Below are 60,948 nucleotides of genomic sequence, written 5' to 3'. Positions count from 1 at the left end.
TCGACCTCGACCACGACCACTACCGCGACCATTGTTATATTCACCTCGAGTAGTAGCATGTGCTCTACTTTGTAGAGCATGCTTAGAATTAGAATTATGTAAGAAAAAGTTAAGAAATTTTCTAATTCCTATATGTAAGAAATATGATATGCACAAAGTAGGAGGAGAAAGAATATTAAAAGTATTATATAAAAATGTGCAATCACTAATTTAAAAACTTCTATTCTTTTCTGATTGTCTTATAATTGCATTACAAAAGTACACTTTATAGTTATCTTGAGGCAAAATATAATGTCCTGTAATTTCTCTTATCCTATAAACTTTAAATGGTAAATATACATTTACTATATTTATTATACTAATAATAGTTCAAGTTTGCCTATTTTTAACAAAATGAGGGGTGGTTGAGATTCAAACCCGTGTTCTCTTGTCACGCTGGTTTCTGATACTATGTTAAGAAACCAACTCAACTAAAAGCTTAAGCTGGTCTAGCATCAAAGTTAGTTATGACTTAATCATTAGAGGATGTTACAAATTAACAATATTGTCAGTTAGGAATTGAGTTTGCTCGGTTGAAAATTTAGTGAAGCAACATTCAAATTCAAATTCAAATAAAACTTGCTCGGATTTAAAACTAAGCTCAATAGACGAAAATCGAGATGTTAATGATATACTGAGGTTGATCTGATCCACTAACGACTTGTTTGATTATCAGTATAAGTATAACATTCAGTGTTATAAGAATTGACAAAATATACTAAATATTAATTTAATTAGCGAAAGAGCCCCTAAACCATTTTTGAAATCATTGAACCAAACAATTGAGCTTGGTATAATGCATCTTCCTTTTGTTTAGTCTTAATCATATGAAGCACAAGTTTGATGTCCCTGTAACCAATGCAAAAAGTGATTAAGAAAATGAAAAATTAATTAATAAACAAGATTAACCATTAATTACTCTAGAATATGAGGTTAGGTATTAATTAAGTACCTATTAGAAGGATCAATTGTGAGAGCTTTTCTGCTATCATTCTCAGCTTTGTCTAAATTACAAGTCTGCAAATAAGCTTGAGATCTTCTATAGAGGGCTTTAACATTGCATGGATCAAGCTCTAAAACCTGTCACATTATTTAAATATTAAGTAATTAGATTAACTTCTGACAAGCATATACTCCCTCCGTTCCCTATTAATGTATCCGAATATTCACGGCAATTAAGAAAACTTAAATTTTTAGATGATGGATATTTTATTAAAAAATGTATTAAAAAAAGTTAGAGAGAAATTTGGAGAACATAAGCAATTTTAAAATAAAAAAATAAAGTTAGTATTAGATACGTGGAGACTATAAGCATAATTAAAATATTAAAATTAGGATGAACAAGATTAATAATGTCTAAAATTTGTCATTTAAATTGAAGATTCTTTAGGGGAACAACAAATAAAATGATTTAAATGAGAAGTGAAATTATTCGCAAAAATATTTATTGTTCATTGACCCTAAAAACCAAATTAACTAAAATAAATAATAAAAACGTTGAAACCGATTTTCAAATTTCAATCTTATCGATTAAGCCCACCATAATCCAAAATCCAATACTCATTTATTTGGTCGGATCATATATGTTCATTAAAAACACACTAATGAAAAAGAAAAATGTAGCAAATCGACGAGACGAATAAGAATTCCAAACCTTAGAGCACAATGATGCAACTTCAACATAGTCCTCCAATTTAAGCTTACATGCTGCATTGTTGAGATTACAAGACACTAAGAGTGCCTTTGCTACTTGATTTTCCTCGTCGGAGAAAGCGTGGTTAAATTCAATGTATTTTACTGCCTGCGAATTATAGTCATAGAAAAAATTTGCAAAATAATGTTTATCTAATTAAAGATTAAATTAAAACGTCATGAAGTTGCTTAAAGTCTAATATCTTATCGTTAGAGTATATATAACATATCTTGAAACTTCAATTATCAACTTACGCTTTTAGTTGAGTTGGTTCCTTGACTTATACTGTTAAGGATTCAACTCAATCAACCTCTTGTCATGCTGAAATCTGATACCATATTAAATAATCAATTCAACCAAAAGCTTAAGTTTATGGTTGAGGTCCAATGATATGTGTTGAGTGCAAGAAGTAGACAGGGAATGTTGAAGTTTCATTCATTCAATGTAAATAGCTTGAGACCCAAGTATTACATATATAGAGAGAGAGAGAGAGGTAAGGACACAACTTTCCTTGACACAGGACACCCTACATTCATTTATGTACATAATATGACAAGGATAAAAGAAATATTCTAAAGGACAAGCAGCAGAAGAATATCAGAGATAGTATAGTAGAGGCGAGTGTGGTAGTGCACACACAACAGCACACACCAGCTCACAGAAGCTCATAGCTAATATCCCCATTCAAGTTGGGAGTGGATGAGAAGCATGAGCTCTCAACTTGAGCAGCAGATGTTGGTGTTGAGACACAGGAAGGGACTTTGTGAAGATGTCAGCCATTTGCTCCTTAGATGAGACATATTGAGGCTCAATGATGCCTGATTGATGTTTCTCACGAATGAAGTGGCAGTCCATTTCTATGTGTTTTTTCCTCTCATGTTGAACATGATTGACAATAATGGAGAGGGCATTTTGTATTCTTTGAGAACATCAGTGGTGTATTTAGATTGAGAGAGGAAAAAGCCTTTGGGGGATCTGTCTACCTCAATGCCCAAAAAATATCTCAAAAGACCAAGGTCCTTTATGTGGAAGTGGGAGGAGAGGAAGAGTTGGACATCAGCAATGACACTATGATCATTTCTAGCTATAAGCAAGTCATCAACATATACTAAGATGACTGTATGATGTTGGGCTTGGTGTTTGGTGAATAGGGAGTAATCACTTTTGGATTGATAAAAGCCATATGTTTGTAAGGCATAAGAAAACTTTGAGAACCACTGCCTAGGGGCTTGTTTGAGGCCATATAAGGACTTTTGAAGCTTGCAAACCTGAAGGGTAGGGTTAGGAATGAGATGCACAGAGATAGGAAGACCAGTACCTTGGTACCCTATAGGAAATTTCATGTATACTTGCTCATCTAGCTCCCCATGTAAAAATGCATTTTTGACATCCAATTGAAAGACTTCCTATTTACTAAGGGCTGCAATAGCAAGCAGGGCTCTTACTGTAGTTAATTTGGCAACTAGAGCAAAGGTCTCCACATAATCAATCCCATACTGTTGCTTGTTTCCCAAAACAACTAAGCGTACTTTGTAACGTTCTATGCTGCCATTAGGAAGATACTTAGTCTTAAAAAGCCACTTGCTGCCAATGGCTTTTTTCCTAAGGAGGAGGTTAGTGATGACCCAAGTATTGTTTTGCTCTAAGGCAGATAATTCTTCATTCATTGTCATAATCCAGTGAGGGTGTTTACTTACCTCATGAAATGTGAGAGGGTCAGAGGTTGGTGAATCTGAGCCATGAAACACTTGAATTCAGGATGCAGACATGTAGTAGTGGAATTGGCCAAGGGTGTGACATAATCTGCCATCCAGCTGGGTTGGGTTTGGGTTCTTTTAGAACGTCTTAAAGGAGGAGGAGATGGTGGTTTAGTAGATGGGGAAGAGGTCTCCAAGGGAGGAGGAGTAGGTGGAGTAGGAGGAGTAGGAGGCTCAGCTAAATTTTCATCATCAGAATAGTGTTCCCACATAGGTGGGTGTTGAATGGAATGCTGTGAGGAGTAAGGTATGAAGTGTTAAAGCTAGCTTGGGTTCAGAGTGTAAGGAAATGCATGTTCAAACCATTTTATGTCTCTTAAGACAAAGATTTATTTGGTGAGAAGATTGAGGACTCTATAGCCTTTTTGAGATGCTGGGTAACCAATGAAGACACAGTGTACACCCCTTGGATTCATTTTATCATGGTTTTGAGTTTGGTTATAGGCTAAAGCTAAGTAACCAAATGCTTTGAGAAGGAAATAGGTTGGTTTTTTATGGTTGAGGGTTTCATATCGAGTTTTATGATGGAGAACAACAGTTGGTAGTCTGTTGATGATGTATGCACTTGTGAGCACACAATCACCCCAGTATGTTTTAGGCAATCCAGCTTGCATTCTCAAACGTCTAGCCATTTCCAAGATATTTCTATGCTTCCTTTCACACCTCCAATTTTGTTGTACCTAATCAACACATGTTGTTTGGTGTATTATCCCATAAGATTCATAAAGAGACTTGCATTGAGAATCCTCAAATTCCAGAGCATTGTCACATCTCACTATTTTTACCCTTTTAGCAAACTGTGTATTTGCCAAGGTGATAAATTTTTGCAAAGCAATGAAAGAGTCTGACTTTTGTTTGAACAAGGTTACTTAAGTAGTTATGGTATGGTCATCTATAACAATGAGAAATAAATTAAATCATTCCCTTGTCTGCACCCTGTATGGCCCCCAAACTTCTATGTGAAGTAATTCAAAGGGTTCAGCAGCATATGATTGATTGAGGATAAAAGGTTGTTTAGTGAGTTTTCTCATAGGGCATGTGACACAGAAAGTTTTTGAACTTTTGCATGATTTATCAATGATACCTAGTTGATATAGCTTTATTAAAGGTGTGTGACCCAACCTTAAGTGCCATAGAAATGAGTCATTCAATCTCAATGCATCCATGACTCACTTTCACAGAATTATTTGCAACATATTGCATATTTCCAACCATAGATTTTATATTTTGATTTATGAGATAATATAATCTTTCTTTTGATCTTCCTAACCCTTTAACCTTTTGTGATTCATTGTGAAAGATAATACACCACTCAGGATAAAAATTAACCTTACAATTCTCAGCATCAATAAGCTTCTTTACAGACAATAGGCTGTGTTTAAAGTCAGGTACCACAAGAACATCTTTGAGGGTCAGTCCATTTTCAAGTGTGATAGAGCCACAATGTTTTATTTTGGATGTTTTACCATTAGGAAGGTTTATGTTATACTAAGCTTTTATTGGTCTAGGGTTGGTTACACATACAACATTCCTAGTCATATGATCACTTGCTCCTGAGTCTATTATCCACTCAGTGGTGTTTGTGTTTGCACAAAAACATGAAACCATACCTACAAATCCAGCAAAGGTGTTGTCCACATCTTCTTCTGTCTGTGCACTGTTGACAGATATTTTGTGCCCTCCTGAAAGGTTTCTCAAGAGTTTCTCCAACTGCTCCACTGTGATCTCACTTCCTTCTCCTAAGATGCCTCTTGTGCATTTGCAGCCATCCTAGTATTCATGATTCTTCCCCAGTTCTGACTTAGGTTGTTCATCTTTGAAATGCTTTCCTTCCCTCTACAAAGAGGTTTGTATTTGGAGTGTCACTTAGGGTACCCCACAACAGTCCAACATTTCTCCTTAATATGTCCCTTAACACCACATGCACTACAAACCATACTCTTAACAGGTCCCCTACTATACATTGCTGAGGATTCCATAAGAGTCTTCATGGGGTTTAAAATGTTTCTTTGAGACTCCTCTTACTAGAGAGAGCTACAGGCAAAGTCAACAGTGGTTAGTGGACTTATCACGATGATTTGGCTCCTTAAGGGTCCATAGGCCTCATCTAGTCCATTCAAGAACTGAAACAATCTCTTTTCTTCCTTTTGTTTCTCAAAAGCTTCTAGGAACTTTGTTACATCATTAGTGGTTGCAGTCATAGTTGTGAGCTGATCTAAAGACTCCAATTCTTTCCATACACTTTTCAACACAGTGTAATACTCATTGATTGTTGATGACCCTTGTTTTGTCTCATACAACTCCTTATTGAATTGTATTTGAGTGAGCCATTTGAGGTTAAAAACCTCCTTTCAAGGTATAACCATATTTCTCTTGCAGACATCATATACATGATGGTTTGTTTGATTGGTACAGACACTGAGCCCATAATCCAACCTATCACTGTGTGATTGCAAGTATCCCAAAGGTCACCCTTAATTTTGTCTTCTTCATCCCTAGTCACTGTTCCATTGACAAATCCAAACTTCCTTTTGGATGACAATGCTATCTCCATAGACCTTTTCCATCTTCTATAGTTGCTTATTTCTGTGAGTTTATCTACACTCACTGTATTTAGACCATCTGATGCATGTAGGTACAGAGGATTTTGTAGAGTCATTTTTTCCATTAGAAGAAAAGAAGGTGGGTGAGAAATAAAAGAGTATCAGAAGAGAAGAGGAAAGAATAGAAATGTGAATAGGAGAGAAAGGAAAAAATGATTAGATTAGGTGTGGCACTGATACCATATTGAGTGCAAGAATTAGATAGGGAATGTTGAAGTTTCATTCATTCTATGTAAACAGCTTGAGACCCAAGTATTACATATATATAGAGAGAGGTAAGGACACAACCTTCCTTGACACAGGACACCCTACATTCATTTATGTACATGATATGGCAAGAACAAGCGGAATATTCCAAAGGACAAGCAGCAGGAGAATATCAGAGATAGTACAATAAAGGTGAGTGTCGTAGTGCACACACAACACACACCAGCTCACAGAAGCTCACAGTTAATAATATATTATATATTCTAATAACACTTACCTTTTCATATTTTTTAGACGCAAGCCAAAATTTCCCTGCTTTAAATAGAGTGTTTCCTTCTTGCTTCTTCTTTTCACATGCTTCGATCTTCTCTTTTGTTTCCATTTTCCAAAAGGGCGTTTCCTAAAGCATTATTAAGAAAGCGTGAAATTTTTTGGAAAGTGGATTTTGAGTGATAACAATAAATGCGATAAACATGAAACTGTAAATATAACCAACTCATTCTATGATTTTAAGTGTTTTTCTTGTTAATTATTACGAAGGCACGATTGATTTTGAGCTCGTGACGATTAGAATTGCAACAGAGAACAATCTATAGATGCTAGCTATTTATAAGTTATACTTATCTTATTTTATGATTGAAATAGTATACACATAGGTCATTCATCTATAAGTTTGTATCTAGAATCCTTATAAAGTTGAGAACAATACTCCCTAATTTTAAGGAAAAAAATCTTTATGTTTCAAATGTTCATACATATTGATTAAACTTCATTGTTTACATTGAAGTATTTATATATAAATGTCGAACTAAATCCATATATATGTATTTATTCTAAATATAATTTTTCATGACCCACTAATATTTTCTTACATTATACTTTAATTAATTAGTTGAGACAAAATGAAAAATTTAAATATTATACTAACACAATGAAGTTACAAATTGAATTTTAGGCAAGAAAATAAATTTGAAGATATACCTTAGTAAAATCGAGTAGTTTAACTTCATAAAGAAGTCTTGAATTACTATTATTGCTTTGTGATACTTGATGACTATTTTCTTGGGTATCATCCGAAAGAACAAACACTTGGGCCTTTTCTCCCTTTTTCATGCTCATTATTGCTTTGTCTAAGCTCTCGTTAATTTGATCTGTTAGTAAATTTAATCGTAAATTAAATATTTAGCGTTAAATATAATTAGATTTTTAAAAGAATCACATTTTATTTCAATTAAAAAACAATTGATATTATATTTTTGAATAAGATTTTTAGTTATATTATCACTTAACCTGAAATAAAAAATTTCGAATATAAACACATTCAAAGACTAGAGTTTGTAAAGTTTGTAAGTGTACCTTGTAGGCACGTATACTCAAATGGCTCTTCTTTGCACCCATTTTGTTCAAAAATTGTACCATCTTCTCGCTTGCCCACGTATATAACTGCCAATAGCCCAATATTTTAACAAATCTCAAGAATTTCATCTTTTTAGAGTGTCTCATCATAAAACGAGCTCATATATTTAGTTCTGCTTTTTAATTTATCAAATTAAAATTGTATATAATTACTTTAAGATTCAAAGTTATCACTTTAAAACATAAATATTTTATTGAGCCAGCCCAATAAATTTATCTCACCGTAAAGTTATCTCGAAAATTTATATAAGAATTTTATTGGTAAAGTATATAAATGTCAACACAAAATGAAGTCATTTTTTAATCATTAAAAATTAGTATTGTCATATATAGAACTATAAATCATTTGGATTACTAAATTCAATTCCAAGTAGTTTAAATATCAACTTCCATATTTTGGAAAAAATTTTATATAGAAGATTACATGAATTAATCTATTGGTTTATATAGTCTTTTTAAAAAAAAAAGTGTTGAAAATGATGAATTTTTAGAGCATAAAATAAAAGGGGAAATTTTTAAAAGCTAATCACCAAAATGTGAATTTTTAGAATTAAATTTTCTTCTTAAATAAATACTCAAGTTCCTAAAAGACTTGAGTATTAAAACATGTGCACTTTTTTTTTATTTCTTTTTATTATGGTGATTAGCTTTTAAAAATTTCTCCTTTTATTTTATACACTTAAGGGTTATTTGGATTGAGTATAAATATTTAAGGAGTAAATAAAAGTCAAAGTAGGTAAACAAAGTTAATTAGATAGAAGTTTAAAGGAATTTGATTGTTAGAAAGGTGGAAGAATTGGTTAAAAGGTAATAAATATGGATAAAACAACAATTATTTCCCTCATATTGGGGGTATAAATTTATCCTTGGGAAGGGTGGGGGAATACTTTACTCCAAATGAGGGAAACAACCATTCTTTTTTATTTTACTCTCATTTTATATCTTTCACAAGTATTTCAATTACTTCATTTGCATTTCAATTTATCTTTATTTCACTAGTTTGACTTTTTATACCCTTTAAATATTTATAGTTAATTCAAGCGACTCCTAAAAAGGAAATTTTCTTCTTAAATGCGTAGAATTTTTAAAAGCTAATTACAAAAAGGAAATTTTTAAGTCTTGTTTGATTTACTTTGCTATCATTTCCTTTTATAAATGTGTGCAGTTTCTTTTATTATTATCCACACATTTCAACTATTACGGAATATCATTCATACAATTTAAATGATTTCACCATTTCTTAATTAATTCTTGTGCAATATATAATCTTAACAATTTTTGAGGATTACTTAAAAAGCTTAAAAAGTAAAGCACCTTTTACCAAAGAACCCTCATTAGGATAAGTCAAACCTTCCCCAGCAGAAATAACCTTCTTCAAGATCTTCTTGTCACCAACGATATCTATAACACTTCTCAAAGATAAGAGTTCAAGAAGGATGGTTATGGAGTCCCAACTTCCACTTCTTGTTATATGTTCTCTACTTTCAACTTGATTTCCAAATCCATCTATATACATCTATTTCAAAGTTAGTACATAATCTTAACAAATATGTTTCTTATCGATTTTTTCAAAACATTTTTAGTTTAACCTCGGATTATAATAAACTATAAAATTATATTTTTCTTTTATTTATATCATATGAAGTTCAAATTATATTTTTCATTATAGTATTAATTTAGAAATTAAATTCGTGCCGTGTCAAATCGTTGTGGGGACTGAAGACATGCCTTCTATGTAGTGTAATGACGGCCCATATACAATAACGGGTTGGGTTAGGCTAGGCTAACCCGACCAGCCTCGAACAATGTCCTGTGATACGAACACCAGCAAGCAAGCTATTATGGGTATTGTCACGGGCCACTACATGATTTTTTAAATATATTTAAATTTTTTTTCTCTTAAATTGGTTATATAATTGTCAAAGACACCATCTCAAAAGTTGTTAGTTAAAAGCTTTAAACTTACAAAAGAATCTAACAGAGAGCTCTGCCTTTTCGTTTTTCCTCATGGTCTTCACTGCTTTATGAATGGCAGGACACAAATTCCCTGTCAAACTAACCAAAATCCTTGTAAGTATTAAAAACATTTCATCTCATGTTTTCTGTTCGTATCATTTGCTACAAGTATAAAATTTGAGCAAACTAAAAAAATAAATAAAATGGTAAAAAAGTATAATTTAAGAAAAATAGAGATATGAATTAAAAAAGTGTGGTGGGCCATGATGAAAAGTAAAAAATAGTAATTTTAAGGTAAATTAAAATAAAAAATATAGTAAAATTCGTGACGATAGAAAGAGTAAGTATTGTACGGAAAATGAGGAATTTTTGTATTAAATTATGCTAACAAGTAACTTACCATCTCCGACATGGAATTCTACACACTCTGAGTTTGAAACCATGGCGCCATTTTCAAGCTTTACTTCATACTTGACTAGCAATAATGCAAAATTCAATAAAATTCAATTACATATGTATCAGCAAAATAAGGACATGTCATATAGTAAGTAAAAATGTATGTCATGTATATAGCAAGTAAAAATCAATTTTGTACCTTTAATCATATAGCTTAACAAGTTAAATTAATCATTTCCCATTAAAAAACAAATCATTTGACTAAAACGAAATAAATTATTTGGCATGGTATAAAAACATATCAAATTTAAGGAAAGTTTGGATTACGTTTACACTTTTATTCTAATAAATTTTTATACGAAAGAAACTAATATAATATAAAGCTAATTTTAAGATTTTAGTTAATTGAGTTTGTTGAGTCAAGTTCCAAATCTCACATTAATGGAGGTGAGTTTGATCACCTCGTAACGTACTCTTTGACTTGCACGTTTGAGAGCGAAGTTGTGAGTGTAAGGAAATATAAGAGCATATATTTTGGATCATTTGATGGAGTGTTGGTCGAGCATAATTGGCTCGGTCGAGCCTTGATGCAGCAGCAAGGCAGAAGCTTCAGTGGATTCGGTCGACAGGTCGAGCAGCTGGACAGTGGGCAAAACAGAAACTTTTTGTTTGTATTCGTTGTGGGCTTTTGTGGGTTTGTCCTAAGGCTTTTGAAATATGTCATGGGACTATATAAGGGGTTTTAGGAGTTCATTAGGATAGTAGAGAGAGCCTAATACCAAGAATTAACTAGGGTTTTAGCCAAGAGAGTTTATTTCACTTGTATTAGGGCATGTGAGAGAGATTGACATCAAAGGTTCAATCTTTGCTTTGAGGGGTTGTTTTTAAAGCTTGTTAAGTGAGTCATTAATCTATTGTTGAGTATATTAATGATAAGATACTTGTTTTGAGGGGGAGGTATCATTAGATACCTTATATTTTGTGTGTGTTTGTCATTGTTGTTTGGAGCTCTATTTTCTTTACACTTGGCTTTTGTTATTGTTTCTTCACCATTGTCATAATCCATTCACAATAGAGTTGATTCTTATATCAAACGTAACTTACAAAATTTAGAAAGTGGCTTACTATTTTGACATTTAGCATCATGGAGAGGCCTACCGTTAGTTCAAGGGAGTGCAATTCACCCTCAATTTAAATTTTTTCAAATAAAAAGTCTTATTTATTTTAATTTAAAATATATTCTTTAAAATGATAAAATGAAACTAAACACTCAAAAGTATGAGAGACCAATTGCTAAATGATTATCTAATCAATTATATAGAAGTGAATAGTGATGTATTTATAGATGAGTGAAGATTTTATTGAAAATTTTCAAATTTTGAGAATTCAAAAACAATGATTATAATAGTTAATATAGTTTCATTTCAATAAAATATTAGCTAGTTGTAATTTTTACAGTGTTAATAAAAATTGTGCTCATCACATTACTTTTTAATATTGCACCCCAAATTTAAAAATTTTGAATCCGCCCCTCTTTATTATACAAGAAGTTTAAAAAGATTTTTATGTATTAGTATTAGTATGATCACCTGAAACCTCGTCGCCATCTTTAGGAGTGGCCCAACCTTCTCCTTCAGTTAAGATCTTTTTGAGTACCCCTCCATCTCCGGTTATGTCTCTAATGGTGCTCCAAGATACCATCTCGACGTCGAAAATAAGGGTCGAATGAGGCGGAATAAGGGGTGGATGACCCACCTCTCCGTAGGCTAATTGAGGTGGTATTTTGAAAATGGCCCTTTCCCCTTTCTTCATTGTGGCCACCCCTTCATCCAACCCTCTAATAACTTCACCTAAAAAATTAGGGTATTGTTGTTCGTCAGTTAAGTCATAGTCATAGTCATAGTCATAATCATTAATCCACTATTCTTGCATAAAGTCAAAGTTTGAAGAAAAAATAGCAGACATATCATACCTTTAGTCTTTGAAAGAGAGGGCAAAAAAAAATATGTGCAGAATAATGTATCTTATTAAACTAAATTTATTTTTAGTGAGTTAGAATCTACATATACATACCTTGTCCCAATTTAAACTTAAAAGGAGCTTCTTTTTCAAGACTTGATTCCAATGATGAGCCACCTTCAATGTGCCCACTATAATTAACTATATAAACATAGCAAAATCACCATCAGACATAAAATTTAAAGTAATGTACTACTTAATTGTAAGTATAATTTAAATATTTGATTTTGTCGGTCTTTTGACATAATATTAAAAGTCAACGTGATAAAATCACCGTTTAAATGAAATATTTAGCATCATGTATAAAAAGGATATATGATTGAGGATATGTAAGATATGATGTAACTTCACTTATCAATCAACACAACACTTTAGTTGAAGTTTCAGAATATGTTATTTAATCGAATATTTTATTTAATCGATCACAATGTCATTGTTGCTCAAAAACAATAGAATTTTTTGTTGTACAAAAAAAGTGGCTAGTTTGTTAAGGATTACCTTCAACTTCATCACCAAGAAATGGGGTTTGCCATGATGATCCACGACGTAAAATCCTCTTCGTAAGTCCATGGTTTCCGATTTCTTTTACGTGTTTCGATAAATTTAGTGGTTGTTCATCAGTTTGTGGATTGGAAATGGATGGGAGGGAGACTTCCATTGCTATTGAAGAGAATGAAACAAAGGTGGACAAGTAGATAAGCCGTTTTTGGATCTTTTTGTTTTAAGAAAGATCGAGTATTATTCGTAATACGACACCGTATCAAATGTTGCTAAGCGCTGGCCGCTGCGTAATGTTCTAGTTTGGGCCTGAGCCAGTTCTTGGGCCTCAGCCTGTTGGTAGTTGGGAATTCAAGCCTTTAATTCAATTTGTGAAAAACAACTATATAATACTATTTCATCATGAAATAAACTCATATAATTGATTACTTTAAGATATTAAGTGATCACTCTAAGACTATAAAAAGTGATCACTTTAAATCTGTAAAGAATCACTTTAAGTTATAAGTTATCACTTTATGAGAATGAGTGTATATTAAGCTAGCCCAATAAAGATTAACTTACCATAAGACCTTCTCATTTGAGAATTTGTGAAGAATTAAATGATTTGATTTCCAAAAAATCGAGTGGATAGCCCAATAATTTTTTTACACACTAATTCCAAGTCTTAGAACACTCATTTCAAGACTTAAATGTCTATTACAACCCTTAAAACCCCTATTCTAAGTCTTATTCTTTTTTCACCAGAGGTTTAAGTTTATTTTTTAGCTACCTTTTTCAACCGTTAAAATGTCAATTCCAAAACAAAAAATCTCTACTTTAAGATTTAAGTTCCTACTCAAAGCCTTAGTTTTCCATCACCAATAGTCAAAATGACTACTCCAACACTTAAATTACCTATTCTTAGGGTTTAAAGTTGCCAATTCAAAGGCTTAAAATGCATATTCCAACGTCTAATAACAATATTTCAATATTTTATGTATGGATTTGCGAAAATGAGCTGGATAGTCATACTTATGTAGCCATCTCACAGAAGATTCACTGTTTGATTGCAAAGTATAAAGAACCTCCAAAGTCCAAAGGAAAAGGATTGAGTGCATTCCCCAAAAGCCTAATTTTCCATTAGAAAACGACATTAAACATCAGCCCATTATTTCAAAGTTCATTTGGGAAACACAAAAACTTGTATGCACTATTTGCTTCACTGCAATCACCTGGGCCAAATAGTCCACATCTAATTTTTGTTTACTATTTTTATACCAAATTTAAAACTTAAAAGACCAAATTTAAGATCTAAAAGGCCAAATTTAAAACTTAATAGAGCAATTCTAAGATTTAAGTCGACTTGATTTTAATTTTTAAATTAAGTATTATAATGTTATCTAAAAAATTACAATTTCAAGATTTAAAAGATCGAATTCAATGCTTAAAAGACCAATTCTAACGTTAGCTTGAATTTGGCCTTTTAAGTCTCAAATTTGAATTGAAAAAAATTATATAAAAAAATTAAAAGAAAATTACTACACGTTGGACCTTTTGTTGAGGTTAGTGCTTAAAATTGACAATTTAAGTATTAAAATTGACTTTTACATTTTAAAATGGGAGATTTAAAGTTTAATTTTGAGTAATTTAAAAAAACTACAGCTGTTCAAAAGTGACCCGACTCGAAAACCCGAATCGAAACCGAAAGTAAACCGACCCGAAAATGTGTTCCTTTTTTAGGTTTATCGAACCGACAGTACCCGAACCGAAATTGTACCCGAATCGGTTGACAACCGAAAATGGGAAAGCTGAACCCGAGCTGTAACCGATTTTTTTAACCGACACATAACCGTTAATCGAGATTACCCAAACCTATTAATGACCGACCTGAGTCATATCCGACCCGAATCATGCTCGAAATCGAATTTAATCCGGCTAAAATTGAACCCGAACGAATTTTATATCGAACTGTTGTAGACCTGAACCAATTTTTAACATAGAAGTATGATAGACTCATATTCAATCATCTTATTAGTTAATCTAATAAAGTGTTTAATAAATTAAATTTTATAAATACATGGTTTCATATATTTAGAGTTAATAATCAATTGTCAATGTTTATTTAACTACTTTTGATCGAATTAGATGAAAATTGATAGAACTTTATAATTTTAATTTCCGGTCAAATAAGTAAAAGTAACAAAGTAATAATGATTACTAATTGATTTGCTTTTTAACTATTTTGCTTTAAGTAAAGGGAATCTTGTCATCAATTAAAAAATGACTAACAACTTAATCTGATATTGATTCGGTTGATAGTAATCAGTAATACGTAGCCGAATTCTTTTTTTTTTAAAATAAAAACCCAAACCTGATCTGTACCCGACCAAAACCGAACCATTTAGTAACCAATGACAACCCGAGACCGATTGACACTCGACACGAACTTCAACCGACACCAAACCGATGCTAACACGATAGCTTGAATAACCAATATCCAACTGAACCGTGACTAACCGACTCGACCCGAGTGTGACCCGTCGTAACGCACAGTCAAAAAATAACCGATTCGACATACAACCGAACCGAATGACACCCGTCCGAAGCCGACCCGATCAACCGAATGAACACCTCTAAAAAAAACTTATTGGACTGAGGTGGTAGTGGTGGTCTCATCCATGAGGCCGTTGCACAGAAAAACTAATGTTTGGGAAAAAAGTATCTTGTTCAAACCAACTAACTTAGACGATCCAGCCCACAGAGTATATCACATAATATTGCTAGCTTAACATTCCAAATCTATAGGCGCGTATTGCATTTTCTCTTGCACTATGATTTTAATTTTTACCTTAATTCTCAAACTATAATTCATATAGGATTCGGAGGAAGTTAGTCCCTGAGGATTTATATAAATACATAATTTTAAAGTGATCATTATAAGTATATATCTTTGATAATGTTAGCGATTCTATATTACTAAAAAGTATCACTGAAAATGATAGTGATTTTACAAAACAGATCTCAAAACCTTTTCTTCCTACTTTTGGATGCAAAATCACATTTTCATTTTAAATCTCCATTCACTTCATTTTCCTCTCAACATCATAAACTCTCCCTAGGGTATGTATCTTCTCTTCCAACTCTATTTCATTAAGCTTTAATGTTTTTTTTGGTTGTATGTAGATTTGCTTGGGTGTTATATGCTAGATTTTAAGGATTTTTTGAACTTAGGTTTTTAATTTTAGGTTAAATGAATCAAAATTGCTTGAAGTTATGATAATAGAGCTATAAGTTATTGTAATTAACAATTTTTAATTCCCTTTCTAAATTGTTATTTTAGCTTATATAAATTTGCTTGTGAATATTGTTTATTGTTGTTTTAGGCATAATTAGAATTGAGGTTGATGTTGAGATGTATGCCCTGATGGTTAAATTTGGCAAATTAGGGTGCAGTGTTCACAAATCTCAATATCTTCTCAGGATTATTCATGCTACTATGGTTGATATAGAGATATCAACACAGCTAGAGATTAGAAAACCTAAGGTTAAGGTGTTGTGGATGCTTTATGTATGATGTGAACGATATATTAAAGGGGTGTTCTTGCTTTATATAAGAGTCACTAAAACATGAATCATTCACATCATAACACTATCATCCTGCAACTAAATTAATTTTAAATAAATTTTATCTAAACTAATCCATACAAAAAGGTGCTCCTACTTTACTTGGGAGAGATTTAAACATAAATAATTGTCATTCTGCAACTGAATTAATTTTTCCTCAATTTTATACGAACTAATTCATATGTTATTTTTAGTTATTTCAAACTTAAATTGAAAGAATATTTGTATTGTGGATGAGACGTAAATAATAATAAAAAAAAATGATGTTTTTTAAAATAGATAATTTAATACCATTATTGAAAATATTATCATCAACACAAAATAGTGATCATGACCCTAAACTTATTGAGAGATACTTAAAGAGAAGAAAGAAATGCAACCACTTGTATGTAATTATCCATATTGTTTAAATAAAGATTATTAAATTGTGGTTTTTCTTTAGTAGAGAAAAAAAGCCATTATTTTCTTTTCCAATATTGATTTGTCATTGTAAAAAGTCATAACATTTCATTCAAAGAAATTGAAAAGTTTGAATGAGCATATTCGAAGAATGTAATGTATCCAAGATGTAATAATGACATCTTTACGTTCTCGATTTTATACAACTTAGAATTTAAGATCAAATTTTCTAAAAATACAAAAGCTCACACAAAAGGCTAATTATTAGATAAAAAGAGAAAGAAAAGAAATCCTAAAATGCAAAACACCAATCATTTATCAAGTTGAATTTAATTATGTTTTTATGAACTTACTACAATGAACAAAATTCTATTTTTAATAATTTGTTGTATTTTTAAAATACTAATCTTAATTGAAATTAGTCAAATTTATTTTGTTGAATTGAACTTCTATTCATGAAATTAAACTTGATTAGGTTCACTAATATATAATTATTTAGAAAACATAAATTCAATTTAGTAAAGATACCTTTTTTTTTATTAAATAGAAGGTAGTTTTAATTAGTCTTATATTTAAATAAGTTCATTTGATTAAAATTACTCAAATTTAACAAAATACTATCTAGTTTATTAAACATTATTTACTAATAAGCAACAGTGAAAAAAAATCAATATAAATAAAATAGGTAAAATTCAGTAAGAATTAATTTAATACATGTCAATTAAAATAAGATGAACTATTAGTTTTTTTTTATTATATTTATCTAAAGAAACCATGAGTTAGTCCTAGAAGATGCATAAAAAACTCAAAGATTACTTATAGAAGAGTTAAGAACAAATCTAATAATTATAGCAAAAAGTAAGCACTAATCCAACCACATATAAAAATGGGCATAATTGCATGTATCTTAAGCTTAGTGGAGGGTGACACCATATCTTGTATGAAATTGGGATTTGTTGAGTGTCTCCTTATAATAAGACAAACACAATTACCATCTACAATGAATTAACATTTGTCCTAATTTGAATTACAATACAAAATACACTCAATTTTTTCATAGAAAAGTTTTTTTTATTGTGGTTGTAAAAGTCATTAAATGTGGAGAATCGATGTTGCTTCATGATGTATATATGATTCTATACATTAAAGTCAATTAGCTTGCTAGCTATTTCTTCTAAGCCTAGGTTTTTATAGATGGTAGCAAATTTTTGTTTGTTTATGATGTAATTGCACTCTTTTTGATGTTATGTATGTTGCTTGTTGTGTATAGTCTACAATGAATTAGGTTAACTTTAATAAGAGGCGGGCTAAAAATTTATAATTTTTATATTTTTATATGAGAAAATTATAAGAAACTATCTAATTTATATCTATTTTTTTAAAAAATTATCTTATGTAAAATTTTTTACAAAAAACTACTTTATATAATACATTTCTTTGCAAAATACTACCTTATAACGGTTTTTACCTTTTGACCATTTAATTTAACCGTTGACTGTCACGTGACAGTCATGTAATTGTATAAACCCATTCTTCTTCTTCATTTCAGCGTTTTTCATCCGTTTGTTGCTGCTCGTTGAAAATTTGTAATTAAATCAAAAAAAATGGCTGAAGAACATGAATTTCAAGCCCAAGATCAAGGTCACAGATTATGTGCAAATAATTGTGGATTTTTTGGAAGCCCATCAACTTTAAATTTATGCTCAAAATGTTTCAGAGATATACGTTTGAAAGAAGAACAAGGAGCTCTTGCGAAAGCCGCTTTAGATAACACCAAAATCCCCGTTTACCCGAATCCAAATCCGAACCCGAGCCCGGGTTCATCTACCCAGTTAAAGATACCCGTATTGGTGGAAGTGGGTTTGATCTCAACCGTTGAGATGAAGCAGCAACAAAGAAATGAAAAACGCTGAAATGAAGAAGAAGAATGGGTTTATACAATCACGTGACTGTCACGTGACAGTCAACGGTTAAATCAAACAGTCAAAGGGTAAAAACCGTTATAAGGTAGTGTTTTGCAAAGAAATGTATTATATAAAGTAGTTTTTTGCAAAAATTTTTATATAAGGTAGTTTTTTAAAAAAGAGGTATAGATTAGGTATTTTTTTACAATTTTCTCTTTTTATAAATATAAAGATTAAAATTAATTGATCAAATCAATAACAAAGTATTATTAAAAATCTCTTAATTTTAGAGGTTTTGTGTAGTCGAACATCTTATACGTACCTAAAACTATCTCGAATTTAACTTATTATATACCACTTAGTCTTTTTATCAAGGAATTAACTCAATTAAAAATATAAACTGATAGTTAAAACCCCAAGACATATTATATATGTAATCAATCGCTTTTAGAGATTATTTATATTTTTTGGGGCTATTTTTGAGACTTTTTTGGATGATATATGATTCAAAGTATTAAACTTCAAGAATCATAGAAGTATATAATTATCAAAAATCGGTGAGAAGTTTACAATGTTATGAAAAGTTCAAATGGTTGATTTGTATGGATTTTTGATAATAAATGAAGAGTGAGTCTTATGTGTACATAATAAAATTAAAATATTTGAATAAAATAGAAAGAAAGTTTTAAGTTATTATCTATGAATAAAAATAAGGCAAAATAAGTGATACGAATCAAAATAATAAATAATGCTAAATAAGTGATGAAATATAGTAAATGTTGTGCATTTATTCTGACTTGTGACATAAAATTAGTTGTTATTGTTAAAATTTGTGAAAGTCTCTGAATGGGAATGATTTTGTTGATTAGGATTCAAGAATATTGAATTGATTATATTCACAACAATTTAAACCAATCATATCCAGTCCGACTTGAGTATTAGTAGTATTCTAAGTCGATATGGATAACTGATCGTACTACTATGTAATTTGATAGTAATACAAATATAGTAATAAGAGAAACAAATTTTTATTTTAGTTTGGAGTAAGTATCACTTTTCAGAAAAAGTTTTATATTTAATTTTTATTTAGTTTTTCTTTTTTCGGCCCACCATGTAATAAAAGAAAGATAGTGATTAGACTTCCAATTCTTAATACTCTTCTGTCTTTAATTTTCATTTGATAGTAATATCAATATAGTAATATAAAAATTAAATTTTATTTCAGTTGAAGTATATAGTTCACTAGAAATAATTATTTACTGGCCTTGCCCTTGAGTAGCTTTAATTAACTAAGGTTTCTTGGGTTTTGTTATGAGCTTCATGGAAACATGATGGTTACTCTTCTTTCCTTCTGAAATGAAAGTGTTTAGGATATTACTAAGGTGAAATTAAAAAGAAAATATAAAAGAAAAATAAAGCACAACACAAATATGGAGCAAAGACAAAGAAAACACACAACGGCATCTGTGACACCTCGCCTTGAATTGCAATGTAATTCATTAATGATTCAACAATACAATAACAAACCACCTAATTTCATTATTCTTGAACACACACTCTCAAGCTCAAAGTTTTCACATTTAATAAACCACTTATTATCACATGAAAGACACTCATTAGACTCTCAAGTCTCGCCCTATTTTTGCTCTTTGTAATAGCCTCCACACTCTATGATACTAATTTTAGGGCCTTATAAAACCACCTCAATTAGAAGATTAACTCTACAAAAGTGGCATTACATATTCAATCCCACACAATCAAAATAGCAAATTCAAATAGAATAGTCTACACCAGGTTGCTCAAACAACCCGTCCTAATGCTCGAACGAGCAACTCCCAAACAGCACCCGCTAATGCTGCTATTGCACTTGTGCATGCCACTCCTATGCACCTCCTTTTTTGCTTCATTCAAGGACTCAAACCTAAATTGTTTAACCCCCGATTGCGCACTATTTCTTCCCTCTAATGTGTATGTCATAGTGTGAGCAATGAGTTGATCAAATGCACTTACCATACTATTTGGTACTCGATATATTTCATATTGAAAACTTCGTATTATAAACTAATAATGCAAAATACAAATTACAATTGGGAATTTGTATTTTCCCTTTGTTGATGGCTAAATAAAACTTACAAAATACACTAATAATTAATTTGAAGGTAATCATTGTAACGACAACCGTTTCCAGAAAACTTGATACTTGTTGTAGGCGTGTAATCACTTTCCTTTTGCGATATTTCCTCAACAAAGGTACTTGGATTTTGAATTGGAAATTTACAACCAGATATATAAACAACACAACACAACACGCCCTTAGTACTTAGGGTATGTCGCTTAACAACAAGTATTTAAAGAATTATAAGCTTTGAAAATTCTAACAAAAGTTAATTACTCTCTTGAAAGAACACAAGTGACAGAGAAAGAGCAAAAATGAGAATTCAGAAATTAGGTGTAGTGAATACCCTTCCCCAAGCCCCTATTTATACTACTCCAAGTATAGCTAAGGATCATGGCACATTCAATCACCCATTGATGACCAATATTAATGGCCTCCAATCAATATCCTTAACAAGGTATTCATGAGCATTATTCCTCCCAATTATTCCTTTGTAACTCCACAAATAATATGGAATAAGTAAGGGAATCCAATGCAATCGACTCAAAGGAAACTTAAAGACTCAAAGGTCATATCAGAACAAAATGCCGAGTCGGCTTTTGATCCCTTCCCAGGAAAGCTGACTCGGCTTTTCCTGCTGACAAAATCAATTTTCCAGAACCTAAAGCCGAGTCAGCTTTAGGCCCAAATCCAAGAAAGTCGGGTCGGCTTTTCTTGCTAACTTGGTTTTCCAATTTTTCTTTTGTCATATTCTTTGAACTCTTTTTGGACTTTGTATTTAATACATATTGTCCCATTATTATTTGCAGTATTTGGTGATTATATATACTTGAGATTATTATACACTAAATGTTCAACACTTCTTTGCATCAAATTCAAAAAAGATAGACTAAATAAGTATGTTAAGGGTGTGCCCATCAAAATCCAATTACATAAATGTAAAAGGAAGCTTCATTTAAACCATTCCTGGAATTCATTGCTGGTTTCCATCTACAATTTGGCCAAATTGATTAAAAGCAAAAGAAATTTCGAGTAGTAGGTGGAGTTCTTACAAGTTATATGCATCTACACCAAGTCTATGACCTCTAGCCCTTATTTTTTGCCAGCATTAAAGGATTTATTTTCAAGATCATTGAGTGAGTCATGAGTATATATTTGGCAACCAAACCTATTTTGTTTTAATTACCAAATTTGCGTATGATAGTTTAGGATTAAACAGATCCGTCTTGAAAAATTTAGGTATGCAAAATTTTTATTTTGCATCTTATTTATAGTGAATATATTTATTTCATTAATAAACTGAACATATTTTTTTTTTGATTAACTTTTAAAATTACGGGAGAAAGAAAAGACCCTATGCGGTCGATCATCTCGCAAAACCTCAAAGACCCCCTTATTTAGGAAGTGTGAAAAGAGCAATATCAACTTTCTGATTTCAACTATGGAGGGACCACATAAATTGCCCTATATATAGAGTTCAATTGTTGGTTGTTAAGTACTTTCGACTTATTTAATGTATCAACGTATACAAAAAGTATATTTCGTTTATAGCGCTTCTAACTTTACTTTTTGAACTTTATTCATTTTCTCTTCAAGAATTCCGATTTTCTTTGTGTTGTTGAAGTGATGACATTCTATACCTCTTTATACGTCCACCACTAGCACAAGTTTCCATTTTATCATCTTTATTCTTTCTCTTCTTTATCCAATAGGAAGAAAGTACCTTAGAAATCAATAACATACATCTTTCCAAAATAATATAGCTATTGCAAATGCATAGTGCAAATGTGCAATAAACCAAATAAATCATTTTCTATATCTCTCTTTCATAAGTTTATTTTTTGACTTAAGAAGTTATGTTTATTTGTGGTTGAATGATGTTATCATCCAAAAGAAACAATCAATTGGCAAAAGAAAGGAAAAGGAAATATGAACTATCATGCAACAAGTTAGAGACCATTGAGAATTATTGTCCAATGATTGTGAAATCTCAAATGGGTTTTAGATTTTGTGGTGCTATCTAGCTAGGTGTCCAAATAGATGTGGATAATTCTTAGAACTATCTGAGTCATTTATTAATTATTAAAAATAATTATAGAAAAAAAAATATACAGTGATCATAATTAATTATTGGTGTGATTTGCTCCATATAAATACAATAATGCAAAAAGCTAAAATAATGTATGTAGTTGCATGAATGACTTCTGTTGAAGATGATAGATGATGTCATTCAAATGGCTCATGGGATGTTTTTGTTTATTGGGTATTTAATTACATTAGTCAAGCCCCAATTATGGGTTTTAATTTGATCTAGAAGACTTAAAAGTATGGATCATACTATTTAATTGATTTAGTTAATAAAAGTGTAACTATGGTCTTGGCCAGTATGGGCGAAGTCACAAGGGGGCTGGTTGGGGCCTGGCTTTTGTTGCCCATCATTACGGTCTAATTTTTTCAAGTTTTGCTCTTGCGAATTTTATGATCATAATTCATATGCTAGTAGTGTAACCTCAATATTGAATGAGATTAGAGATTTAGGTTTTCGTAGCATCAACTTGGCATTCAAAGATTTGCGGAGTTCGTTTCAGTCGCACTTGGTCCCATCAGTCGCAGAATCTTATCTTATTCTTTCTCGAGTTAAGGGACTCTTTAGCCGCGCTCTCCTTTATGGATATGAGTTGCCGCTGTCCTTCTCTTCCCAAATCCTGCCCATAGTTTTCTATGGGCGGAATATACTAGGTATGATGATGATATAGCATCAACTTAGTAAATTTTTGTAATGCAAAGTCTAATATTTCAAAACCTTTCTTTTACCAAAAAAATTGGTGATGAAAATATAATCAACAAATAACAATTTCAATAAGTAAAAATAAGTTGAATTTCATAAAAATTAATTTTAATAAGTAAAATTAAAATAAATTTCTAAAAAAAATAAATTCAAATTGATCGACCAAAAAGGTGTACTAAAAAGAGCTTTGATGTTACTCCCACTACCTGACTAAATAAGCTAATATAGTTAGTTGGTTATTGATTAATTATTTTTATATATCATTAATTTGATCATATATGTAGTTAATTGTCAAGTACGTAATTAATAAGTTTTGTACATGATGAGGATTGAAGATGACTAGCTCCTTGATATATTCATGGCAAAATTTAATATAATTAAGCAAATTAATTGTAATGTAATCAAACCTTTTATAGGTTTAATTTTTATAGTTCACATATTAGTTGGGTTGTTATGATAAAAACGGTTAAATGCCTAAATTTGAGCAAATAACTCCCTAGCTAGCAAACTAGCTTGTGTAAGTTTTTGTTACTCATCTCAAAATGTAACTAATTAACAAATATTTATATTCCTATCTATCTTTTTGAGTTTACATGATATGATTAAAAAAACTCTGATAAATTTAAGTTTTACGAAGATTTATATAAGGAAAGAGAGAGTAACGCATTATGTACATATATATACTTCCTTCAATTATTTGCTTTTTTTTTTTATTTTGTCCATATTAAATTTTATATATATAAAAATATTTTGGTCAATTAGAGCAAAGAAATCGAACATTGCAAGTAATATAAGTTATTGATTTGTAAATCAATGTCTATTTTGGATTTTAGGCTATATAGCCACAATCATATAAAAATAACAAAACAAAAAATAAACTACAAAATTACGTGTTATATAAAGTAAACAAAGTTTAAAGTAAAAAGAATTTTATTTTATTTTGTAGATTTTTATCATGATCATTCCCCAAAACCGACTTTAAAAATAAAAGTTCACATCAGCTTTTTACATTAGTTTTTGTGTGGTAGGTTTAAAGCAAAATGGGTACTCTCCAATAGTTGTTCAATGAAAAACCTAAGTCATAGAACAAGAGAAGAACAATGGAAAAAGAAAAAATAGAGTACACCACTTCATAGTAATCCCTAACATATACTTAATTGTTTTAAAAATATTTTGATAGAAAAACTCTCGTATAAAAATAAATTAAATACGATAATTTTTGAAATAAATATTAAAATAAATACAAAATACACCACTTTCTATTTTTAAGTTTTAAAGTGAAATAAAATGTATGTAAAGCATGCCAAAATAACACACAAACCAAAAAGAAAATTCCCTTAAAAAAGTTTGACTACTAACACAAACACCAAAAGGAATTCCATGCCATAACAATAAACATCAAATTAAAGATGACATGTTATTTCTTATCACCTCTAGACTTTGATGAAAGGACATTTATGTATAACTTTGGTTTTGTAGCTCTTTGCAAATGCCTCATCACCTTAACTCAACTTCTTTATAGACTTTCAAAATTATCCCTTACTCTAAAAATATTTTGTCCATTCTATTACATTTGTCATAATAATAATATTATTTTTTCACTGAATATGTCACCATCAATTAAATATATTTTTTAATTTAATACATACACACGTTTAAATTTATTGTGGCCAACCATGGTATACTAATTAAAAATTAGAACATAATATGCTATATTTGAATGTTAAAATCAAATTAAAATATTACACGTTACTCAATTTACAATGTGACGTTTAAGTTTAAATTTATACGCTTAAACTCTCTTTGCTCTCTTTTATTTCGAGTTGTTTAAATGTACTACCAAACATAAGAAAATACCACTTTAACTCTTTTATTACCGAAAACTAAAATAGTTTTTTATTTCTTGATTTTGGCCTTTCGGGGTACAACAATTCCTTATAAACAAGTGAAATTAATCTTTTTATAAGTGGTGAAAATTAAACCCTTATGACACTATAAACAAGAGTGAAAAGAAATTGTCTTTAATTATTAAGTCAATCCATAATTCTCTATCTTATTGAGGAAGGACTTTATAATGTACACCTTTTTCGTTGAGTTTTGTAGAAATAGATCAAACTACATATGGTTTTCTCTCTAAATACCGAAATAAAATTTATCTATAATAATATTTTTAATTTATTTCAAATACATATGTTTTTTAATTGGAAAATACATATATCTTTAATAATTAATATAGAACTCATCACGGATCAATAGTTAAGTACATGTATACGTTACTTTATATTTAATTTATTGTTAAATGAATATCATCAAGCATGTATGACCTTTTCTATTAAAATAATATAATAACTCAACTATACAATGTGGTATTTCTTATGTACTTCTAATCAACAAGTGGAGTATCATATTCCTACCAATTGTACCAACATATGTTGATTCTGTTTGATTCTCAACATAAATTTTAAATTATTCTTTGATTTTAAACTGAAAACAAAATAGATAGTGGAGTCATATCAAGAAACCAGCAAAAAAGGTTTAGGAACATTATCCAATTTATGTAGAATTCCAAACAATTTTTCATAAAAGGGAATTCTAATTTTTGATTTAGTGATCGTCATAATATGAGACCGTCTCAATATAAGACGAATCTATATAATCAGCTTATTTATTTAATTAATCTATTAAGATTGTAAATGTATTTTTTAAGATTATAAGTAATTACTTTAAAATTGTAAGTGTATATTAGGCCAACCTAATTAAAAAATTTTCGTAAGATGGTCTCATTGGAGAATTTGTAAAAAATATATTCATTATAAATGAAATAACAACTTGATTAGAAAGCTCCCTCATTTTCCATTTATTTAGTGAAACTCCAAATCAATGATAACACACCATTACTTATTAATTGCATGTAAGTCTTCTATTTTAGTTAATTTATTATTGCAAATGTAGGGAACAAAAAAGCCATAAAAGGGTTGGAATTATGTTAATTTCTCAACACACCAAAAGGGAGTGGTGGTGGGTTGGAAAGAAAAGTAAGGTCAAATACCAAAAAAGCCCCTTTTCATTTCCTTGCCTAATGTAATGTATTATTTGCCCTCATCCTCCAAATCTTCTACTATAAGTACTTTTCTACGTACGTACTCTATACGTACAAGCACAGTAGTTACCCTAAGCTATTGTTCTAGCTCCCTTGATGGGTGCTTCTAAGGCTAGCATGGGCGGTTCGGGCATCCGAGAGCTTATAACCACCGTCGGAAGTGTGTGGCTAGGTTCGATTACTCTTTGTGATTCCAAATCATCTAATTCAGAATCTTCTGAGATAGTACCTAATTCAGCAGTAAAATTGTTATTGTGAACACCCTTAATCGCTTCAGGAATAATCTCTTCGGCTTCTTTTTCCTTGTACTCCTTGTACTTGCCCCATAGTACAAAGTATAATCCTATCACTATCAATATAGCCCCAAGAACACTGCATTATTTGATCAACAATAAAAAAAAAAAGAAATAATATGATGTTAGTGATTTATATGATTAACAAGTACTAGTACATAATACTACAAAGAATATTTACGTACACGTACAATTACAAATGGACTAATGAAGATCACAAAATATTAAAGGTGTTTTATTTTGATTAAAGTAATGGATTACTTTAGAGTAGGTAGTGTCATGCTAAATTTCATGCATATATTTCGTTTTGCATTATGTTGAGATATATTATATAATTATATAGACTATTAAAATCATATTATAGAAGTAAATAATTAATAATATGAAATAAATTAATATAATAAAGAGAATTGTGATGATTACCAATAATATTTAAACTATATTAATAATTTAGGAAATAAAATTGATTCTTAGAGAATAAGATATTAAAATTTATATAAATATGCATGCAATGTAATACTTAATGAGAAAAGGAAAATTAATATATAAATTTTTATTGATTTTAATGAGAGAAATTTAATTTAATGTAATATATTATATTATAATGATATGCCATTATAATTTTTATTTAAAAAACTTAAATCATTCTGATAATGATATTTAAAAAGCGGAAGTTCGAGGCAGAAATTTAAAGACTAAAAATACTTTGATAAAGACATGAAAAGGAAGTTGTTTAGGGTGAATTATGTGAATTAGGCCAATTACGTATTGCATGCTTTAGTTGTGTTATAATATAAATAGGAGATTGCGTTACGCACAAACATTTCCTAGCAACCATTGTAAATTTTACATTATTATATAACTAATTATTAATAATCTTCAATTAAATAGGTTTAAAATTGATTTTATGCAAAAATATGTATTAGTTAAAGTGGTTAATCATAACGATAAGGATAATCGTATAGGAAGTTTTTTGGTGTAATATGTGGGTCGGAAGCTAACGTGACAAGAGGTCAAGAGTTCAAATCTTGATCATCTCTTATTTAAAGTGGAATATTATGCATTAGGTATGAAAATAGTGTTGCATCCACAATTCTAATCCAAAAGGTTCTCGTGTGATGAGACATGTTAAAAAAATAATACAACAGATCCTAAAAATTCAGCTATACGTTAAATATCGAAAAGCTTGATCATAATAACAACTATTGATTAACCATGAATAATAACAACTTAAAGGGGAGTTTTCCTAGAAAATCCCTAGCATGTTAAAAATCAAACTATAGGTGATTATAAAACAAAAAAAATTGATAAATTAGTTAATAAACTAGAGTTGATATTATTTTTGAAGTTGATATTATTCATGATTAATCAATAATTGATATTATTGTAAGAAAATTAACAAAAAATTATATTATTCACGATAATTTTAATTCCTTTTGTTTTTTCTTACCCTCCAACATAAATTTTCTCAGCAAGGATAAATGACCCCATAAAAGCGACAATGACCATCATGAAGGGACTAAAGGCAGTGACGAAAACAGGTCCTCTTTTTTCCATGACTACACCTTGTACATAATAAGCAACTCCTGAGGTTATTATGCCCTGTTACATACATTTTTTAAATAATATTATTGCTCTATTATGTAATTTCCAAATAATAATAATAAGTCAATATATATTTTATTTTGAAAAAAAATTGAAAAAAAAGGATAGAATAAAGTGGTTACAGCATAAGCAGCAGCAAGAAGGTTCATGTCCCAACCAATAGTCCATGCAGAGGGTTTGTGTTCCATAACAAAGGTGACAGCAATGGATTGTAAGGTCCCCAAAAAGCATACTAGTGTTGTTAGTGAAAGTTGTGCTGTGTATTTCCTCATTGTTATTGCCTGCACTCAACAAATTTTATCCCATTAACATTATTTTTGTTAGAGTATTTAAATGGAAGCCGTAACCTCTTATCACGTTGCCTTTGATACCATCTCAAGTAATCAATTCAAACAAAATTTTAAAAATAATGATTGAGACCCAAAAATATATTATATACTCTAATAATTTGTGTGTATTTAATTTTGTTACAATAATTTTATTTTTTAAGAATAGTTAGTGAATTAGAGCCTTAAAGTTTAGCACTTTCGCGATTTACAGCCTCAATATTTATTTTTTGCGAATTACAGCCACCAAAGTATCTTGCATGTTCAAGCCAAAATACAGAATTCCGACCATTTTGGTGGTTGGAATTTTAGGTTAAATAGTTGCAGTTCTGTATTTTTTGCCTGAACCTTTAAACTTTGATACTTCGGTGGCTGTAATTCGCAAAAAAAAACATTGAGACTGTAATTTGCAAATTATTCTTTTAAATATAAAAAAACCAAATACTGCTGAATAAATAAGTCATAATATAATATAATAGTTACTAAATAAAGTTATTTTTTTTTTAATAGCTACACTAGCCTAAAAAATCTTTATATAAAAGAGAAAAGTATAACTATGTAAAAAAAAAATGGCTGATAGTATTTTTTAAAGTTATTACCTGAAGGATGAAAAAGGCGGCCCAAGCTAGGGTGGCTAAGATGAGAAGAATAGAACCTTTCACCCAATCTCTATCGGCAGCGGCGGCAACAGCGGCGGTGGAGGTGGTGTGAGCAGGATGAATATGAGAAGACCAAACAAAGTTGATGACATGACCTTTATACAATGTCATCAACATAGCACCACCAACTGTGACTAAAGTTCCCACCACTTTGGCTATACACCTTAGCTTTTTTATGTCCACCTTCTCCATCCTAATCCAAATCATTAATTATCATTATAAATATATGCATCCATCAAAACATAGTACTTATATTATATAGTAAATTATTTAACAATTTAAAATTTTTTTATAACACAATAAATTGTCCATATACTAATATTACTCTTATAATGATAAAAATATTGATTCCGATTGATTATTAATCTTTAATTGCATTTTTTTATTAAAATTTAGTTATTATGTGAATATACTTACAATTAGTACTTTATTTAGCCAATAGAATACATAATGGGTGACATCCTATAAAGTTAGAGTTAAAGAAAGGCTACTATTTATATTTTAGGACATCCTATAAAGTAGATTATTATGATATGTGATGAATTACCTGCATAGGAAAGCCATGATGAATGTCATGGCAGGAAGCATATTGCTCATGGCACATGAGAAGGTTGGAGATGTGAATTTCAAGCCCATGTAGTAGAAATTTTGATCAATTACCGGTCTGTAATTAAAATAAAGATAAAAAATAAATTAGATATATAAACATAAAATCATATTAAAATTGAGTAGGAAATAATATATATGATGAAAGAAAAAATTACCCCAGAAGACCCAAAACAAAAATTTGTAAAAATATTGGAAATGTCATCCTTGGCCTTATTCCCCTGCATAAATAAACAAAAATAAGAAATTAATTTAAGTTTAAGCTGATGCTTGAAATAGTTTTCAGACACGTTACATATTTAATCAGAGTCAAATACTCCTTTTTGCATGTTTGTTGATCTACAAACACGACTTTTATTTGTTTTTTGTTATGTATATATGTTATAGAACTCAATATTAACAGAGTTTTAATCAAATAATCTGAATCATGATTTAGGCAGACCCAAACCTAAATTTAAAAGTAGTTTCTTACCTCTCAAGAACAAGGGCAAAAGGAGCAATGACAGCGGTGGCGAAGGCGTGGCGGTAGACGACAAGCACATAGTGGCTCATACCACCATTGAGAGAAACCTTAGTGACAATGTTCATCCCAGCATAGCCAAATTGTAAGCAAATCATAGCTATGTATGGTTTACTTTTCTCTAAGAAACTATTGTTTTGAATAATTCCTTTTCCTTCCATTTTCTGTTTTTTTTTTTTTTTTCTTTGCAAGTTAGTTTAAATTTGTATAAGAAAGTATATATAAGATTAGTTAGATGTTGTGAGGAAGAAAACACTAGAAAAGCTGTTAAAACCTTGTGTTTTCTTAAGGGAAGAAGATAGGAAATGGTTTGCTATATATAGGGAAATATATAGGCACTTTGCTTTTTGCATTTATAAAGACTACAAATAACTAACTGCTGGTCTTGTATGAGACCATATCTTCATGAGATAGATCTATATAATTAATTAATTTTTATAATTAATCACTTTAAAATTTAAAGTGATCGATTTAATATACTAAATGTACATGAATAAGTCTAATAAATATAACATCGTCTCATTTAAGAATTTAGAAATAAATAAATTTAACATTATACTCTTCTATTCTTTTAAATTTGCAATTAAAAGTGATATATTATGAAAATAAATGTTATTTTCAATAACAAACTCAAATAGATAAATAAGTATTTTTGTGTTTTTTTTAAGGAAGGATGAGTGGAGCACGTAAGAATAACCCATCTCATCCCTCAGGCTAATTACCACTTGAATTAAAGAAGGGCCCACCTTGGGATCTAATTGAATATTCTAATTTTTATAATTTTAGTAATTTTTTGTTCTCTTTAATTTTAGTTGTATGCAACATCATCACCACCAACTAATGTTTATTATGGTACTGATGGCTATAACTTTAATATGCTCATTGTATACATTTGGCAACAGTGTGGATTTCGCAGTAAGTTTATGGAGACATTCCTAAGCATGGGTGAATTCATGATACACGTAGATGGAACGTCTAATATTTATCTTTATATATACCGAATCAATTTAATTATTAATCTTATATTTTATATATTATAGAATTCGATATTAATAGAACTTTTAACCAAATAATCTGGATCCCACATGTTTAGGCCTAGAATCTACAATAGTAGAAGTAATAAATTAGTAAGGTATCATGGTGATTTGAAGTAATTGTGTAAAAGTCTATTTAAATATTTTGATTTTTAGCATTAAAGGTTTCAAATTTGAACTTTCTATTTTAGTGTTCCAACTAATTTATAAAAAATACTATTTATAGTAACTTACTTGGGTAATGCAAACTATTAGGAACCAAATTAAAGAGGGGAAGATATGTAAAGAATGTAAGAATTTTTTTTTAATTATTATAGGGTAGGCTGGGGAAGGTGGGTTAGTTGAGATTCGATCTCATAAACCTTGTTTACAAAAATAATACTTACTCCAATTAAAACCAGACTCAATTCTCTTATGTGGGAATATTGCAATGAAAATAGCTTTAGAGAAACTAACTTAAATCCCTAACATAATTAAATATTGTCTCAATGTAAGACAAGTTCATTCATCAAATCCAAACTTTAAAAGTGAGTATTTAATTTTTATAGTGAATATATTAATTAATTTAATCGAACTAATTAGCTCAATATTTAACTATCTCGTAATGAGACGGTCTTACATAGAATTTGTGTAACATTGGTGCTTTGCTGAAGGAAGTGGTGTGACTCAATTGGGCCCTCAAACAATTATCTGGTTGTGGGCCGTGTAATGTTGTCAAATTGTCATATATTTCAAATTTTGATAGTATATGGATTAGAGAACCTTAATATTCCTTTAAAAAATAACGAGTCACCAAGCATAATAGCATATATAATGAGGTTTAACTTAGAGTAATGTTGAAATACTGTGACTTGAACACTACTCCGCGGGGCGTGGAGATCTCCGCGGGGCGCGGAGCTTGGTCAGATTGTGCTTCGCGGGGCGCGGAGTTGCTTCTGATCTTACTCTGCGGCTCGCGTAATGGCGGTTTCTTGGCACGTTTTTGGCCGGTTACTCTTAGTATTTGACGGTTTTTTGTATTTTCTTAACCTAATTCCTTTTTATTATGAGGTATACTATATAAAGGCCTCATGTAATTAGAATTAAAAGGAGATGCAACGCAAAACACAAAGTGAGGAAAACTAAGAGAGAAAAAGCTTGGAGAGCCATTGTTTTGGTTTCTCATGTTCATCTTGTAATCTCCCTGTTTATAGTGAAAAGTTTATTCTCGGTGCCGGTGGATGTAGCTATCACGTTGATAGTGAACCACGTTAATTTCTCGGTGTGATTTTCTTTATTGTTTGTTTGAATCTTTATTGTTTCATTATTGTTTTTCGATCTTTGCTTCCGCTGTTGCACAACAAGTAAGCATCTCAATTTTACTTGGCAAAAGTATATTTAAGGGTTCCTTACTTCGTCTAAAGTAAGAAATTATGAATAATTATCGAACATAAACTCAATAAAAGAATTCATATTAGTTGCTTGAGTTATGCATGTATGGCTTATCTTAGAAGAGAAGGAGAAATACATGAGCATAACAATTTCTCAAACTAGCCAAGGAACAAGTATAAGGCAGTGAGTTTGAACGTGTGACCTGCTCTAATCAGTAAGATTTTGATCGAATGATTGACATGCGCTCAAACGAGCTAGCACTCTTGCTGCTGAAACGAATATATATTTGTGAAAAGTCTTTATCTTGTTTTTGATCTCATGTCCGAACATGCACATAGGTTGCTCAATTGAGCTTGCACACTATAAATACACCACGAATCAATAGTATTGTTGTCATTATTCACATGTACATATGATTAGTAAATTTTCTAGTCTAAATACAAATCCCTAACAAGATGTTCGACTCTATTCTAATTTTTCATTATTGTAATTCTGATTATGAGTTATTGGAACTTTATTGTTATTCATCAATTAATAAAAAATAATTTATAACCTAAGGACGTAATTCTACTTTTAATTGCTTATTTTGTATTGAATTTATTCAATTAATTCAATATTTCCAATCAAACCTCAACCATTCGATGATTATTTTTTACATCTTTATTCCTTTAACTAAAACATCTAGCTTATAGGAATATAATAGAAAGCACTAAATACTAAATTTAACCTAGGTTTAGAAGTAATATATTCTTTAATTTATTCTTGTACTTCAAGAGCAAAAATGGTTCTCTTATCCAAATGGGAGGAAATAACATGCCAAAATGCATTGAATACGTCATGTGATATGAAATTCACATCAATAAGGTATAGAGAATATAATTATATAAATTTATATTTATTTTATTAAGAAAAAAGAATATTAATTTTTTTTTTACCATAAAATATGTAATTGCAAGGTGACATAAAATTCCTCATAAAATAAAGAATATATAATCAATTCGAAAATTATAGTGCGTGGGGAATTCGCTTACGCATGCAACAGAAAACAAATTTGCTCCCCCAAATCCATTGCATATCTGCTTTGTGAATTAACAACTCATATTTTATTAGCTTCGGTAAGAATATTTATCTCCCATCTAACTTAGTTCTTAGTGATAAAGTATGCTTGTCTAATTTTTAAATTTAATCCATTTTAATGCATTTGCATTTTCATTTTTGGATGCGATTTTACTATTTTTATTGATCTTTATTATATTCAATCTCTTATTTCTAAATAGTTTATTATTTTAATTTATTATATTCAACTTTAGTTTCCGTGTTATTTAATAATAAGGCAAATAGATTGAGATGGAGTACATTTTCCAGGTTTCAAATTCAGCGTTTGATTAAGCTTTTGCCTTTCGGTTGAAACCCCAGTATATTATATACTCTATTATAAAGTTGAAGCTTTATGATATCTTATATAGATAATAGATAGATTGATATGTATAGTCAATTATAGTTCAATTCTATCTAGTCTAGAAAAAAATACTATAAAAAAGCTTGTTGAAGTTATTGATAAGTATGAGTTGGCCTAGTCATTAAAGGCCCTTACTTTCACCTTTGTGGTAGAGGTTCGGTTCTCACTATCTATGAAAAAATTATATCTCCCACTACAACAAATTTTTACTTTTCACAATATTAGATTTAGTGACATTATAAAAATACCATTGATTTATATTTTTAGTGTAATAATTGTTGGTTTTTATTTTAAGTTCAACTATAAAGTGATTCAGTGACACTTTATTTAGCCTTTAGTGGCATATGTAATTGTTACTATAGTCTATATGACATTAATGAGAAATGACACCAGATTCTATATCGCGAAAAGGTTTAGTATAGTTTTTTATTATGCTACTAAAAGGTCTAATAAATATCACTAAATCCACTGTATATACTATCAGAAATTTAAAATAGTGACATTTAAATCAAATGTCAATAAATATATTCCACTAACATCAAATTATGTTGTAGTGTCCCACCTTACCTATAGGAAATTCTCTAATCTCAATCCCAAATATAAACAATGATGATATATTATTATCATTGTACTTATTTTTAGTATATAAAATACTTGAAAAAGAAAAAAAATATATATATGAAAATAAAAGTATTTGAATGAGATGTAAAGAAAATAAATTTTCAAATTCAAATTAAAAATTAAATTAAATTAAATAGATATGTTTTTAAATAAAAAAGTATAGCAAAATTAAATAGTCACGTAATTTCATGAACAATTGACATCATAAAAAATAGTTGAAGTGACATATCCCTCGGCATTTAGTACATTTTGTAACTAGTAATCCCTTATGTTTTTCTTTGATGTTCCTTTTTGTTTATTTATACGGTTTCAAAGCAAGTGTTCGAGATTTTAATATTACTGAATGCATTTTATATGAAATTATAGTGGATATATAAAAACATATATATATCGAAGTGAATCAAATAAAATTTTTAATAAATATAATTTAACTTGTAAATATCCTAGAAAATCATAAATACATGTTTTTCTCATCTTATAAAGAATATTCCTATAGGTCTATTAAAGGAAAATGAAGGGAATATAATTATACTCTTTTTTTTTTCTAAAAATATTTGTAACTAAAAGTGTATTTATCCTCACATATTACAATTAATAGCAAACTAAAGAAACATATAAATACATTCACATGCAATTTCACTAAAATGAATTTTTTTTTTCTTTTGAAAATACTCTAAATTGATAAGGAGGAGTTGATAACTAACCTTCTATTTAATTTATTCCAAATTGCCGGAACACATCATATAAACAACTACCATTGCATATATTCCTATCATAGACAAAGACTATACATATGCTACATTGCTACATATTCTCAAGTTATATATACTCAAAGTTCCGTTTTTAATTATTTTTCTCATTTATTTTTTACATAGTTTTCAAAGTAAATTTTGAGGCATAATATCTCTAAATACGCATCATAAAGAATTATTAAAAATGTATAGTAAAAAAGTATACATTAAGACGAATCTAAAGAGATCTCACATGGATATATTTTATCATCTATATATGTCTTACAAATCATAATCAAATTTTTTCTCTCCAAAATAGAATATTCTAAATAGAAAAAACATTAAAAAACGAAGGGAATACTATTTAACATTTTTTTAAAAAAAAAATTTAGGTAGGATAGCATTGTATATAGTATTAGCATATATTAACAAAAAGTGTGAACATAAATGTGTATTTCTTTTCATAGCCTATGTTTTTTTAAGCATTAGCATTGGAAACGTAAAAGTGTTAACAGTTAAGATACATAAAAAGATACAATTAGAAGTTCCAATTGCGCAAAGAGAAAAAGCAAAATTAAAAACTCAATGCATAATAATTTAGTTTTATTGTTGTATCATTAGGAAAAGTAAATAATTTATGTCCTATTTTATAATAGGTTGTTGATATATATGATATATTTAACAAATTTCATATTTGAAAATATAAATGTTTATCTAGTAGACATGCTTATTCTCTCATTTAATGTAATTAAGTACGTGTAATGGTTATTAAACTAAAAATTGACAGGACAAAATATTCTCTAGCTTGCCAACCTTGATAGTTATCGTTGATATATAATATATAGAATGTTCTTAAATCTTTTTTCTAGAAGTGCCTAAAAGTCACTACTTATTTAAAGGAAATAGAAAGAAAAAAACCTAAAGTTGAAGAGAATAATCCTTCCCATCATTTTAAGAAGAATTTTTCGAAAACATGATGCATATATATACAAAGATTTATTTTTTTGCTGAAAAATTTCTTTAACCCTTATATTATTATCCAATAATAAATAATACAAGACTGTATTTGAGAGCTCTCAAACACTCTCTCATAATTAATCAAATCTCTCGCTAATCTCATAATTAAGGATCTTTCTCAATAAATAACTTTGTTTTCATCCTTGAACTTCTCATCTAAATTGTTTAGTTGAGTGAATTGTACTTTTATAAAAATTTAATTGTTTGTGATACCCGTCTGCTAAAAAGTGGTTGATTAATGACTAAATAATTTGACGAGCTATTCTTATGAGAGACTATATCTCGGTGAGGTGACATCCAAACAAGAAGTTTATATGCTAGTAATTTATATGATTAAGTTACTTAACTCATGTATGAGATCTATCATATGATGAGACCATCTCATTTAAGAATTTATGTAATTTAACCCGTGAAATGGGCTAGATTTTTAATTTTTAATTTTGGTAACTTTTTTGGTAGTCTTCAGTCTTGTTTATCCAACACCGTATATAAACTATGTATCCCATTTGCCCATGTTATCAACAACTAATAAAATAAGATTTGGATTGAGAACTCTTAAACTCTCCCTTACAATTAATGTAAACTAAAACCTACGTAATTAGAAAATTGTATTTTTATAATAAAATTTTACCCTCAATTTCATAGTTATAGAAAATCTATTAAGGATAAAAAGTAGCTGACTTATTATCTTTATATATTTTTCTATATGAAGATATACACTTATACAACTTCTATATGATAGCTCCATATTAGGTTTACTTCTTATTAACAGAAGTAATTATAATAAGCTCAATGTGTAAATTTTGTTAAATTTCATTCGAGATTATTTCAAAGTTATAACTAATCACTCTAAGATTATAAAAACTTATATTATTTTAAAACTATAAACGAGCACTTCAAAGTTATAAATAATCAGTTTTAAGACAGTAACTGTATATTGGGCTAGTCTAATAGAGATGGTTTCACCGTGAGATAAAAGTATACATCTCAACGAGTTCTGCAAAATCTTAAATGAATATATTTTATCTCAAACATATTATTCAAAATTTGTATGTAAATTTTTCTCACAGCTTATGTAGAATATTTTAAATAGATAAAACAAAATGTAAATCAGAGAGGAATATATGATATACAAGGTGGGCCGGACATTTACACGGCCTCCACATATTATTATGTGTTATACTATAAACAATTCAATATCAATCAATTGGATTTTTAATAAATGATCAAGATTATGGATTAGTTTAGAAGTGTTGAAAACAAATTTGATGATCTAATATTTATCCAATGTTGTAATCGAATTCGACGTAATCCGATTTTAAAATTAATTTAAAATTATATTAAAGTCAATATAAACTCTCGTACTTGATTTTGAACTGAACCGAATTCTAGCATGATACAAATACACTTTCATAACCACATATTTAAAAGCAAGACCAAATGATACACATATGCAGTTTCATAGCCACAAAAACCTGTCCAAAAATTTAGGAAAACAAATAATGCATCCAATGATGAAACCAAGGAAAAAAAAATCAAGATTCAAGTGATACAAAATTCAAAATGCTTATAAAATATCAACCAAGCTTTGTAGAGTAAGTTGTAATGACATAATCATAAAAAGATGATAATAATGTTTAGAGGTCAAAATAGATTCGATAATCTGAAATTTATCTGATCATATAATTAAATTTCATTTGAGCCGACTATTAAAATAGATTTATAATTATGTGAAGAACAACATGGACTAAAGACTTGACTTTAAATCGAACTGAAACATCTTACACGAAATCAACATAATAACTTGATTAAATCTGACCTCTAATAATATTCATACAACTACCTTCTCTATTCGTTTGAAATAACACCATTTTATTTAATATAAATTTCACATATTTTAATCAAAATGATACTATTTCAGAGGGAGAAGTTAAAAGTCCTAAATCATGAAACATGAATCATGAATCATGCATATACCGACTTAATTAGAGTAGTTTGACAAGTGACAATGGTTATTAGCTAGTGGGCATCTAATCACACCCCTCAATCATCTAGACTTCCAGTCATGTCTTTCCAACTTGCGCCAAGATCCATGTTTTTGACCCAACTACACTTGGTCGGATTATTAAGCTTGTTCCTATATTGATTGGGCATATAACATATTGTGATTTCTCGGTATAAAATCAGTTTTATATTAAGTTAATTTCTTATTAATGTTGTATAAGAAAATCTTCTTATTAGTGTTGTATGAGAAGTTCAAGAATTACGAATTGACCGATTAATTAAAAGTTTTTCCTATCATTGTTATGATAGGAGTTTGTTCTTATTATTTACAAGAGATTAACTTTCTCCTCCCCTCTAATATATAGGAAACTTTTCTTATAAACCAGTAGAATGTTTGACACGGCTTAAAGGGATCTGATTAGGTTCTACTAAATTGATCGCCATAAACCTATCATTCACTCCCCTCCTTTTAAAGGTAGAGTGGAACACAAATTAGATGCATGCCATCTCTTTAAAGTACTAATTTGCTTGTATAAGTTAAGATGGGTACAAATAAAATCATGGTTTGACTAAATGAGGGTATACCTTTTAATTAGGGTATGGTCTTACAATGCGAAAAAGAGAAGGATACATTGATAAAAATGGTGGGTCTAAATGGCCCTATATAACGAAACTATGGCTGAAAAATAACAACTGAAGAGACAGCTCCAGGAGGCAGGCATAAGTGATCCCTTTGTCCTGGGCTTCATTGAATTGTCTGAAATTCCATTTATGTAGTTTGGGCTTGCAATTTGATTGTAATTTGTACGTTTCCCCTTTAAAACAATACCACAAATTCCCTATCATAAAAAAAGTTTACTCATGTTACACAGAACTTTAGTGGGACAATCTCATCTTTGAGAGTAAAATAGTTAATTGAAAAGGTAAAACATTCATAAAATAAAAAAAAAAAAAAAGCCAACTCTTGATTCACGGGTTTTGATGTTGTTGTGTATCTGAAAGGTCATAATTTGTTTAAGTAACATTTTAGTTTTGTGACATTCCATTATTTACGTTCTTTAGCAGTGGTTTGTGCATTGGACTATGAGAAATAATTGTCCTTGTCTTGTACTTCTTCTGTTTCAAAATACTTGTAAAGTTTGATTTTTTTTGCAATCTAATACACTAATTCAATTCTTAATATCTCTAATTATGTACTCCTAACTATATATATTTTAACTTATCAATTAAAAACTAATCATTAATAAAAAAAATTAAATAAATAATGTAATATTTCTATGCTACAAGCATGATTTTGTTTTTGTGTGATTATATCATCAAATTATGCAACTGAAAACGACGATGTATTAGAGTTCGAACAATGTGTTTCAAAACTCCAATATTACCAAGATCGAGTGTATGAGGTTTTGTGACAAACAAATTACGCTATCAACGATATCGACGTTTGTAGGAGAAAATAATGCAATAAAATGACACAAAGATTTAACGAGGTTCACCCAACTAAGGCTACGTCCTCCGGTGTGTAGTATCTCTTATATAACCAAAAGGAGTTCAAAGAACTCTCAAATATGGAGAATTACAATAGAGAAGAGATATAGGCTAGTGCTTGGCTTGGGGTGTATTTTGTGGATAATTACAATGTGATTGAGAGCTCTCTATTTATAGGAGAGATCACACTAAGTTACATTAAGTACATTAAAGCTATGATTAAATGATAATGAAACATCCATAAGTACATGAAGAGTCATAAAACAACATTCTAGAGTATCAGAGACTTCGCTCGACCAAAACAGGGGTTCGCTTGGTCGAGCGGACTTCAATAAGCTTCTGGTTGCATTCTGTCTGCTCGCTCGACCCAACCTCGCTCGACCCAACCTGGAGCTCGCTCGGTCGAGCGGTCCTTCAGAAGGCTTCTGACAGTATTGCTCGACTTGCATAGTAGAGCATCTTTAATCAACCTTTCCACTTCTTCATTAAGTCCCATAACTCTCACACTTCATTACCTTATTAATCCATACTTAATCACCATCATAAATCAATCATCAAAACTTAACTTAATACACCCACATTAACACATTCATGGGATTTCATCCCAAAGGTCACACATGAATGCACCTCATCAAATGTGCACTCAAGTCACACTAATCACAACAGCAACAATTCTTTCAACAATAATGACTCTAGCACTAATTTGTCTTAACCTGTCTAAAAATATTAATTTATTGATATGATACAAAAGTTAAAATCTAAATTAACAAGATTTTATACTTAATTTCAGTGTCAACATCCCAGGTGATGAAATCAAATCATGAATTCTACTTTGTGTCAAAGAAAATGCTACTGGGAGCACCACAACAAACTTTAAATCAAAGACTAACCATAATAAAATGTGGAAATATTAATTTTCTCATGTTATCATTTGCACAATTTTTTATTTTAGTTCGTTTTACTGATTTTTCAGTATTTTTCTTCTGGTAATAATTTTCATTTTTTTTTTAAATATCATTCACAAATTTACAGTTTATTTATTTTAACCGCTTATTTTTATTTCCTATTTATTTTTCTTATAATCTAACTCAATTTCCTTTACAAGTAGTTTTCACCCAAAAAGCAAAATAGTACTAATTGAGATTGTTAGAGCAAATTAGCAATTAAGAAGATTACAATCACAAAGTGCATAATTAAAGAAATCTAAACCAAAATCAAAAATAACACACTAAAATTTTAGAGGTGGGAAAAATTAATAATAAGCTATTGGACTGCTATAAAACCCGATAACGGTTGAAGTCAATTTCATTAATGACTAATGTGTAAAGGTTTAATTACAAATACACTAATACCATGTTTGAGAATGATGATTTCATTTAAAAATTTGGAATTGGTTCAAATTTATTATTTGACAAATCAAAAATTTTCAATTTTGGATTTAGATCAAATTCCACCATTGCTTTTGAAGTAGTTAAAGTTGAAAATTTGAGAATGATCAACCAAAATTTATCGTTCTCAAATTCTTCATTTATGACTTCATAATTAAAATCTATAATTTAAAATAAAATACTTATTCCCAAACATTACATTAAGAAAGAAAAAAAAACTTAAATCCTCTCACTAAAACCTTATCTTTATTGAGACTCTCATTTTCTAACCAATGCTTATGTATATATACAAAGTAATAAGCAGAGAGGTAATTCAAATAACCTTTTGCGCACCGTGAAACAAAATTGAGAAACAAAACATTCTTAAACTTTTGGTTGAGTTGGAACTTTGACATGGTATCAGAGCCAGTGTGACAAGAGGTCACGGATTTAAATCTCAACCACCTCTCATTTGAAGTGGAATATTCAGCACCGGGTATGAGGAGGACCTATGTCGCATCCACACTTTTAGCCCAAAGTCTCTCGTGTGAAGGGGCGTGTTAGGGTACATAACATATCATGAGACTTCAACCATTAACATAAGCTTTTGATTGAATTGATTCCTTAACATTTTTAAGCATCCAAAATTGTTAGAGCAAGCTCCAAATTACCCTCATATAGAGGGTCTTCGGAGTGCCGGGTGGAACGAAGAACAAGACACAAAGAGAAGGATACTCGATCAAGAAGTGAACCAGTAGCAGCAAGCAGAAGGTCTTGAAGACCCGCTCAACTGGTCGAGCGACCCTGGCTTAGTCAAGCAACATGCAATGGTTCAGCAGTAAGTCCAGTAGGCTTGCTCGACTGGTCGAGCATAGTATGCTTGGTCGAGCGAGTGGTTAGAAGCAAATAACGCGTTTTCTGTATTATTTGCGGGATTTGTTTGGGCTTTAAGCTATTGGTCCTAAAGCTTTAAATATGTGTTAGGCTATATAAGAGAGTCTTTAAACATTACTAGAACCAAGAGAGGTGAGGCTAATACACATTAGAAAGGCTAGAGTTTGAGAACCAAGAGAGCTTCTTCTTCTATGTATTAGATTGTGGGTGATCTCCATTGTTGAATGGAATCATTACCTTGAGACCTTGTTCTCAAGTATGTTTTGGTTTGTCATTAGTGTATTGTTAAATATATTAATGAAAGAAATCATCTTATAAGGGGAGGTATCATTAGATACCTCATAAACACATTGTGTTAATTGTTGTTGCGTCTCTTGTTTGTTACTCTGTTTTTCTACTCATAATTCTACCATTATTGGTCCAAAGTATTCTCTTTCAAAAACCCTTATATTCTTGCTTCATATATAACACTTCAACAAAAAAAACCATATATAACATTTATCATTGTGTAATTATGATAACACATTCCGATATTAACAAAGACACTAACTTGAAAAGTTACAAAATACAGCTCCTTTTTTGGCAATGCAATTAGTTTAGTTGCACTTTGCTTATGTCACATAAAGAAGTTCGGTCGACCATCTCTCATCCGGGATACGTATGTGACTATCTTGTGCATTCTTTTACGGTGATTAGTATCACTCTTTCTAAACCCGTTATTTTCCATTATATATTGACTTTTTATACCTTATCCAAGGGGTCAACCGGTACATGACAATAAAATTAAAAATAAAAGTTATTAATGATTGTAACATCTATATATGTTATATACTTTATCAGTTATATATTTAATATCCCTTTGAGTCATACCAAACTAATCTTAGGAACAACATGTTTTCGACCAGATTTTATGTTTAATTGCGTTTGAAACGTGATATGTTTTTTCTCCAAATTGAGTATTTTGGAGCATAAAAGTTATATCTCTTTAAGAATTTTACATCAAAATTAATAATTATATTATTTAAATTACATAGTTTCTGAATTTGTCATTATATCATGCATTATTCAACGTTTTTATAATAATTATATACTAGTGAACTAACATATAATCACGAATCGCATGTGCATCCCTACACATATGTAAAAAGAATAATTAATTAATTTCCTTTTCTCATATTCTTATGTTGGAGATTATCCAACCTTTTTTTTAAATTAAAAAAAATCAATTCAGATTAAACTGATTACATTTTTAAGTGATTAAACAAGCAATTTAAGGTTTCTTCACTTTTTAGTGTTAATCAAAGTGGTTCGAAAAGACGAGCTTTCTTTTTCATATACTTTTTTGCAAACAATGACTATTAATCTTTTATCAAATTTAACAAGTTATCAACTAATCATCATTTTTTTTTCCCTTCCCATCCTTTAAGCTTTTTAGTCAAAGGAAAAAGCTTTACATGATCTACATTGAACATCTATCATGCAAAACATTCACAACCTATACTCATCTCTGTATAATTTGTTCTTTTAAAGCATTCATTAAAAAAATATATGTACTAAAATGTACCCAACATGTTACGTATATCCGCTATTTAACAATAAAAAGTCACATTCAATTCGCTTAATATAAACTCTTCTATTATAATTTCACATGTTACGTGTATCCGTTAAAATATACCCCATCTAAATGAAAATTGATATTTTAATGGTTGCGAAGCTTCGTACGTAGAAGTTGGATGAAGATTCTTGGAAAAAGTGATGAAGTTTTAAGGTATTAAATGGCTGAAATGACTTTAAAATTTAGTACATTTTTAGCATAAGCATAGAATAGATGAAATTATTTAAAAAATATCAAAAGATGAGTTTATTTACAGTGGATGAACAATAGCTAGGTTGAATTACTAATGTTTATTTTTTAAAATTTATTCTTACACTTAATGCTAAATGTTACATTTAAAAGGAGATTTGACATTTCTATCATGTCAGCTTCTATTATATCAAGCAACCGACTCGACTCAAGCAAAGTGATGATTAGAAATCTATTATTTATTAGGTAAAGTCTATTACAATATTATCTAACAAAAAAGTATGCAATGCTCAATATATCTTTTACACGTACAAGAAACTAATCTGTATACAAGTTCTGTTGTTTTCGTAGCTATGCAAAGAAAAGTACATTTATCACATTTATTATTTACGTAGAAGCTAGGCTCTTCATTATTGAGTACTTTAGCTAATTAAACAGAAAAAAATCATTTAGCGATTAGCATCCCATCCTTAAAGCTTTTAGTCAAAGGTTCAATAATTATTAAATTTTTAGTTGAAGTACTTTGTTCACATAGTTTTTTAAAGTCAACATCATAAAAATTCATGAGTTTGAATTTTATAAACCCTTTGTTATTTTAATTGGAAATTTTAGCACTATTTATGAGAAATTTTTGTTGCATCTACTCTTTTAACTTAAACAGCATTTGATGATGATAAATATAATTGGTTATTGATAAAAATGAAGCCAAAACATCATTTAGTAATTAGAGTTGCACTTGCATAGGGAGTATTTATCAATAACAATTTATGGAGTCTAAAAATAACGCTTTTTTAGCAAATAATTGTTAGTTTGAGTTGTTCGCTAATTTGATGAGCTAGAAATATATTTGACTAAAAAGTAAGTTTTTAAGCTAGCTAGCTATTTAAATCAATGTGTATGAAAATGTTTGGTAAAAAGTATTTGTTGACTATTAATTGCTTATTAAAGAAAAAGTAGGTCAAAAAGCTAAAAGCTAATAAAAGTGCTGATATGATTAGTTTTTTATTTTGGCTTAAAGCTACAAATATATTTTTTGAAAATATACATTGAGACAAATCAAACAAAATCTTAAATGGCTATTTTTACATTATGCATAAAGCATATGTAAAACAAGATCAAATGATGAAAAGTAGTTGCTACAATGACACTAGCACCCAATAAATCAGAGGAATAAGTACTTATATCAAAAATGATACAAACTCATTGGGACAAAGAAGTACGTACGACACTTGAATGAACGTCATTATTCTAATAAACATGCAGGTTATGGACACTGAAAGCAATGCATAGACGGGCAAATTCAGGATACTATTGTAAGATCGGTAGAATACTCCCTTTAGTACGTACGCTAAATCAACTCGAACAGTTATTATTCTTTAATAATGTTAAACAATTTAATATTAATAGAGCTTTTAATTAAATTAACTAAATTATTATAAAAGAAAAGTGGACGTACATTAGATATTTCATAACATACAATAGCATCTTCTGATGGATAACTTCTCACGTCAGCGAACATTTGGCCAATGAAGGAACAAGAACACAACTTTTGTAATGGCAAAAGATTAATTAAAGGTCAAAGGCAAATAACAAGTGATTAGTTTATGGACTATAACAAAGCCTATAATCAATGGAAACCTTGTTAATGGGTAATTTTGTAAATTATTATTAGTGCATAAATGATTAGTATTATACACCCTCCTATTCACCTTAGAAGTCCCATTTGACTTTTCACGGATTTTAAGAAGAGTCAAAAGTAGAACCCTAAGGGTAGAAAAGAGAGTGGTATTATGGGTTTTTTAATGTAAGGAAGGAAAATTAGTATGGGTAATAGAGGGTATAATTGAAAATAGGATAAAGTTACTAAAGGCATAAAAATCAAAAAACCATACCAAAAATAAAAATGGAACAATTAAAGTGACTTGACCATAAAAGGAAATGAGACACATAAGCTAAATAGAAGGGATTATATTGTTATTATAAAGATTTAATAGTTTATCACTACAACCGAATAATTATATAAAGACTATAATAACTACCAAAAAATCTACATCAAAATAAAAGTTGCTATACAATTATTAACATGAGTGTCAATGAAAATTGTATTTTTCAATTTGTTACTATGATATATAGCTACCTTCTTATAACAGCTCTTATAATTGGTTAATTAAGCAATTAAACCAATTATAAGAACTGTTAAGAAGGTAGATATCCTCGTTACAAAATGACAAATACGATTTTCATTAGTAGTCATGTTAATAATTGTATAACAATTTTTGCCGTTGATGTAGATGCTTTGCCAGCTGTCATAGTCTATATTACGATTGTGGTAAGCTATTAAATCCTTATAATGTATAATCATAATATATATACGTTTTTATAAACTATTGTCCAAAACATTGGCCGAGGATAATTGGGATTTGTGAGGGAATAACAACATAATATTGTTGATTTTATTTAATAAAGTATATAACATTAACATATTTATGGTTTTAAGTATCTGTTTAAACTCTGAATAAAGCCTTAAGATATGTTATATAGTTGGTCATAGAGTTGTTCAAAAGTGACCCGACCCGAAAATCTGATCTGAAACCGAATGTAAATCGACCCGAAAATGTGTTCCTTTTTTAGGTTTATCAAACCGACATTACTCGACTTGAAGCTATACCCGAATCGGTTGACAACCAAAAAGGGAAAACTAAACCCAAACTGTAACCGACTTTTCTAACCTATACATAACCGTTAACCGAGATTACCCAAACCTACTAATGACGGACCCGAATCATGCTCAAAATCGAACTCGATCCGGCTAAAACCGACTTAACCCAAACGAAGTTTAGATCGAACTGCTGTAAACCTGAACCAAATTTTTACATAGAAGTATAATTGACTAATATTCAATCATCTTATTAGTTATTCTAGTAAAGTCATAAATATTTTAATAAAATAAATTTTGTAAATACATGGTTTCATATATTTAGAGTTAATAATCAATGGTCAATATTTATTTAACTACTTTTAATCGAATTAGATGAAAATTGATAGAACTTTATAATTTTAATTTTCGGTCAAACAAGTAAAAGTAACAATGTAATAATGATCACTAATTGATTTTCATTTTCACTATTTTGCTTTAAGTAAAGGAACCTTAATATCAATTAAAAAATAACTAACAACTTAATCTGATACTGTTTTGATCAATAGTAATTAGTAATTCGCAATTCGTAGCCGAATTCTACTTGAAAATACCCGAACCCGATCTGTACCTGGTAAAGCCGAACCAATTATTAACCGATGACAACCCGAGACCGATTGAAACTCGACACGAACTTTAACCGACACCAACCTGATGCTAACCCGATAGTTCGAATAACTGATCTTCAACCGAATCGTGACTAACCGACCCGACCTAAGTATGACCCGTCGCAATACGCATTCGAAATATAACCGATTCAAAATACAACCGAATCGAATGACACCCGTTCAAAACCGACCCGATCACCCGAGTGAATACCCCTAGTCGGTCATCATACTTCTTGCCATAATCATTACGAGACAGTCACGCAATAGTTAGAATTTCTATTGGAACAACAAGTGGAATCCAAAGTCACAAAAAAATTTGTGTTGCTTAATCCCACCACAAGATAAAGACTAGGCAAATATTTCACATTATGTGGTTTAAGTTTTTCATGAATTAAATACTGTTTAACCAATCAAAATCAATAACTTAAAAAAGGTTTCATGCATCTAGAACGATTCAGTTATATATAAATAATTAGTTATAATATTATAGTTGATAACTTTAATTTGAAAATTAACAGATTTTAAATTCAACCTTAATCAATTTAAAATTTATAGTGTTAAAGTATAAGTTAACACATGTATTGTGATTAATTATAACGTATAATGCTATATGAGTCCATTATAATTAACCTTAAAATAATTACTTATAATATTAAAATGATTAATTATAAGTTTTGTGTTATTAATTGTAACCTTAAATTGATCCATTTAGTGATCATGTATTAAAAAGTTCAAATTGAGCCAATTGAAAAACTTTTAAATATATGATCTCACTATAAGACAGTCTCTTGCAAAATTTGCTTTAAAAATACATCCAAGGTCTAGCTTAAACATTTGTTACGATTAACCCAGCTTGGGGTCCAAATATTCTTCAACAAACATTTGTCAAGTAATCTCAACCCACACACTATAAATTATAAAGCTTGTGTCAAGCAGTTTTTCTGGCTAAAATTATATTAAATTTTTATTTTTATTATCATTTTCATTATTTAATATCAATGATCAATAATTCTACAAGTTGTTTATACATTTCATATTTTCTAAAGTTGTAGATAATGCGTGCTACTAAGCGTTAACTGAAAACAATTATTTTGTTATCAGACCCCTCTTGCCTCTCAAGAGGCACTTGATTACATTAACAGAGAATCGAGTCTAGTCTCCGATACAATAAATATCACTTGTTTCAAGTAAGATTTTGGATTTAATTTTCACCTACTCCTCCCTTTTCGTACTAAAAGTAAAGGTAATCTCAGTATCTTGCACAAGACTAGGTTCGGGTGGGGGGTTGTATATCCTGAAAGATGCGGACAAACCGTACATGTTCCCCTCAACGAGGGAGTAAAGAGGATGCGCGTAATTAAAAAACCCTCCAGCTAATATTTGTACCCAATAAAGTTGAACCCAAAACCTTTTACTTAACATGCGGATCCATTAAGCCACAAGCATAGTCTTTCGTGTAATTATTAAAAAATTACATAAACATAACGGAATAATGTTGTATTGTCTTGTAGCAGTTCATGGTGGGTACTTAGACCTTTTATTTTTTAGTTTAATGATCGAGCAATAAAGAAGTATGTGGTTGTTGATCTAATCTACTTATTTAGCTAATGCAAACCGCACTTCCATTAATATAACAATGTTTGAGGATGAAACTCAACTTCCACTAACACAAACTGCATCAAGTTTCCACGTAAACTTATACTTTGATCTTAATGTAGCACCCCGGCCCCTCGGACCGCTGGTGACTACTTATAGAGATTATAGATTAACCCCACAAACCAACACAACTCTTTCTAGCGCATTTTAGCCTCACTCGTGAGCGCTCGGGAAAACTTCCCAAGAGGTCACCCATCCTAAGATTACTCCACACCAAGAACGCTTAACTATGGAATTCTTAGCAAATGGGCTCTCATGAAAAGAAGATGCACCTTGTTAATATAAGTAGTCTATTAATACTTTTTCAAGCTAAATCTGAGGTATTACACTTAAAGTCAGCCAAATGTTTAGAAACCATTAGCATTAGTCAACACAAGTGACACTCAAATGTTTATTAACAAATAATCAGAATCAAAAGGAGAAGCTAGGATTTTAATTTAGAGGAGCTAAGTAGATACAAGCTGAATCTAATTATATAAAATCTACTAAAATATCTTACAAGAACAAGTACATAAATGGCATTCTACAAACTAGACGAGTGTTCATTCGGATAATTAGGTTGATTTTGGATCATATGTTTTGGGTCAGTTTAAAATTAGGTCTAGAGTTTATATTAGTTTTTACATATTTTTACATTTATTTTAAAGTTGGGTCAAGTCAGATTCAATTATAAGTTCGGATCGATCTATAAATAAATTAAAACTTTTTTTATTTTCTTGTTTTTGTCAAATTTTGACATAATAATGTTAAGGTTAAGAGCTTCTCAAATTGTGAATGCAGACAAACAACAAAGTGAAAATATTCTAAATCGATCATACTGGAAGATTTTTTGGTTGGAAAATTAAAGACCAAAGAATCTCTAAAATGTAAATTCCATCAACTTAATTAATTTGACTGTTATTTTTTATATGTTATAGACTTATAGTATATCTCACAATTTAATATTAATAGTGTTTTAATGAAATGATCAGGTGCAATATTGTCGTCGTACAAATGCATATTGCAGTCAGAAGTCCTTTTGACGAGGTATAATCTGATGTCAACAAAGTTTCTGTCGTTTAAACTACCTATATTCTGAAATACTTGCAAATAATTATGACATAATGTGTGGAAAAAGATCGCTATTAATTTTTTACATTTAAAGAGATAAAAGTTTTATAGTAAGTTCAAAAGATTTCAGCATATCAGACATCTAACTGATGCTGGTCGCTTTATGAAATGTAAATACGTTGGACACATGTATTAATTCAGTATCGGGCCCATATTTAACCCATGGGCCTTGATTTTGGGTTTTACATCGATAACTATTGGAATTGGACTATGCAACTTGGTATAGTGTTTGTGCTAAGCTGATTCACATTTTTGGATTTATGTTCATTGCATGATGCTTTTACTACATTCACAATTTGTTTGGTTGTTGGTACTTATTAGTGATAATGTGAATGATTTATAGCGTAAATTTCCATAAAATATATCATTTCGATCATTCTCGTGGTATTGAAACTGTAAAAAAAAAATTGTGTTCACAATTTCTCATTACCACCTGATATCCCTATCCAAATGGGATATGATTGAAGTAAAAGAAGCATAATAATTAAACTTGTCAAAAGAGTTTCTCACAAGAATTGATCTAAATTTTATTAGCATTCTCACCATTTAATACTGATTATCAAAGGAGCCGTCAATTCTAGCACATTAAATCACTTAGCTTTTACATGATAACATCAACTATTGGATTTGCAATTTGGTATTGTGCTTGAAATGAACAGATTTAGACTCACAATGGTGAATACGAAGATAGAAAAAGAAAGAAAAACAAGAACTACATATATTATATTGTATAAACTATTCAACAATACATTAATGAAATATCAATCTCAAATAAAGAATCTACTCTCTTAAGCTCAAAGTTTTCTCCTTTAATGGAGTTCACTCACTAATAAAAAGAAACCTTTTTAGGCTCTCTAAAACTTTATTTTTCTCTTTGTAATAGCCACTGCTTTAACCACATAGTACTAAATTTGGCCCTTTCTATAGCCCACCAAATCAATAAAAGATCTTCAGCAAAAGAACAAGATATGTCCAATTAAAATTAGCAAAACAAAAATTGCAACAAAGACCACTTGTTGGTTCTACTCAAACGAGCATCCAAGTTGCTCGAACGATCCGACATTGATCCAATGTTCTATTATGCATTATTTTTTAATCTTCCATTCATAAACTCATGCTCTTTATTATACACTACTCCACTTTATCACACTCCGATCCCTAACTCACACTCTTAAACTTAAATTTGGTGCACATTATTTTTGTGTAAACTAAGTTCATACAAAACATACTCATATAACATATCATAAAACCTCAATTTATCAACTTAAATAAATATTTAAAGTTTCGTGATATATTATATACTCTAAACAACCATGTGAATTTTATGTGATAAATAACAATCCTTCATACTTCAATCCACATCACATCACACAACTTTCTCCTTCACTCATCAATCATTGTACTTCATTTCTATTAACAAAAAAAAAAAATCTCTAACCAAAATTTGATCATGGATTATCAAACCCTAAATTTCTCTTCACACTCATAAATCTTGTCTTCATCATCTTTCTTTCATCACTCTACTTCACACTCCATTCCCTAATCATCTCCGATAAACAAACATTCGGGTTCAAATCATACCCATTTATAGGCACTATACCCGAATTCATAGCTAACCGTGATCGGCTTCTTGAATGGACAACCGAAATTCTATCTTCTAACACATTTCATACTTCCATCTATACCCGACCCGGAAATGTATATGGTATCATGACCGCATACCCGCCAAACCTCGAACATTTCCTGAAGACCCGATTCGATAACTACGATAAAAGGCCCCGTTACGTCTCTCCCCTCCATGATCTTCTTGGATCCGGTATCTTTAACTGTGACGGCGATCTTTGGAAACTTCAACGGATAACCGCCATTTAGAGTTTAATACAGGGTCACTTAAAAACTTCATTTTAGACCGTATAAGATCCGAGATTACGACCCGGCTTATACCCGTTTTAAATGAAGCATCGGATTCGGGTCGGGTACTTGACTTGCAAGATATTCTCGATCGGTTTGCTTTTGATAATGTTTGTAAGTTAGCATTTGGGTTTGACCCGGATTGCTTATTGGGTCGGGGATCCGAAGAATCCGAATTTATGCAGGCTTTTGAGCTAGCAACCAAGCTTAGTGCGGGTCGGTTTTTATGTGTTCTTCCTGTCACGTGGATGATTAAAAAATGGTTAAGTATTGGACCAGAGAAAAAGTTATGAGAATCGGTTAAGATTGTTCATGGGTTTGCTGATAAGACTATACGATCACGGATAAATCAAAGCTCGAGTGATCCAAATAATTCGAATTTAAATAATCAAGATTTATTGTCGCGATTTATTAATTTGTTCAGACGAAATCGAAACAAAAGATCCTAATTTCTTAAGGGATGTTGTGATTAGTTTTATATTAGCCGGGAAGGATTCTACATCATCGGTTTTAAGTTGGTTATTTTGGTTATTGTCCGTTCGCTCGGATATTTTAAGTAAAATCCGATCAGAGGTGTATGAGGTTCGGGTTAGGGCAGGTAAAAAAGTTGGAGATACGTACAACTTTTTTTGGCCTATTTACATTCAATCCAGACCTTACACTATGGTCCAATTAATTACCAGGCCACTTTTTACCCTCTTTTCTCTCTTATACAAGCGACACATGAGGGTGAAAAATGGACTTCAAGTGAAGGTGAAGGCAAGATAACAAATGATACTTCATAAGGTTGTGAACGGGTATAAGTTATTTTTTAATTTAACAATATTTAAATAAATAATGCTGAAAAATAGCTTAAATTTTTTGATTTGTGAAATATCAAATTTAAGCAAATTCTAAATTTTCATATGAAATTCATAGCATTAGTTTCGACAAATATTATACAATGAGGTTTGTTATTTGTCTATCTATGTGTCTTTCTTTTATTTTCATGAATTGATGAATGCAATATAGTATACATCATTGTGTTTATGGGTTCAAAGTATAAATAAATTTTAAATTACTAGAAAAAATGTTTCAAGATTTTCAAATAAAGATAATTTAGTGATAACATATAAAACATAATAAAAATAATATCAACTATAATCAATTAACTCCAATATTCCACATTAAATTATTCAAAAGTTGGTCTAAATAATACCATAATAATATAATATACTAAAATCAATTTAATAGATTAACCAAATTTTTATTGTGTGCTATTTTAATGGTTGTTTTCTTCCATTAATTTTTCTTCCTTGCCTCCCTAACTCAATCTATACCTCTCCCCGTCCCTCTAATCAAATAGCATATCTCATTATGAAGTATAACCCTATTTTAAAATAGTTAGACCATTGTTGTATTGTCGAAAAGCCAATTTTAATCATCATTTATCAAGTAGGCCAAAATTCATATTTAAAAAGAAAAAATCAAAATTAAGACCGTCATTTGATTCTTATCAAAGTCCACGGAAGTGCCGACTTTATAAAGGGGTAAGAAGAATCTGTGTTCCGAACCCATCTAAAATTTAGAAAAACAATGCTTAAGATTTAATATTTAGAAGCTTCTAATAGTATATTTAGTAATTAGAGGTCTAAAATTAATATTTTGTATCAGACCTCTTAAGTATTAGGTCAGTCTGAGTCCACGATACTAGCCCTAGTCTTAGCCCTAGCCCCAGGCCCAACCTGTCCATCCAATCACCAAGTACCAACCACAACTTTAATAAATACCACAATCGCTTTTGATTTGATCTTCATTCGCCATATTTTAATTATTCATACAACTTTAATAAATTTCACAATCGACTAATTTTGAATCTGTTGCTATGAGCAGTTTGTTCAAAAATAACTTATTAATAACAATAAGTTATTTTAACTAGCTAATTTTGCCAAACACACTCATAGTCAAGTAAGATCTTATTAGAATCGTCTGATTGCGTACTTTCCCTATATTTTATTTTTATAATTTTTTGTTTTGCATGATTTAAAATATAAAATAATCAAAATAATGCATTGAATTGTATAATAAAGTAAAATATACCATTTATAATGGAAAGAAGGAAGTATATTTATTTTGATAATTAATCATAAAACAATATAAATTCTTATTCAAGAGGGTTTTAAATTGGTCTAAATATTATAAGCTATACTAATCATAACATTAACTTCAGTACTATAAAAACTAAATAAATAAATGTGTTCCTTGAAACATCCCGAAGAACAAATTACTGTAAGTTACTTCTTACTTCATATTATTATGCAAATTCTAGAATAGTCCAAAGTACAATTAGCCTCATTTTTTATTTTTTTAATTTATGACAGTTTAAGATATTGTTGTTTAGTTTTCTCATTGAAAGCGCAAGCCTCAAAAGAAAAATAAATGAAAAATATAATGCAAAAATGAACACAAGTGTTTATGAGGTATTTTGAATACCTCCCCCTCAAATGTAGTTTATTATAATGAATTCAACAATTACAAATATAATAAACCTTCCTTATCTTGAGAACAATCTCTCAAGATCACAAATACTAAAGCAAAGTAAGAACACTCTCAAGTTTCTAACAATGCAATAGCCCTCTCAACAATATGTGTGTTTGTGGTGTATGTTACTATGAGTGATGAATCCTATTTATAGCCAAGGTATTCATCACCCTTAGTATTCCCTCATAAATCACCATAAACTCACATGTAACATCCTAATTAACTATGACAATAAACATTACAATAAACAATAGAGTAATGCACGAAATAATTGCATAGTCACTTCACATTCCGATCAAAACAGAATCCAAAGTAGTCTGCTGAACTTCCGCTCGACCCGAGCCACTACCTCGCTCGGTCGAGCGAGCTTCCAGAGAAGCAACTGACTTATTCTGCACACCTTGCTCGACATCGACCGAGCCAACTCGACCGGTCGAGCCAGACTTTACTCGATCGAGCGGTTGGTCGAGCCACTCACAGTCTGCCTCTCTTCTTGTTGCTTTGATCAAACAACTCTCATCAACCGTTCCAAACCTTAAACCACCCATATTCGACACATCTTTATCGACCCTCTCTAAAGTACAAGACAAAGCATGTTCGACTATATGTTTAAAGTTAACGTCATCTTTAAGATTATTGGTACTTGCTTTAACACTCACATAGTCAAATAAATTGATCGAATCGGTCGAATAGATAGATTTTATATATTTGATTCGGCCGAAAATAAAATTTTGCCTTGCTCAACCAAATTCATACCATTCAAGACCTTTAGTCACAATGAACAAAACTTTATTCAACTTTTTGATCAATTTTTTTCTCTTATTTGTTGTTACTAATAAAAAACAATTAGACATAACCAAGAGGCGCAGTGAGATGCTTATTTTAATAAATTATTTGAATATAACATTTATTTTTTAAATTTTTTTATCAAAAAACCCTAAATCTCTCTTATATGAAACCGCCACACTATGAGGCGTACCCATATAATTAGTCCATTTCTTTAATTAATCACTTTAAAATTATAAATGATTATTTTAACTTATTAAATATACATAGGTCAGCTTAATAAAAATGATTTCACCATGAGACCGTCTCATTTAAGGATTCATGAAACACAAATTGTTGGGAGAGACGGTCTCTCTGAGAGACGCATTAAATATATGGCTGAATAGCTCAAGAAAATATGAATGCGGCCTTCTTATTTCGAAGTCATCTCTTTAAGAAACGGTTTCTCACAAGAATAGGTGTTCTTGAAAACCTTCAGATATTGGTCCAATCCATGATTTGGGCTTTGTCTTTGATCTATTACTGCAGCCCAATAAAATAGAACAAAATGGGGAGACGTTTGGAGTTGTGAATTTTTGAAATTGTTGAGTGAAAAAAAAATTAATTAAATAAACGAACTTTTAAAAAAATCCCAAAAGTAAGCGTCCAAACCCCAAAGCTGTGGTTTGGAGCTGTTCGCAGTTACTAACTGCGAACAGACCTGATCTACAAAATCAGATCAGTTTCTGTTTTTCGCAAAATCCCATTTCTCAAACCCTACTTCACTCGACATTTCCACCTTCTCCCTCTAAAACCATTGATTCATTTCATCAAATCGTGCAATCCTCTTTCAATTTGGCACTTCAAAATTAGTGTGGGATACTATAGCTTGCGCAAAGGTAAATTTTTTTTGTATTTTTTGGTGTATATTTGGATTTTAGGGTTTTAACCAAATTTGTTTATTTTTTCAAATGTAGGTTTCTAGTTGTTAAATCAAGACTAATCTTAATCATCCATAAGCATTGACAGTAATTTCTAATTGTTTTTATAGCTTTATGTTGGATTTTGAAGTAATGTTGTTGTATTATTTGAATATTATTAGAAAATGTTGATGTTGATGTTGGTATTAGAAATGTTATTTGTGAACTTATGAATTGATTTATTATTTGGATTATGTGTATTATATATGTATGAACTTAGCTACATTATGGATTTGAATAATTTGTAGACTAAAAAAGATTATAATCAAATGAATATAATGTACTTGTATGGACATGAGTTGATGTTGATGTTGATTTTCTTTGTATTAATGTAGAAAATGGCATCATTTCGCGTCACTATAGTATGTTTTTGGAATGGTTGTATTAGAGAAAATAATGGCAAAGTTCATTATGTTGGGGGAAGACATAAGTTGTTTGCTTGCAATTCGAACATGGATTTGAACCACTTTAGACGTTTTATATGTTCTAAGATTGGATTGGACCCTACTAGAAGTACCGTAAATATAAGTTTTAAATATGCCTTGAGTGGAGAATTTATTGCCTTTCCTGTTGAGGATGATGAGGCTATAGATGCAATGTGGGAGCATTCAAAGTCCACCCAAATTCCCTCTTTGGAGTTATACGTAGAAGAAGTACCATTAGGGAATGTAGTTGCTTCTAATCCAACTCCTACCCCTATGCTTATATTAACTCAGGAAACTGTAAATCCCGTCGTTTCTTCCGCATCTTGTATTTTTTCTCAACCCCCTACGAATCAAGTTCCAATTGATTTAATGGTTAACTTAGGAGAAATTGCTGAGATGGGACCTTGGGATGATGAGAATGAGAGTAATGAGCTTATTGACGATCCTTCTGAGGACGCGCAAGCACACCGACAGCGGTCTAGCATTCTACCAAGATCAATTAGACCTCCTACGACCCAACTAGGTAAACATTTCAGTACTCATTAACATTAGTACAATTTAATCAACATATCACTTACCTTTTTCATAACATGTATTTTAGTTTTTGTGGGAGCCATACCCAGCGGAAGCCTACGCAGCTGTACCCGAACACTCGGGGATTCATTCCGGGGCGTGGAGGGCTTCTGTGCCACTCATATGCTTCGACATTGTCGAAGTACATCTACCAGAGCGCGTAATGCGCCAATATGGGTTGGTACAGGGCATTCCACCGCCTTGTGACACTGAACCCCAGTTGCACCTAATTTCGCGAAGAAATCAAGCCGGGGCAAACTGGATGGAGATCAACGGGCGCCACATCGCTCGTTGGGATCATAGACTTGAGCTGCTGGCGCAAGGTGCGCCGATCGATGTTGTCGGCACACCTACTACACCTGACTATATGCCGTGGTTCCTTTCCATCACGCGCCGATGGATGACACCACGTGCCATCTTGGAAGCAGCACATTACGCACCTGCTGCGCCTACGATGACCCAATTTGTAAGTCTTCATTTGCATTTATTTGATTAAGTTGCCAATTAAATAATAAAATGTTACATCGACTTGTAATTACCTATTCTAATGTCTCTAGTGCAATTACAACAAACAACAACTCAAAAATAAAGGAAAAAAAAATTAATTAGCTGTTCGCAGTTACTAACTGCGAACAGCTATAAAAGACAAAATAGCTATTCGCAGTTAGTAACTGCGAACAGCTGTTTTGTCTTTTATAGCTGTTCGCAGTTACTAACTGCGAACAGCTGTTTTGTCTTTTATAACTGTTCGCAGTTAGTAACTGCGAATAGCTCCAAACCATAGGTCTGGGGTTTTCACGCTTAGTTTTGGAAAAAGTTTGAATTATCGTTTATTCAATTGCTTTTTTTTTTCGCTCACCTTTTTCAAAAATTCTAGAGTTGTTGGCTTGTTTGCTCTTGGTCCGACTTTTGGACTTTTTCTTCCATTAAAAAATCCATCAGCAAGTCTTATATGAGATCGTCTCGTCGTGAGACGGGCCCATACAAACAGCCTAAAGTTAAACATATGTGGCAGTTAACTAAATAAAAACAGTTTTTTTCATTAAAACCTAAGAAATTTAAAATTGGGCCGGTTTATATTAAGCCGTTTTATGGTAAGACAGTCTCATTCAAATATTTGTGTAAAGCATTTGTTTTTAATACCTTTGTAAGAATTATCCAAAAAAAAAACCTTTGTAAGAAACTATAAACCTAAATTAGAAGTTTTACAATTTAAAAAATTTTACATATAAATTATAGTTTCTTTTAGGAGTATTAAGTAATTTAATTTATAAACTATGATAATATCTTGTAGAGCTATACATACAATTATTGATATTTCTTTTATTTATCAAATGTATGCGGACTTCCAATTATCCATATAGATTCAAACTTGCATTTAAATTATAAAATTAATTAAAATATTCACTTTAAATATAAAAATACTTATTTTTAAAATTTGAGGCTTCTTATATAGACATATGTTACCAATGAGATTGAATTTACCATGAGATTGAATCTTAAGATTAGAAGTACAGGATCATAAAACAAACTTTGCAACATTTTCGATAAAAGCAATCGTTACCTTAACTTCTAAGACTACTTTACCTTACCTATCACACAAATCTATATTAAACCCTTCAAAGAATTGCCAAGTGTTACTTTTATATTTAAAACCAACCCTATAACTCCATATACCCCTAACAAACAACCATGGAAATTACTCTTATTAATCTCTCAATCACCCTCTTCTTAATTCCCTTACTCTATTTCATCTACTCCTCCTCTAAATCAAATCCTAACAAATTCGGGTTTCAAAGAAACCCTATTTTAGGCTCAATCCCTGATTTTCTAGCCAATCGTTTCCGTTTTCTCGAATGGTCTACTCATATTTTATCTTCTCATCCTAACCACACAGCTGTCTTTTATCGACCTATTGGTGGGACCCATGGTGTCTTAACCGCGGATCCCACCAATGTTGAGCACATTTTAAAAACCCGATTTGAAAACTACCCTAAAGGGCCTCGTTTTTTGTGTATTCTCCATGATTTTTTGGGTTCGGGTATTTTCAATGCGGATGGATCCGTTTGGAGGATCCAACGAAAGACGGCTAGTTTTGCATTTAATATGCGAACCCTAAAAAAGTTTTTACTAAATTCAGTTCAAGTTGAGATAATATCTCGACTAAACCCTATTTTAGAGGAAGCTTCTAATTCAAATCGGATCTTGGATCTACAAGATGTTTTGGAGCGGTTTGCATTTGATAATGTGTGTAAATTGGCTTTTAGTGTAGACCCGGGTTGCTTAAATGGGTCGGGTTTGTATGAGTCCCATTTTATGCGGGCTTTTAATGAAGCTACCGAGATTAGTTCGGGTCGTTTCTTGTATGCATTACCCATGTTGTGGAAATTAAAAAGGTTTTTTAATTTTGGATTAGAGAAAAAGTTAAAGGAAACAGTTAAAACAATTCATGAGTTTGCGGATAAGATTATACGGTTAAGATTAAAAGATAGAAAATCAAAGAAAAATAGTTATAATGATTTATTATCCCGATTTCTTGATAATATACATGATAGTAACGAGTTGAGTTTTAGTTCGCGTTTGCGTTCAACTAAATATTTAAGGGATGTCGTTATAAGTGTTATCTTAGCAGGAAAAGATACCACGTCTACGGGTTTAAGTTGGCTTTTTTGGTTATTGTCTAACAATCCTCATGTCATTGATAAAATTCGATCTGAAATTTATCATATTCGAGTAAACACTAATAAGCATGTGGGATGTACATTTGATCATGATGAGTTAAACAAAATGCATTATTTGCATGCAGTAATATCGGAATCTTTACGATTATACCCGCCTGTTCCCGTAGACACAAAGGCATGTTTGGAAGACGATATATTACCATGTGGGACTAAGGTTAAAAAGGGTTGGTTTGTTATGTACCATACGTATGCAATGGGACGTATGGATACTACTTGGGGGAAAGATTGTTATGAGTTTATACCTGAAAGATGGTTAGAAAACGGGATTTATAAACCGGAAAATACATTTAGATACCCGGTTTTTCATGCCGGGCCAAGGCTTTGTTTGGGTAAAGAAATGGCTTATATTCAAATGAAGTCCATAGTGGCTAGTGTTGTGGAACAATATGATGTCGAGGTGTTAGAAAAAGAAAAGTGTCCTGCCTATGTATTGTCATTAACACTAAGGATGAAGAATGGTTTGCGGGTGAGATTAAAGAAGAGAAATTTCGTATAATGTAAATATTTAAAGTTTTTTCTATTTATAAAAACTCATTGATATGTTATTTGTCTATATCATTTATCTTTTATGTTAGTATTTTGTTGAAAGATCATATTTAATTCGTATTTATATCTGTTGCTAGAAGGTTTAGATATTTGATAAATAATTTTAACACCTTTTCAAATTT

At 30.4% G+C, this 60,948-nt stretch overlaps 4 protein-coding genes and 1 pseudogene across 4 annotated transcripts; 3 read left to right on the top strand and 2 right to left on the bottom strand.

Annotated features, from left to right (window-relative positions):
* Positions 1-625: 625 nt before the first annotated feature.
* On the bottom strand, positions 626-12,799 carry LOC130827882 (70 kDa peptidyl-prolyl isomerase-like). Its single transcript, XM_057693769.1, has 12 exons — positions 12,585-12,799; positions 12,141-12,227; positions 11,657-11,917; positions 10,072-10,146; positions 9,682-9,762; positions 9,030-9,221; positions 7,656-7,742; positions 7,281-7,450; positions 6,577-6,699; positions 1,694-1,840; positions 992-1,119; positions 626-888 (listed from the first exon to the last, which is right to left on the bottom strand). Exons 1-12 carry the CDS (start codon positions 12,742-12,744, stop codon positions 789-791), a joined length of 1,611 nt encoding a protein of 536 aa, XP_057549752.1. The 5' UTR covers positions 12,745-12,799; the 3' UTR covers positions 626-788.
* A 5,394-nt stretch (positions 12,800-18,193) lies between these two features.
* On the top strand, positions 18,194-18,502 carry LOC130811196 (zinc finger A20 and AN1 domain-containing stress-associated protein 4-like). Its single transcript, XM_057677398.1, has one exon. The coding sequence runs from the start codon at positions 18,194-18,196 to the stop codon at positions 18,500-18,502; it is 309 nt and encodes a 102-aa protein (XP_057533381.1).
* Positions 18,503-26,276: 7,774 nt separating this feature from the next.
* Positions 26,277-30,793, bottom strand: LOC130827874 (WAT1-related protein At5g07050-like). Its single transcript, XM_057693757.1, has 7 exons — positions 30,459-30,793; positions 30,145-30,207; positions 29,928-30,044; positions 29,321-29,573; positions 28,518-28,676; positions 28,241-28,392; positions 26,277-26,869 (listed from the first exon to the last, which is right to left on the bottom strand). The coding sequence occupies exons 1-7, from the start codon at positions 30,665-30,667 to the stop codon at positions 26,569-26,571; spliced, it is 1,254 nt and encodes a 417-aa protein (XP_057549740.1). The 5' UTR covers positions 30,668-30,793; the 3' UTR covers positions 26,277-26,568.
* A 15,727-nt stretch (positions 30,794-46,520) lies between these two features.
* LOC130811190 (cytochrome P450 CYP94D108-like) lies at positions 46,521-53,219 on the top strand (annotated as a pseudogene).
* Positions 53,220-59,206: 5,987 nt separating this feature from the next.
* LOC130811182 (cytochrome P450 CYP94D108-like) lies at positions 59,207-60,776 on the top strand. Its single transcript, XM_057677377.1, has one exon. It carries the CDS (start codon positions 59,232-59,234, stop codon positions 60,774-60,776), a length of 1,545 nt encoding a protein of 514 aa, XP_057533360.1. The 5' UTR covers positions 59,207-59,231.
* Positions 60,777-60,948: the final 172 nt, after the last annotated feature.

Source organism: Amaranthus tricolor, chromosome 1 (genome assembly GCF_026212465.1).
Source record: "Amaranthus tricolor cultivar Red isolate AtriRed21 chromosome 1, ASM2621246v1, whole genome shotgun sequence".
Lineage (NCBI taxonomy): Eukaryota > Viridiplantae > Streptophyta > Magnoliopsida > Caryophyllales > Amaranthaceae > Amaranthus > Amaranthus tricolor.
This window is presented reverse-complemented; position numbering and strand designations above follow the sequence as displayed.

Bases quoted from the DNA above. Each gene is read 5' to 3' on its own strand.
- LOC130827882 (XM_057693769.1), bottom strand. From the start codon at position 12,744: ATGGAAGTCTCCCTCCCATCCATTTCCAATCCACAAACTGATGAACAA. The intron at 12,228-12,584 runs GTAATCCTTAAC...ATGTTTATATAG, and splicing joins TCTTGGTGATGAAGTTGAAG to TTAATTATAGTGGGCACATT. The intron at 6,700-7,280 runs GTATATCTTCAA...ATAATGCTTTAG, and splicing joins AACTACTCGATTTTACTAAG to GAAACGCCCTTTTGGAAAAT.
- LOC130811196 (XM_057677398.1), top strand. From the start codon at position 18,194: ATGGCTGAAGAACATGAATTTCAAGCCCAAGATCAAGGTCACAGATTA.
- LOC130827874 (XM_057693757.1), bottom strand. From the start codon at position 30,667: ATGGAAGGAAAAGGAATTATTCAAAACAATAGTTTCTTAGAGAAAAGT. The intron at 30,045-30,144 runs GTAATTTTTTCT...TTTTAATTACAG, and splicing joins TTTGTTTTGGGTCTTCTGGG to ACCGGTAATTGATCAAAATT. The intron at 28,677-29,320 runs GTAATAACTTTA...TGTTGAGTGCAG, and splicing joins CCGCCTTTTTCATCCTTCAG to GCAATAACAATGAGGAAATA.
- LOC130811182 (XM_057677377.1), top strand. From the start codon at position 59,232: ATGGAAATTACTCTTATTAATCTCTCAATCACCCTCTTCTTAATTCCC.